Source organism: Capra hircus, unplaced genomic scaffold, assembly GCF_001704415.2.
Source record: "Capra hircus breed San Clemente unplaced genomic scaffold, ASM170441v1, whole genome shotgun sequence".
Lineage (NCBI taxonomy): Eukaryota > Metazoa > Chordata > Mammalia > Artiodactyla > Bovidae > Capra > Capra hircus.
Window position 1 is genome coordinate 63 of NW_017190161.1, and position 66,430 is coordinate 66,492.

Consider the following 66,430-nt stretch of genomic DNA (forward strand, 5'->3'; position numbering starts at 1 on the left):
CTAAACCAGGGTGACTTCCAAGGGCCCCACATGGGCCCGGGTGGTGGGCAGCCAGGGGCTCAGAGAGCCTCTTCAAGGAGAGCCCTGTCTTGGAGCCAGGCTTGTGGAGGGCAGGGCTCCAGGCGAGGGGCGGTCAGGGCTTGCCACACGTCTGCCCGGGGGCGGGGAGGCTGGGGCAGTGGAGGCTCCGGCGGCAGCAAGGGGAGGAGGCCGGGTAGGAGGCTCCCGGTGGGCACGGGGCCCGGCAGACAGAAGCCCTGCTGGGTCACCTCCCCGTTCCTCCCACAGCCATGCCGGCCCACTCCCCACCCTAAGCTCCCCTCACACCCCGGACCCGCCACACAGCCAGGCCTTGGTCCGAGGTTCGCCTCTGCCCTGAAAGTCTGCTGGTGAGGCCCCAGGCCCGCGCGTGGGCCCCAGGAGGGCCCCTGGGGAACAGCCCTCTCCGAGCACACAGCCCACCACCGTGTCCAGCAACGGCAGCACGGTTCCCCCGGGCCACGTCTGGGAAGAGAAAGGCCGTACTGAGCGCCTCCTGGATGCACAGGTGGGGCTCAAGCCCACTGCACACTGCCGTGCCCGCTCCCATCTGGGCTGCGGGCCCCTCGCAGTCATTGGGGTCCCTTGGGACGGGAGCACCACCTGCTTCTCCTCCAAGTTGGGGGCCGCAGTGAAGCCGGGCCCCACCTACATGCCTCGAGGGTGGTCCCTGCACCCCCTCCTGCCCTGCCCCCGATGGAATGCATGTTGTATGACCTGGCAACTCCTCGGCCCCCAAGGACACCACCATGCTTGACCTGCCGTGACCGGGCGCTGGCCCCCGGGTGGACAGCAAGCACAGCCTGCCAGCAGCTCAGACCCTGGGGTGTGACCGCCAGCAGGGGCTCTGCTACCTTGAGCCCCCCAGCACCCTCAGGGGGGCCTCCAGGGCCCCAACGATGGAGGGCAGCCCTCTCTCCCCGGGGGGGTGCCCCTGAGGTGCGTGTCCCCACCAGGGCCATCCCCTAACAGGCTGGACAACCTCACACACGCTGGGAGGAATCCTTCCCACCCCATCTCGAGATGCCCTGTGCACCTGCCCACCGGGCTCCCGGGCCACGTGGAGGGCACTGCCACAGGGGTGCTGGAGCCGGGCCGTAGGTTCCAGCCCCAGGCCACACCTAGCTTGCTGTGTGACTCTGGGGGGCTGGCCGCACTTCTCTGAGCCCCCGTCTCCTTGTCAGTAAAATGCAGCTATCGGCTCTGCTGAGCGGCCCTCTGCCTCCCCCTGGTGTTGAAGAGGCTGCACTGCCGCAGGGGCCCACGTGGGAGGCTGGTGTGGGGGCTGGAGCTCAGGGAGGGTCAGGCTGACAGCCCCAGGGCCCTTCCCCATCCTCCTCCTAACACGCGAGGGCCCTGGGCCTCTGGTCAGAGCCACCACCGTGCCCAGCGCCTGCAGAAGGACGTCAGGCTGCCCTACCTGGCCGAGTCCCTGCAGGGCCCAGGCCCCACTGACTGCCCAGGGCTGTCCATAGCCCCCTGTCACCCCGCCCTCCAGCGGGATCTGGCTGTGATCCAGGGGGTGGCAGGAGGTCTCTGAGCCCCTCCACCCACTGCTGGGCCAGGCTCAGCCCCGTGACCCCATCAACCTCACAGGGAACACGCAGCCCATCGCTACCAGAGGCTCAGGGAGGGCAGGGCCCCGGCCTAAGGCCACATGGCTGAGCAGCACAGCCGGGGACCAGCCCCTCACCTGACTGCGGGTCCCCAGACCCCAGCGGAGACCCCCACAGCCCGTGAGGACAGAGCTGAGAGCCGGTGGGCCCAGCACACTCAGCCAGGGGCTCCCACCCCCATGGGCACCCACGGGGTCCTGACGCCGCCTGTCACCAGGCGGGGGGTTGTCAGTGCTTTGCTGTTGCCGAGGGTCCCTGGGGCGGGACCATCAAGGTGGGCTCCGCGGTGGCTGCAGACCCCACAGGAAGACACCCGGCTGGGAGGCTGAGCCCTGGGAGTGTGACTGCAGTCCAGGGGCCCGGGCTGGAGCCGCTAAGGACGCAGGTCTGGGCCGCGAGGAAGCTCTGCTCCCTCAGGCCTGCCCTGTGGGACCGGGGCCCCCTCACCCAGTGTCGGGCAGGGCGGCGCCCAGCTCCCTTGCTGGACGCCAGGAACACTGCCCACAGGGGCCCAGTCGGCCTTCACCTCAAAGGTCAAAGTCACAATCTAGACAGGGACCCCCACGAGGGGGTGGGGGCCAGCACCTGGTGCGGTTTGCAGAGATCCCGCCCTGCCCTGGCTCCTGAAGGCTCACATCTAGCCTGTCCCCGCGGCCAGGCCAGGAAGCAGCCAGCAGGGCCAGAGAGGCTGCAAGCGCCCGAGGCCACAGGCCTGTCCACACGGCGGCAGAGGTGGAGGGTGGCTGAGACCTCTGGGCTGCCAGGAGCTCAGGGCCGGAAGGGACACGGAGCCCAGGCCACGCGTCAGTTTCTTTATTGAGGCGCCCCGACCCCGCAGTGGGGCAGCGTGGGTCCCACCCGGCCCGCAGACGAGGGTTCTGCAGCGCCGCCAAGCGGCTACTCGGGGGTCCTGCTCCGGCTCTTGGGGGACCAGATGCTGGACAAGCGGAACCGGGGCTTCTTCCTCTGCTCCTCGCCGCTCCTCTGCAGGTCTGGGGGCGGACACAGGGGCCTCGCTCGCCCACCTGGAGGCCGGCTCCCCACGGCCTCCCACCCGCGGGGCCTCCCGGGCCCCAGCAGAGCCCTCCTCAGGGGTCGCGCCGACCGCCTGCCTGGAGAGCACCCGCCGGGCTGGGCGCGTCTGGGGGACGAGGCCTCCCCTCGCCCCGACCACGGGGCCCCTCAAGCCCCGGGTACTCACTCCTCGGTGAGCCTTCCTGACCCCACGCCTCTGCGGCCCTGCAGGCCGGCCCGCCCCGGGCCCCGCCCCTCCCACAGGCCCCGCCCCCGTCCCGGGCCCCGCCCCCCGCCCCCTGCGCCGGAGCCCCCGGTCACCCAGCTTCTGGATCATGCTCCGCAGCACCTCGTCCTCCTCCTGCTCCCTGAAACGGAGCGGCCGTGAGGGCACGCGGCGGCGGGGGTGCGGCGCCCTCACGCCGCCTGCCCGCGGGCCACACCACGGAACCACCCTCTCCTGCACTGCGCAAGTCCCCGCCTCTCGGCCCGGCAGGACCCGGGACAGTGGCCCGGGACCGGAAGGGCCGGGGTGCACCAGGGGCTTCACTAGGGGAGACCCTGGGAGCCGGGCTGCCTGGCAGGGCCCACCCTCTGCCTCGGGCCCCCCCTGCGAAATGCACAGGGTGGGTCTCCTCCGGCTGATCGGAAGGGGAGGTCCTGAGCCCCCCTCACCTGGACCCCCTACACCTGGAACCCCCCCTGGAACCCCCTCACCTGGACCCCCCTGGGCCCTCTCACCTAAGCCGGTCCTCATCCAGGAAGTCGATGATGTCGCTGCGGTTGTTGACCGTGTCCACGTACTGGTCCAGCAGATCCTGCTCCCGCTGCCGGTCCTGGGGGGACTTCAGACCCTCTGCGGAGACAGCTGGCGTCAGCGGAGCCCTGTTGTCCCCACCCTGCTCAGGGACGCAGTGTCCCCATTCCCCAAGGGTCAGGATCCTCCCGAGGAGGAGAAGGGGGGTCCCCAGGGCATGAGTGAACAGCGCCTGAACGGGAGGCGGGCGCTACGGGCCCCTCCCGGCTGTCAGCCACGCACACAACACTGCCCGCCCGCCTGTCCCAGACACGGCGGGCTCGCGGCACTATGGCAAGGCGGGGGGGGGTGCTGCCAGGACCCGAGCCCCAGCCCAGCACTCAGCCGCGGGAACCACGATGCCAACAGACTCGTAAGCTGCTCCCAGCACGCCCTGCACAACCCTCACCACCACCAAAGGAGAGGGTGCTAGAATCGGCCCCACTTTCCAGGAATGAAACTCAAGCACAGAGAGGCTGAGGGTCTCAGCCAGGCAGCCAGCCGGGGGCCCGGGGAAGCCTGCCCCTGAGCCCCGCAGCCCCGCCCTGCACCACTGGCTGGACGCACCCGGCTTGGCCATCAGCCGGCGCAGCTCCCCCTCGAGGTCCAGCTGCTGCTCCTCCAGGCGCTGGTCCCTGGCCCTGCAGAGGGGGCGTGGCTGTGAGCCAGCCGCCTGCGAGCACGCCCACGAGCATGCTCGCAAGCATACGTGAGCACACCCACAAGCACACCTGTGTGGACGCCCGTGTACGTGCACGGAGAAGGCCCCTCCAGGGGGCCACGGCCAGACACTCACTTGTACATCAGTTCCGACTCCAGCCTCAACAGCAGCTGCTTCTCGTGGACGAGCCGGAACCAGTCCACCATGAGGGCATCCTCCGAGTCATCTACGGAGAGGAGTGGGCTGGGCGTGGGCGGGCCAAGGGGCCCAGGGCCACGCTGGTCAAGGCCAGGGCAGGGTGCTGGGTGGCGAGGGAGAAGGGGGCCCGACGCGGGGTGTGGGGGGCGCTCACCCCCCTCGGCCGCTCGCAGCCGCTTCTCCAGCTCCACGCCCCGGAGCTCCAGGGCGTCCAGCTGCCTCTCAATGTCCTGCACTTGCCGCTGGATCTCGGGCGGCATGTAGTCGGGGTGTAGCTGGGGATGGGCGGGTGGTGAGAGGCGGGGGCGGCCGCGGGCCCCGGGGCTGAGCTTCTCACCCACCCCTACCCCAGCCCACTCACCGTGACTGGGGAGGTTGCCGACTTGGCAGGCAGAGCGGCTACACCGGCGGGGCCTGGCGGCCTCCCTGGGGAAGGGGCAGCACAAGCCTCTTCAGGCACCAGGCCCAGCGTGACCCAGACGCAGTCTGCAGTGCGGGCCACCCAGCCCTGCCCCCCGGGACACCCTGGCAGCCTGGTATGCCTGCCACGCCCAGCAGCCCCTGCTGGTGCCCGAAGAGCGCGAGCTGGCAGACACATCCCGGGAGACCCCGTGCTCATCTGGGCCCTGCCCTCCAGGTCGGCAGCAAGGACGCCCTGCCAGCACCCCAGCCACCCTTCCCACAAGACGCGGGAGCAGAGGCCCCGTGGCTGCCAGGGTGACTCAGCCTCCAGGAGGCAGGCGGGGCCTCGATCCCGTCCCACTGTCCCTTCACGCGGGAGACCCTCCAGACCTCCAGCCCCACCTCAGACGCACAGAGCCCGGGCACGTCCACCTGTGCTCGCCTCTGCTGGCACTGGAGGCTTGTCTCCCTCCATTCTAGGCTTCACGAGCTCTTACGCATCCTCCAAAGTCCCAGGGGGCATGTTCTCCAAAGGGCCCCAAGCAGGAACGTGGTATGCCCTGGACTCACCTGGTTTGCCTTGAGGAGGACCTTTCTCCTCCTCTTTCTGGCTCTGGGCAGGGCCTTCTTTCCTTGACGGTTCAAGCTGCAGCCAGTCGCCAGAAACATCCAGGCTGGCTGGGACGGCCAGCTTCCTCAGAGGGGATGCGGACGCAGATGCGGCTGCCCGCGGTGGGGATGAGCCAAGTGTCAGGCCTGTAGGCCCATGCCCTCCCCCTCCTGCCTTCCTGAGCTGGGCCCCCTTGGAGGGGCGCCCACACGGGTGTCAGGCCACAATCCACATCTGCCTGGCTGGCCACGTCCACAGGAGGGGAAGGGGACAGAAGGCTGGCCCTTGAGGGCACAGGGGACTTGCTTGGGGCGGCAGAACGTGGCTGGGAGCAGACACGCGCAGTCACGCCTCACACACGCATGCCCGCCCGCCTGGACCACCGGCTGCTCTGCCCCTGAGGAAAGGGCTCGCTAGGCCAGGGCTGCCTGCGGAGGAGGGTTGAGGGCCTCTGGCCGGCAGTACCTGGGAGGCTGGCCCCGGGGCCGGCCGCACCCGGCGTCCTGTCCACCCGCACAGAGGTCAGCGTGATCCGGATGCCCCCCTTGGAGCTCCCGGACGCCTTCCCAGCTGCGTCGCCTGCCCTCGGCTCTCCCAGGACCTGAGGCTCCTTTGGCTCCGGGGCCCTGGGCAGAGAGACAGGTCAGCGGAGGGAGGCAGGCCTCCCCGCACCCTGCGCCAGCCAGCCTGGGGTGCGCGCGCTGCTCTCGGCCCTGATGGTCTCACCTGGAGCGCAGACGCGCGTGCTCAGGTGCCCGGAGCGTGTACGAGGACGGGTCCCCTGCGGCTCACAGGGAGGCCGCCCCGCACCGCGGACCTGCAGCGGCCCTCTCCCTCCCCGCCCCTCTCTCTGCCAAGCCTGCAGTGAGTGGGGGTCCCGGGTCAGCCCTGGGGGGATGCACCTCGGGTGCTCTCATTCCCCGGGGCCTCCAGGCTGGTTCAGTGAGGATCCGACGGTCCTGGTGGACCCTCCCTGGAGCCGCCTGACCCCCCGAGTCCAGTGGCCCGAGGGCACATGGCCTGTCCCCGCAGGCTCCTGCTTCCACAGCTGACCCGCATGGGCCGCCGTGTGGCCGGCCTGAGAAGCGCCTGCTGGGTGCCTGCCCGGTGCCCACCCTGGCCGCAGGCGGGGGAGGCTTGGCACCCCGGGGACCCGCCGCACGCACCTGTCCGCAGGGCTCTTCTCCACGGGCTTCAGGCGGGCCCTCCACCCCGCCGGCTGGTCCTCCGGGCTACCCTGGGGGCTGGCGCCCGGGCCTGGGTGGGAGCAAGCAGTCTGCTGGGAAAGGCCGCCCTTCCTGATCCTCCCACCGCCCCCACCTCGGGCGCTCCCACGGCCAGCCTGGCCCCTGGGAAGGGGCGCTCCCTATGGGAGCTCCTGGGAAGGACGCCCCCCTGTGCTGTGTGCCTGGGGGGTCCCCGCCCGCTTCTCCTGCTGCCAAACAGGGTGCGTGAGCCCCGGGGACTCCATGCGGGTGTGGGGTGACTGCAGGACTCCTTGGCTCCGCCGGGCAGAGTGGCCTTCCGGCCGGGAACTCAGCCACGAAAGAGTGGGAAGAATGCTTTGGATCCTGCGTCCTCTGAGCCGCCCAGTGACCCCACGGGTGCCCTCAGGGGCAGCCCCGGTGCCAAGAAAAATCCAAGTGTGCAGTCCTGGAGCACAAGGCCAGGGCAGTCGGGGGCATCCGGGCCTTCGGACAGCAGGCCCCAAGGCCAGTTCCGGGCAGTGACGAGGGACGCACGGACCGGGGGTGCACAACCCCGGGAGGGGGATGGACCGGGGGTGCATACCCCCCGGGAGGGGGATGGACCAGGGGTGCACACCCCCGGGAGGGGGACCCTGGCAGAGCGCCATCACTACGGGGCGGCGGGGCTGTGGGGCTGGGCCAGTGGGTGACAGCCCCTGAGACTGGCCCCAGGAGCCGGGCTGTGAAACAGGACCACGGGCTGGGAACAGCGGCCACAACACGGCAGCAGGCTGGGAGCGAGGACCCCGGGGACCCCGCCACCCCCACAGCCCAGCCCGTGCCCCGCCCACACTGGGGGCTCTTACCCTTGGCCAGCGGGGCCTCTGGCTTCAGCCTGGAGCCAGCACCGGCCCCGACGGCCCCTGAGGAGGCAGCTGAGCCCTTCTTGGCCTCCTGGGATGGCCATGAGGCGCTGCCCACACCCGGGGCCGGGGGAGGCCCCGTCCTCGTAGGGGAGCTGAGGGTCTGTGGGGACGCCGGCTGTGATGCCCTGGCTGGTGGACTGGCTCCGGGCCCCCCAGATCTGGGATGGGAGCTGGGAGCAGGGGTGGCGGCGGTGGGGGCCCTGTGGGGGGGCACAGGTGTCAGCAGGGGTGGGAGCCCCCTCAACCCCCAGGCAGTAGGCAGCCCCTCATCTCCCTGAGACGCTTCCCAAGGCCCACCCTCCTGAGGGCCGCAGGTGTGGGCATCGCGTCTGGCCTTGGCACTCCCTCCTGTGAGCTCTGGGGTCGGCTGGCACTGAACATCCCCCGAGGCACCACACGCAGGGCGTGGGCAGCACCCAGACCTCCCTCCCTGGCCCTCCGGCCCACCCAGAGCAGCCGGACTGCAGGGCAGAGTCTACGCTCCGTCCTGAGTGACATGCACGAGGCCCGCCCACAGCCACTTCGTCCCTGGGGGCGCACTCACGCAGGAAGTGGGGCCCCAGGCCGCTCAGGCAAACAAGTTCTCTCCCCTGGGCTCCCCACAGGGAGCACCCTGGGGGCACTCACGCGGCCTTGGCCCCCGAGAGCTCCGCACCCCGGGGGCGCTCACGCGGCCTCGGCCCCCGAGAGCTCTGGACATCCCTCAGTGCTGCAGGGGCAGGGGTCCGCCTGCCCATGCCCGCCCTGGGAGGCCCTGGCCCTCGCCGGCGTCAGCAGCTCCGAGCCAGGAGCGCCCCCGATGGGAGGGACAGCTCTGCGCAGTGGCTGCAGCCTTGTCACCGGCCTGGCGTGGACCCCCCAGTGTGTACTGGTGCCATGGGGACCCCCCTCATCCCCCCAGGGGCTCAGGGCGTGACCTTATTTGGAAACAGGCTCTTTGCAGGTGAGATCAAGCTACGACTTGCTCATCCTGGACAGGGTGGGGGGGGGCCCTGACGTCAAAGACAAGAGGGAAAGGAGAGGAGGAGAGGACAGATGGACAGACAGGAGCCCGTGAAGACAGCAGAGACGAGCCGGGGCCACGGGCGCCCCCAAGAGCCGGACGAGGCGAGAGAGCCCCTGCAAGCCTGCGTTGGGGTGCGGCCCTGCCCACCTCTGGCGCTCGTTCCCGGGGCCTCCAGCTCTGTGAAGGAACAACGCCTGCAGTTGCAGCCCCCCGGGCCCCGCGTGTCCAGCAGCCCCAGGATGCGAGCGCGGAGACCCGCCTCTACCCACACCCCCACAGGCCTAGGTCCCGCGCGCTGAAGACACTGGGCCATGCTCAGCCCCGCTGACGCTCAGACCACCCGTGGCCCCGGCCCCTCATCTGTGCATGGCGTCCTCATGTGGACTGAGCGTGGGCAGCCCCCCTGCACACACACGGCTGGCTGTACAGGGCCAGCCATGGCCCCCGCCTAAGGCCACCAGGCCCTCCTCAGTCCCCACACCCCCCGGTTGGGAAACAGGCCGGGGATGGGCAGCCCCGGTGCCACACGCCAGGCAGGTCCGAAGCCCCGAGCGCGTCCCCAGCTGCCCCGACCCCACCGGGCCCCAGGCCCCTCCTGCACCCACCTGCCGGGCGCCCCGAGCTCCGGGAGGGCCTTGCGGAGGAAGCTCAGCGCCTGCTCCCTGCGGCCGTCCATGGAGGGCGCATCTGCAGCGGGCGGGCCAGGGCTGGGGGCAGCTCCGGGGGTCTGGAAGAACCGCTCCCGAGCCTGCTGGGTCTTAGAGGATGACGGGGTCCAGGCCGGGGTGCTTCCTGGCACTGGAGATGCCGGCCTAAAACTGAGTTTGGTCTGGGGGGCTGTGACTCGGGGTGTGGCCCAGCCTTGCGGTGTGGCTGGGCAAGGGTCCGGGGCACACAGGGTCCCGGTGGGCCGGGGTCTGCCTGCTGGCGATGGCCATACTGTCAGGGAGCTGCTGGTCACATGAGTTCTGGCTTCACCCCCTGCGGGGCCCGCCATGAGCCTGGGCGCAGCTGGGCTCCCCACGGGGACTCGGGATGAAATGGGGGCTGGCGGGTCGGCTGAAGCTGGAGCGGAACCTCTGGCAGACGCGCTGCCTGCCGCGGGATCCCAGCCGGGCGGCCTGGCCTTTGGCCCCGCGTCTCTCTGTCCACTCGCCTCCTGCGTCTTCCTCAGGCCTCCAGGGGTCTCCGGGTCCCCGGACATGGCCCCAGGCCGCTTGGAGGCCAGGCTGGGCAACGTGGGGCTGGCAGAGGTGGTTTCGGGGTGATGGCTGGAGCAGACGAAGACGCCGGGCTCTCCTGTGGCCCTGCAGGCCCCCGAGTACAGCGTGCTGGGGCACTGCTTACACCTGGGGGGGCGGGGAAGGCTGCAGCCACATGCGTGTTCATTCCTTCCTCCCAGAGCACACGCATGTGCGTCCCGTGTCCCCTCGTGTGGCTGGCGAGTCACTCAACAAACACCCCATCCCCCAATCATTGTGAGGCCGTCTCGCCCAAGGCCCTCATTAGGGGTGCAGACACCCTGGGAAGGGTCCATACCCATCAGCACGCGTGCACGCACACGCGCGTGCACGCACACGCACACGCGCGTGCACGCGCACGCACACAGGGGCGCGCACACATGCGCACAGGCCCACCTGAAGCAGCCGCGGTGGTACAGCCTCCCGTCCGCCAGGTGGCGCTGCATGAGGTGCACGTGCTGCCCACAGACGCCGCAGCTGCTGCTGAGGGAGCCCCCCGCGGCCTGGCCCTGGGGGGTGGGCGCCGCTGAGCTGCCTGCGCCACCCCCCACCTGCAGCCCGCCCAGCTGTCCAGGGGCCGGAAGATCCCAGTTTGCCGACCGAGGCCCCGGAGCAGGCTCACGCCTGGACTCGTTCAAGGTCTCCAGCCTGGCCCAAGGGGAGGGAGGCTGGGGGCTGATGCTGGGGGGCCCCGAGGACCAGGACAGGTTCCAACACCTCCCGCTCCCACCCCAAGGTGCAGAAATGCAACCCAATTCCAGCGCCCCAGGCGGGGAAGCCTGGAGTGGCCACCACAGCCCGTCCCGTGTGCACCTCATCTTGCAGGGCTGGCCTGGGGGCAAAGGACACACCGCGCGTCCTCCGGGCCCACCGGGCGGGGGAGGGGCTGAGGTGAAGCAGCTGCTTGCCGCCTGCTGGGCCTGCAGGGCCTCCCTGGCCTCCATGTACCCCTCTGTGCGGTGGCATCACACCCCCACCATCACACAGCATTGAGGGAGCTCGGGGGCCAGTCGAGGGGGCAGCGGGGGCCACGTCTGAGTCCTGAGGGGCCTCCCCATCCTGGGCACACTCAGGGCCCAGAGCCCTGCTCGGGGAAAGCTGACGGAGAACCCGTGAACCACAGCGAGAGGCTGGGCACTTACAGCCTTCTGCGGGGGACCCTCCGTGCCCCCATCCCTCCGCTGGACCGTGCGGTTTGTGCTGACTGGAGACAGTGGCTGTCCCCGGGCCGGGCTGGGTGTGAGTTGGGACGGGGCCTTCTTTCCAGACGGCTCCTCACTGGCATCGGACGGCGGCCTTTTGACACCGGCCGTGCGCTCAGCTGGCATGAGACGCGGGGTCAGGGCCCAGGCCCCACATGCTGGCTCCGAGAGTCCAACCTCCCCCTCCCCACCCAGTGTGGGTTACCTGGAGGTGCCAGTGCCAGCGTGGGAGCCGGGGTGGGGGGTGTGGGCAGGGGCGGGGGGGCGTGGCCCCAACCACTTCTACTCGAAACAGGGCCTGGACTCCCCCACTCCCCTGCCCTCCCCTGCTCCCCTGCCTCCCCCATCCCCTGCCCTCCCCCCAATCCCGTCCCCCCCATCCTCTCCCATCCCAGAGAGCCCTGCTCTGCGGGCAGGGAATAGGGACTTTCTGTTCCCCCACCAAGTGGGGCTCTAGGGCAGGCTGGCCCTGAGCCCAGAGTGATCCGGGGATTTCTGAGCAGGGTGAGGCGAGGCGTGGTGGGAGGTGGGGGGGGCTGCTGCACAAAGCAGCTGGAGTGGCATCTCCCGCCAGCCCCTCCCCTGCCCAGCCTGCTCCCAGCCTCGCCCTGCGGGGCCAGCTGACCCCCTGCCCAGCCTGCTCCCAGCCGCCCCTGCCAGGGCCAGCTGACTGTCAGCACCCAACAGGGGGCCTCTGTGTCAGGCCTGAGAGCCTAGTGGGTCCGGCCATGCCGCCCGAGGCGAGAGCTGTGGGCACAGACCCCCGGGGTGCAGACAGGCACACCCCGGCCCGGAGGGGCACGGGGGAGCTGGGTGCGTCTGCCGGCGGACAGGGAGGGCCGCGGGGCCTGGCGGGGCGGGCGCTCACCGGGGGCGCCCCTCTGGAAGTAGTTGTAGTACTGGGACACGTAGGTCAGGATGCTCAGCCGGTCGGGGACCTTCAGAGCCACCATGTCCTCGGCGTCCAGCAGGGCCGGGATGCCCAGCTGCTCCTCCGCCACGCGGAAGGCCTGAGGGAGGGCGGGGGTCAGCAGGGGGGCCAGGAGACCCCATGCTTCCCTGGCCAGACCACCAGCTACCCCCGGAGGAGGGGGACGGGCCCGAGGCAGCAGAGCCGCCTGGAGCCCAGAAAGGCCAGGTTCTGGTTTGTGGTCTGCTCAGCCTTCGTGGGCTCCCTGGCCTCAGTTTACTCGTCTGTACAATGAGGATCACACCCCGATGACAGGGTTGAAGGAGCCGGGGGCTGGTCCAGGCCCTGATGCTCAGGGACTCTAGCCCGTCACCGTGGACGCCCCTCAACGGTCCCCCACCCCCGAATCTGTGTGCCCCTGGCTGACACAGGCCTTACAGGTCAGGGGGCAGCTTTCTCCATGGGAGAAGCCCTCCCCAGGCCAACCGGGACCCGTGTCTTAGGCCAAAGCCAGGGGCAGCGGGAAGGGCACCAGCAGGAGGGGCTCCCCACTGGCCGCGGCCTGTGCGTCTCCCCACTCCGCCTCGGGCGGCCTCCCCTGCCCGCACTCCTTTCCTCCTCTAAACTACCACGACTCCCCCAATCTCTGTGCATCCAACAGGCTCCTGGGCCCGCAGACCTGCAGCCCCCCAGCAGTGACTGCCCCTCCACGCCAGATACAGAAGCCTCCCACCGCCTCTAACTCCTTCAAAACACAGGCGGGATCTGGCTCCTCCGGCTTCCCCCCTGCCCTGCACGGACCCTGTGGCACCAGGGGCAGCTCCCAGCACAACAGCCTTCAGAGAAGAAGCCAGGTTCTCCCCACACCCCGGGGCTGCTGGCCGCTCCAGGCTCCTCCCTCTGCTCCAGCCTCCCCTCCAGCTCTGTTCCAGCCTCCTCTTTCTGTTCCAGCCTCCCCCTCCGTCCCTGCCGACCCCGCCTGCTGTCTCCCACAAGCAGGGCGCCCTCCAGCCCCGGAGCCTCACCTCCGCAGCCCCCGTCCCGGCCTCATCCAGGGAGGCACCCCCGTCCCCTCACCACACCTTGCACCTGCGCCTGTTCCCTGCGGCACCCGCACACACGCCCTCCGTGCTCAGGTGGCCTAACCACCCTGTCACGGTGCGCGTGTCCCATTCCAAGCCGTGCACGCGTGGCTGGGGAGGGTCTGAAACGTGGTCAGTGCCACTAAGGAACTGAAAATGCCGTTTCATTTCATCTCGATTAAGTTACATTTAAATTCCAATTGCTCGCGCCGAGCGGCGGCTGCACCTGGGCCGGGCCCGCAAGGGAGCGCCGTGAGCACGGGCCGGTGCCCTGGCATCAGCGGGTGGTCAGGAGCTCGCTGATCAGCAGAGACGCTGAGGCTGGTCCGTGGTGGGAGGGCCAGGCAGCAGTTGATGCTATTAGCCTGGGAGCAGGCCCATCCCAGGACCCCCGGGGAGCCCCGTCCCACCCACTCCCCCTGCTCTGCCACGGGTGGGAAGGAGGGTCCGGGAAGAGGGACTGGGAGGGCCTGCCTGCAAGATCAGGGGCAGCTCTGGGAGCCGGGGTTGCCCCACACGGGCTGGCCCTTCCCCTGACCGCCTGCAGGCAGCAGCCACTCTGAAGCAACCCCTGGGGACGTTGCCCCAAGAGGGTCCCTGGGACACGGGCCGGGGAGGCATGAGTGGGCACTCACCAGCTTGTTGTTCTCGTAAATGTTTTCCTTCCTGAGAGCATCGAAGTTTCTGGAAAATAGGAACACTGGTGTTCAAAGTAGCTCAGGGTCCAAGAGAGGAGGAGCCAGAAGGGCTTGGGGGGAAGGGGGAAACCGAGGCCGGGGTGGGGGCAGGGAAGGAAGCAGGTCACACGGCCGTGAGGAGGGCAGGGCTCTGGCCCGGGAGGCCGTCCAGCACCTGCACTGACCTGGGCTCCGCGGCCCACACGGGCCCCCAGCTGCAGCCGTGACCTCTCGCCCTGTGGAGGCCGCGCCCGATCACCGCGCCGCCCGTTCAGTGTGGCTGGAAGCAGGCCCCGGGCGGCAGAGTGACCAGCCTGGCCAGGCCCCCACTCGGGGAGGGCGGCCCCCCGGCAGGGAGCTGGGGGTTCCCAAGAGGCAGCGTCCCAGAGCGAGTAGCTCCACGGACGGAGGTGCGCATAGCCCGGTGGTCAGGGCAGGCCGGGCCCCGCGCCAGCTCCGGGCTCCTCTCGCTCCCTGTATGAGTCCAGCGCCGCCTGCGAGCGCTGCTGTCCTCGGCTCCATATAAACACCGCCCCGCTCACAGACAGGGACGTGGGAGAGAGGCTCCGTAAGTGCCCGAGGCCACACAGCAGGACGACAGGGCCAGAGCAGGGTCGAGGCCCCAGAGTCCTGGCGTTTGAGGTTGCCCAGCCGTCCTCCTAAGTGGGCAGACCCTCCAGGCTGAGAATGTCAGAGAGCCCCCACACCCACCGCAACCCTGCACTTTGCCGCCAGTGTGCAGGGGCCCCAGGCCTGGCCTGGAGAGGCCCGAGCACAGAGATCACTCCAGAAGGGGAGAAGCGTTGCGCCAGCTCCAGGGCCTAGGACTCCGCGCAGGACCGCACGGCACCTCTTGGACGGCGGTCCAAGCCGAAGACACAGCCGGGCCCCAGTAGGCAGCTGGCCCAGGCCTGGACGCTCAGCTGGGTGGCCCGACGCCTATGGGTGGCCTGGTCACATATGAGTCTGTTTGGCTGTCCACGTGCTGGGCGGCAGCCTCGCCACTTTGAGGTGAACTGCTCTGGAAGCCTCGGGGCACAGGAGAGAGCTGAGGGCTGCACCCCAGAGCTGCCTGACCCGGGCAGGGCCCTCTTCTCTTGGGGCCCCACCTAAGAGGGCGACCGTAGCTGCTCACGGCCATCTCAAAGCTGGGGAGGTCACAGAGAGGAGACCCTGCAGCCACCTGGCCAGGGAGTCCCTGGCTCCCAGCCCTGACTGTGCACTGACCCCCTGACCCCTGACATCCTGGGGAGGCCTGGTACACAGATGAGGAAACTGAGCCCGGCCCTGGGCCACACGTCGAGGGGGTCGGCCATGGGCTTCCGGGCTTCCACTGCCCTGCCCGGCTGCTCGGGACCCTCCGGTCTCTGCCTGGACCCCCACCTCGCAGGTAACCAGTCCCAGATGTGAGACCACCCAGGAGAACAGAGGTGCTTTGTGCCGGGGATAGGGCGGCTGGCAGACCTGTCTGCGGGGACAAATGATGGCAGGGCAGGAAGGGGGGCGTGGCGCCTGGCCTCCCCTCCCCCACAGTCCGTGGCCGGAGGACTGGCTGGGCTCCCGGCCAGGCTGGCCCTTCTGACCTCAGCATCTGGGGGCTCAGGAGTCCCCCTCCCGGCCGCTGCCCCCAGCCACCCCTTTGAAAGCCCAATCTCTTCTCCAGACCTGCCCTGGGTCACTGACCAAACTGGCCACGTCCTCAGCAAGATGCTCGGTGCCGCAGGGCAGGATAACAAGGTCTGTTTTGTCTCCAAACAAGCAGAAGAAGGAAGCCCTCTGCCCCCTGTGTGGGCCTCGGTCCACCCGGGGGGCTGCAGCGGCTCCGTCCTGCGAGGTGGGGGGCAGCCAGCTGCCCACAGGACCCTGTCCGCCTGCAGACCCAGAGTGAGCGTCTCAGAACCCAGGGCAAGTTGGGGCACCCATGACTCGGGGCCAGCCCCGCTGAGCAGACTCAAGGTGTGCCAGCCAGAGGGTGCAGAATCGCCCTTCCACTCAAGTTCCAGGCCACCACCCTCAGCACCAAAGCCAAGCTGCCTCCCAGGCTCCCTGGCTGGGCTGGACCACCCCGGCCAGTCCCAGCTCTCTCCAAACTCCGTCTCCTGCCTCCGGGCCTCGGCCCACACTGTTCCCTGCATCCAGAGCGCGCCTTCTCCCAGAGCCTGAGCTCATGGCCCCCTCAGCAGGGGGTTCGGCCGGCATCGCCCTGGTCCAGCGGGGTGGCGGAAACACCAGAGTCAGAGGGGCCTTGCAAACCCTTTCAGAGAGCGCCAAGGAGCGCCCGCCCCAGGCCACCAGCCTTCTCCCAGCAGGCGAATCCCCGGTGGGATGGGCTGAATTATTCCCCCCTCAGGGGCTGTTTGGAGCCCTAACCCCCACGACCTCAGGACATGATCCTGATGGGAAGCAGGGACTTCACAGAGAGAATCAAGCTAAGTCAGCGGGGGCCCTAGCCCCAAACGCCTGGCGTCCTTCTAAACGGGAAACGTGGACGAAGAGAGGCCCAGAGTGGAGGCTCGCAGAGCAGACCGTATCTGCATGTCTAGGGCGGAGGCCCAGAGGGAACCAGCCTCGCGGACACCCGCCCGGGGCTCCTGGACAGGCCGGTGGGACGGCTTCCTTCTGTACCTCAGCCGCCCGTTTGCAGGACCTTGCCCAGCAGGCCCTGCGGGCTGATCCCTTGGTCTGACTCAGGGAGGCCCGTCACCAGCTCGTGTTTCAGTTCAAGGCCTCGAGGGCTCAGAACCTGCACACCTGTGGGCGGGACCCGGAGCACCCCCCTCCCAGGTAAATCAGACATGTTCCCGGACTTCCCCATCGGCCCACTGCTTAGGACTCTGTGCTTCCCCTCTGGGGGTGGGGCACGGGTTTGATCCCTGGTTGGGGAAATCAGATACCACAAGCCACTTGTTGTGGCCAAAAATTAAATAACCATAGTAACGATAAAATCATGGATGTTCTGTTACGGCTCCAAGGCACCTGCCTGGGGGGTCAGCACACAGCTGGTGCTCCGCAAACGCTGCTGACAGCTCCTCTGTGCGGTGCTCGCTGCGTGAGGGGCCCCTGTGGCATCTGTTCACTGCTGCAACGCTGGCTGAATGAATGAACTCACTGGGTCTGCGTGCCCTGCCCTGGCCGGCGCCCAGCCTGGCACAGTGCCCGGGCACGCACAGCCCCTGCCCCCCGCGGCCACAGCTGAGCAGGGCTGCTGACCTCTAACGCCCCGGGGGCTCTTGGGAGTGTGTCCCCCTTCCAAATTCCTGGAGGGCTGACCTCACACTGTTTATTTCCTGGAACTGAAAGCAGCTGTGTGGGGGTGGGCTCTGGGGCTGGGGCTGGGGGTGGGGAATGCCAGAAGCAGAGCCTTTTTTCCAGGTGCCTCCAGCACATCTGGGGTTAATCCCACAGGGAAGGGGAGCAGAGAGGGGGACAGACGGACAGACAGGCTGAGGCACAGACGGAGGGACACACAGGCACCAAAGCACTGAGAGAGGAGACAGGAGAGGCCACGGGGCAGAGGGGAGTGCGGGGCGGGGGGAGCTGGTCTGGGGCCAGAGACGCCAAGGCAGACACCCCGGAAGAGGCCGGGGGAGGGCGGGCAGAGCTGGGGGGCTGGGGCGAAGAGGCAGCCAGGGCGAGGCAGGGAGGGGTCCCCACGTGCGGGGCTGGCCCCAGGACGCCCCCCTGCTTGCCGTCCGGCTGCAGGCCTCCCCCAGGCCGGAGCAGACCGACCCCCACCTGAGCAGGCCCAGCCAAGAGGGGTCAGCCTGGGGCTCCTGCAGCGGCTGACAGGGGAGTCGGGCGGGGGTTCGGCCCCGAGCCTTTTCCCACAGGTGTTCTGGAGAGCCGGCCGGAAGGCGACAACAGGGCTGGGCTACGGCTCTGAGGCCACAGCCAGGGCCTGGTCCGCATGTGGCTTCCTGCTGACCGCAAAGCCAGCACGGGTGCGGGGTCGGGGGAGGCCATCCCATGCCCGGGCCTGGCCCCTCTGCCCTGGCCCAGTAATTAGCTCTTGAGTGGGGGCCTCTGGGACTGGGCCTCCTGACCCCCCATGACTGGTGAGTCTCCCAGAGCAGCCAGGGAGCACCCCCACCACCACCCTTGCTTCTGGCCCAGCCTGATAGGAGCTGCAGGGAAAGGTCAGGTCACCCCCCACGGTGCCCTGCTCCCTGCCTCCTGACCCCTCCAGGGCTCCACAAGGCAGGGGCTCCAGCGGCCCACCCGCCCGAAAGGCCCTGGAGAAGGAAGCCCTGCCTCTGGGAAGGGCTCCCGCCCTGGCTCCATGCCCGCCCGCCTTCCTCCCGGCCTCCTGGAGTCTTGGTCCCCCCAGGCCCAGCCCCACAGGTTTACTGCCCGGGGGCGGAACGGGCGTGTTTACTCTGAGCCACTCCTGAGCTCACCTGGCTGCCGGGCAGGTGTGGCGTCACTAGGGAAGCAGACCCTGCAGGCAGGCACCTCCGGGCCCACCTGTGACACCTGCAGCTCCAGGGTGGGCTCGGCAGGCAGGCTGGGGGCAGGGACGCCCTCAGGGTGAGCCCGTCTCCCCACCCGCAGCACCCACTGCACACGTGCCAGCCTGCGGGCGGCCAGCGCGGGGCACACGGGAACCCCCGGTCCTGCTGGGCAGAGCCGCCGTGAGGGCCCAGCAGCAGGCAGCCGGAGCCCCGCGGGCGGGCTCAGCGCCCGCTCCTCCAGGGCTGCGCGCCTCAGCTGGGCGCCAGGAGCAGACAGGCGGCAGGAAGGCCTGAGAGGCGATACAGGGAGGCCTTCGGGCGAAAAGCTAGGAGAGGCCGAGACAGGATGTCCACTTTCCTGCTGCCGGGGGTCTTCACAGGATGGGGGGGGGGGGTCTCACCCAGGTCTGACCAGGAGGACAGCCATCCTGCCAAGTTCCCACGTGCTTCCTCCCCATCCTGCACCACTCAGAGCTCCTTGGGGAGGCCACCCCCTTGGCCAGAGGCGTGGCCAGAGCCAGAGGTGGCAGAGGGGTGCTTAGGGCACAGACAGAGGCCCGTGACGCACTTGGGCCCACACTCATGGGATCCCAGCACTTAGTATCTGTGGAGTCCCTTCCAGGCCCGCGCCACACACAGGAGCCTGATGCACCGCCCACAGCCGCGTGACAAACATCCGCAGACGGGGCGGCTGGGAGTAACAGACGTTCACTCCCTTCCACGCTGGAGACGGGAAGTCCAACATCAAGGTGCCGGCAGGGCTGAGCTCCCTGCGGAAGCTCCGCGTCCCTCTGGCCTCCTGTGGCCTTCCCCGGCTGCAGCCACGTGCTTCCACCCTGCCTCTGTGGCCATGGGCTGCCTCTGCCCTCATCTGCTCCTCCCAGGCGCCTGCAGAGCCCTCACCGGGCAGCAACAGTCTCGCCTGCTGGGCCCCAAGCACCAGCCACATCTGTTGACCTCCAGCTGCGTGCTGTTAGCTACTAACCTCCTGGCACGTGCCAGATACTGTCCCAGGCACTGGGGACACAGCAATGCATAAAGCGGACACCCCCCACCCCCTGGAGCTGGAAGTCCGTGGGGGCAGGTGACGGGCACCAAGCCAGCAGGAAGGGGCTTCGCCATCCCGCACTCAGAGCGAGGCCTCCTCCTCCCGCAGCAGCCCTGCCCCACCCTTACCACCTCCTGGAGCTGCCTGGAGCTTCTGTCCAAGTGCCTGTCTCTACATCACTCCCTGCCTGAGGCAGGGGCCAAGGCCACCTTGCACAGTACACAGTGCTGAGTATACAGCAGGCACTCAATAACGGTTATCGGAACTGCTGTATGACACCAGCTTGCGCCAGGACGCAGACACACCCACATGTGCACGCCTGTGCTCACCTGTGGGCAGTGCATGCCGGGAAAGGCTTGCGCGCGCGCGCACGCACGCACGCACGCACGCACACACACACACACACACACACACACACACACACACACACACACACAAAGGCCTCCAACCCCAACTCAGCTGAGAACAGTTGGGCACTCCTGGGGCTCGGAAAGGCCCCAAATTTCCAGTTACACCCATGTGGTGTCCTGAGGCTGCGGGGCTGGCAGAAGGTCGCGCCCGCTGGTGTTGTCGCCAGTGGCAGACTCCTCCCGCTGCCCAGGTTTCCTGGGCTCAGTCTCCAGCCAGCCTTCCCCAGGACCCTGCCTGCCCCAGCCTCCAAGATCCCAGCCCACCCCTCAAAGCCCAGCTTCAGGGGTTCAGTGTGGAACCCTCGCTGCACCCCCAGGCCGGGGCTGGGGGCAGAGAGCATGGGCTCCACACATGCATTTCACAACCCCCGGCTGCAGGAGGAAATCCTTGCGGGCCTCTTTCTTAAGACCAGCTTCCCTCTAGAGGGCCTGGGGACAGTCCCCGGGGGTACAGCGGACATCTGGGTGCGGGGGGCGGGGGGGCACATGCCAACCCTGGTTCTGCTCTGTCCCAAGCAAGGATGCCTCCTCCCTGGGCCTTGGTCTCCGGGTCTGCAGACCCGAGGGCAGCACTTGCTGTTGGAGGTGCAGCCTCGGGCCTCTCCCATCTGCGGGCTCCCTGGAAAACCTGCTCCACCCCTCTCTGGCTCCACCCACGACTTCTTGGGAGAACTTTGAAACACCCTGCTTTTCCTGAAGGCATCTTCTGAGGACACACTTCCCGAGCCACCATCTGACCAGCCCAGGCACCCGCCCGGGGAACTTTACTCATTGTGAATTCTCACGATGCGGGGGCCCAGGGCCTCACGGCACAGAGCTTTGTCCCAGCCAGCTGGGTCCCAGTCAAAGAGTGCTTGCTGAGTGCGTAACAGATGGAAGGGCCAAAATGGGGACACGGCCTGGCAGCAGGGCAGGGTCCACCTCCCAGCCTCGGCTCCAAGACGCTCCTGGGGGGAGATGACCTAGTCCCCAGACCTCCCCACCGCCCAACGCTCCTGTCTCTGGCCCTATCACCCTAGGGTACTGAGGCCTAGCCAGTGGGACCTGGACCCGGGGGGTCTCAAGCCTTCAGCTCTGTTGGCCCCTCCCCTACAGTGACCCTGGGCTGCATTCCTAAAGGTGCCTAATCAGGCTCGGGGAGGGGCAGTGCCCCGCAGTCAGTCCGATCAGTAAGGGCCCCTGATCTGGTGGCTAGGTCTCAGGACAGTGGGGGGGTCTCAGAGGGCCCGGAAGGGCAGCTGTGCCGGCCCTTTCCCAGGGAGGCCAGCCAGGAAGGCTGGCTGTGGCCAGAGCCCAGGCCGCTGGCCTGAGTCACAGATTTACTAAGCCGGCGGGGGCTGGCCGGAGGTCCTGGCTCCGGCCCAGCTCCACTTGGTGGTCGGGCAAACTGAGGCCGCGGGGGGCAGCCTGTGGAGCGCGCCGCCGGGCCGGGGGTCCTGACCGCAGCCCACTGCCCCGCGCCCGGCCCGGGCAGCCCCGCGCGGGCGGCGGCGCACTCACATGAGGTCCGGCCGGTGGCGGTGCAGGATGGCGCAGAAGGCCAGGCCGTCGCGGAACGACGTGGTCATGTCGGTGATGCTCACGTCTCGGTAGCCCTCGCACTGCTGCCGGCACCACTGCTGCAGAGCCTTGATGGCCGCCATGCGGGCGGCGGTGTCCGCCCGGCCGGCGTCGGAGCTCGGACAGCGCTTCCGGGGGGCCGCGGCCCGGCCCGAGCCCGGGGGGCGGACGAGAACCCCGATCCCGAGCGCAGGGAGGACGAGGAGCCGCGGCCGAGGAGCCCCGGGAGGTCAAGAAGCCGGCGGGAACGCGGCCGGAGCCCGCCCGCCTGGCCCGGCCCCCGGCTAAGCCACGCCCCCTACCACCAGGTCCCGCCCCCAGGCCCCACTCCTCCAGTCAGGATCTGCCCCCGGAGAGGCCCCGCCCCCGGGCCCGGCCGGGTCCCGCCCCCGCCTGGCCCTGCAAGGCTTCGGCCCGAGCAAGCCCCGCCCCCACATGCCCCGCCCATGCCCCGCCCCCTCGCCCCTCCCTCCCGGGATCCCGCGGAGGCGCTTCGACAAGTTCTTTCCAGCCGCCTCCCGCACCCTTCAGTCACCGAGACTGAGGCCTGACCCGGGTGCCGCCAAGCGGGCCGGCCGGTGGCCCCCACGCCCTCCCGGCGCTCAGCAGGAACGGCCCTCGCATTTCCGGCCTTTGGAAGGACTTTCCGATCCGGCCTGTCTTGCCGGCCGGCCCGTGAACCTCCCGGATACAAAGAAGAGGCAGCGGAGGCCGGGGAAGAGGCGTGGTGTCGTTGGCTGCCCTGCTGGTGGGGCGACATCCTCCAGGAGTCTCCCTGCCCGAGACCCCTGGGGGGTCTCGGTGTTTTGGTCTGTCTCCCAGTTTTCCGCTACGAGCATCTGAGCCCCAGGTTATTAAGGAAAGGGTCCCCGTGGGGGCCTCAGTTACGGGGCTGCTCCCGGCGGTCCGCGTTCTCTGGGAACCCTGTCTGTGTGCAGGAGGACAGCCAGCCAGAAACACATCAGACATGTGCGGCGACCCCGCCCACCCGGCCGGGCCCAGGGCTTGTCCAGACAAGGCTGCGGCGGGCAAGAAAGAAGGCGTTTTCCCGATAGAGCCCCAGCAAGGGGACTGGGAGGCTTCTGTGCCCACAGAAGGAGTGGAGACAGCCTTCCCGCGCAGAGGCAACTCCTTTCTGCAACTGGGCCCAGTGCTGGTGAGCTTCCCATCATAAGGGGCAAGCAGGTACTAGACAGGGAGCACCTGTAACCTGAGCCCGTGGCGGCTGCCCTGACCTGCTGGGGTTTCCCAGATGGGGGACAAAGGGTGATGTCCTGCCAGCTCGGCTGGGCTGGTGCTTAGTGTTAGAGCCAAGTGGGTTTTCCTGACCCCAGGGCAGAATTTAGAACTGGAAAAGCCAGTGAGGCAGGGGAAGGCCAAGGCCACGAGGGGCGGTCACAGGGCTGGACGAGGCTGGGGGCTCAGAAGGAAGAGGGAGGTGGCCGGAGCGCTGACTCGTAGCAGCTTAAGCTGTCCCTTGCCTGCGTAGCTGCCTCTGGGGACAGTGGCGTGGCAGGCGGCATGTGTGGAGTGTCCCCTTCAGCACCTCACAGAGAGCGTGACCTTCTACCTTGGATACCCCCAGGCTGCCCATACCTCCCCGCCGCGGCCCCTCCCGTCCAGGCCACGGACACCTGGCCCCTGACCTCGGGCCCCTCCTCCGGCCTAGGGATCCTTCTAGAAAGCCTGCTGCAGGAGCCCTTCCCTGCTTGGCCCCACCCTCCCACACCCGCCCTGCCCCTCTGGCCTAGAGCCTCTGCCCCAGGGCCCCCTGCACTCAGCCACTCCTGAGCCTCCCAGCCCCCAACCAGCCCCACCCACAGCCGCCGCCGTGGTCCTGCTGCTGGGGCCACAAGCCTGGGCGTGACCCTCGCCTCCTGTCTTCCCCCTGCCCACATCCAGTCCAGCCGGAAGCTGACCGTTGCCACCACCTCCACAGCCACCAGCTGCTGCAAGCCTGGGTTTCTCCAGGAATCTCCTAGCCAAGCCTCTGCTCCTGGCGTGACACCTTCAGTCTCTTCTCAGTACAAAGTCTTCGACAACAGTGGGAGCCAGAACTTGCCCCCCAACTTCTCAAACCCCTCCTCCGACCCCTCCGCCCCCACTCAACAGAAAAGCACTGTCTTCAGAACGGGCCGTCCAGCCCTCACTGAGTCACCTCTCCACGTCCCTGCCCACCACCGCCCCTCAGACGCGCGCCTCTTCCTGCCTTTCCGGCTGCCTGGAGCTGTGTCTCCAGCCTCCCCCGCAGGTCAGGAACTGCTGTGGCCGACGGAGGTGGTGGGTGCACTCCGTCTCCGACTTCTCCATGGTCTGCTGGCTGGGTGGAGAGTTTACCAGATGATGGGGCTGCAGATGGAGGAGTTTGGACAGTGCAGGCCCGGCAGAAGGTCATCACTGAGCAGGCTGGCCTCTGGGTAGTGAGAAACACCGGCGGGCTGGATCCAGGTGCCGGAACTTTGGGACGTGTTTGTTACAGCAGCTAGCATTCCTACCTGACTGATACACGTAACACAGACAAAGGCAAAGCTGACCCCGTGACCGTGCCCCAAGGGGACCCACAGTCCCTTTAGATAGTGAACGAGGTGCCAGAGGCAGGAGATGGCTTCCTTGCGGAGGGGACATGAGAACTGAGACCTGAGGGTAAGTGGGAATTGGCTTGTCACAGAGGAAGGGGGGAGCGTCCCAGGCACAGGGACTGGCGTGCTCGGAGCTCGGCAGCAGGGATGAAGCCAGGGGAGTGCCCGAGGGGTGGAGGAGCTCCCGAGGGATGGAAGGACCCAGCTGTGGGGGTGGCTGGGGGGGCTTGGGGAGGCAGCAGGGCCAGGCCGGCCCCACTCCAGCCTTTTCTAGCATTTCCACACCCATTTTTCTCACCCAAAGTGGGTTGACCTGACCTGTTCTGCAGCTCAGGAAAATGAGGCTCTGAGGGGAGAGGGGACCACCGGGTCAGCAGACAGAGCTGAGACCTCGGAGCCCCAGCCCTGGCATGGGGGAGGGCCGGGGGAGCCTGGGTCAGCCCGGCCGGCCTCCTGCCCGGGTGGCCACCTTGGTTCTGGGCAGGACTTCCAGGCCAGATGGTCTCAACCTCCCCACTCCTGCTTTCCAGACCTCTTGGTGAGGCTGGGCGCCCTCCCTGGGAGGAAGGCTGGCAGGCACAGTGCTGGGGACCAGGGACACTCGGGCCACAGGCAGCAGGTTCGCATCCAGGAGCCTACTGGGCCCCTAGGCAGGCTCGCGGTGGGGGACCCTGGAGTGGGGGGGGTGGGGTCTGCAGACCCTTTAACGGGTAGATTGAACTGCAAGCAACAGATCTGGTCAAGGCTGACGGCCTGAGCTGGAACAAAACCGGGGGTGCCTGTCCAGACTCAGCAGAGCTGGCAGTGCCTGGAGCCTTGAGGCGGACGGCGGAAACCAGAGCGGGAGTGAGGGGCGGGCGGAGAAAGAAGGGAATGGTACCCACCCACAAGGCCCCTCCTGCAGGGCTTCTCCGAGCCCCCGTCCCCTGCCAAGCAGCGCGACGCCCAAGGGAGCGGCCACACTGCACAGGGGTCCCCAGGCTGACCCCCACGGCAGGGCTGTCTCGGCTGGGAGCCTGGGCTTGTGTGGAAGACACGCTCGGACCCCACCGGGCGGGCCCGGGCTGGCAGCCGCGCTCTGCACAGCTTTGCCCCATCCGTCACCCCCCTTGTCTGAGCCTCCTGAGCTTCACAGCAAGGCGGGCGGCTTGTCCCCAGCAGCACCGGGGCTGACCCGTGGAAGTGAGGGCAGCTGCGGTAGTGGTCGCCGGGTGCTTCGGGAACAGCTGAGCAGAGCACCCCGAGGGGAACCAGAGCCACTTGCAGGGGTACCCAGAGGGTCACACGGACCGCAGCAGAGCATCCAAGGGGCATCCCGTCCACCCGGTTCCCAAGGCCGTCATCAGTTCAGCTGGTGGCTCACACAGGCGGCTGTGGATGCCGGCACCCCAGGCAGGAGGGAGCTGGAAGCTGTGACACCCCATTTTAGGGGGCCACCCATTAATTAATTAGGCCCCATGAATAATGCACGCTGCCTTGCGTATATTAATAGCATATTTATACGACGCGCTATGGATAGTATACGTTCTCGTCCGAACACCTCACGAATAATTCACGACCCGCTCCTTCCCCGGGCTCCGGGCAAACCCGGCCGGTGCTTTGGCTGGGGCTCACGGTTTGCTTCCAACAGCCGAATTTTACATTTCATTATAAACGGCTTTGCTGGGCATGTCGGTAACTTTTACATTTCCATCCACTTTATTATTAATGGCTTTCCCGAGCTGTAGCAGCCCAGCGCTGTGCACAATACATTATGAATATCTGATCCGGCATCTATAGTCCGCCATCTATCATTTATAACGGGTTACAAAAACATTATAAAACATTAACCGCACATTTATAGATCATTTTCGGCTACCACGACGGTGTTATAAATACATTATTAATTCTCCTCATGCCATTTATAGGAACCCCGTGTAATGGGGCCCAGCCCTCTAGTCCTGTTAACAGCACGCAGGGGCTGGTGAGGGCACCAGGTGGCGGGACCAGGGCGGAAGGAAGCCGGCCCTGCCTGCAGTGATGTGCCCTTGGCGAGGCTGCAGCACCTCTCTGTGCACAGAGCAGAGCATGGGGCCCCTCACTGAGCACTCCTGTGCTCACAGCCCCCAGACCCAGACGTTGTCACATTCCACCACATGGAAGCGGGGGCTGTAGTCAGGGATGCTGAGCTGGCCGTGGAGGCCTGGGGTGCTCCGAGCCACCTGCCCCTGGCTCGGGGCTAAGAGTTCAGACGCGGCTGCCCTGGCCTTGAAGAGGCCAGGCCTGGAGGACCCCGGGGGTGGAGCAGAGGTTCAGGGCGAGGGCACCCAGGCAAGGGCGGCGGGCTGATGGGGCAGCTGGGGCCCGGCGTCCCCCAGCTCCTGCTGCCACGGCGCTTCCATCCCACGGGCTCTCCTGGCCTGTGGGCACCAGGGATGCCGACGGTGATGTGGGCCAGGGATGCCGGGCTCGAGGGCCCTTGAGAGCCCCCCGGAGACTCGCCTGGGTGCGCAGAGCAGGCGGCAGTCAGCAGCTGCTTCCTCCGCTGCAGCGGTCAGTGGGGCCCAGGGCTCTGCCACCTGAAGTCCTGCCCCAATGCTCCTGCTCCCCGCGCGTGGCACGTGGTCACTTTTTGGACGATGCCCACGGAGCCCCGTGTGTTGGCCGCACCCTCTGGGCCCCTTGAGCCCCACAGACCTCCCAGGCCAGGCTTTACACTGGGAGGGCACCGACAGGAACCCGGGGCCGCAGGCTCTCCCCCGCTGCGGCACGAGTGCCCAGGGCTGCAACTGTAGCTTGGCAAGTTGAGTCCCGCAAAACTCCACATCCTGCAAAACCCACTGGACACCCCGCCTTCTCAGAACAGCCCTTCTCAGCTCCCTGGAGTGTGAGCCTGGTGGGGTCTGACCTCTGGGGGCCCAGCCTGGGCCTGGACCGGGGAGAGGGCTCCGGGGTCAGCCTGTCCTCCCCAGAGCCTTAAAACGGGCCACTGCACCTGGGAGGGAGGGGCTGGCAACCCTGGGGGAGCCCCGGCCATAGCCCTCGCGGCCAAGACGCCTGAAATAAGCCCCCCTCAGCCCAGCCAGGCCGAGCTGCATCAGTTTTCAGTTGCTCTGAGGGAGGAAAAGACGGAGTGTCCGGGCCCAGGACTCCGGGGCAGCTTGACCTCATGGGACCTGAACAACCAACAGCCTCAGTGCCTCAGCTGCAAAGCGGGGCCACAAGCCGGCCCTCCCCGCGTGAAGGCGCGGCCCTGCTGCTGGGAACCTCCGGGAGGACACCTGGGTCCTGAGCCCCCGCTGCCCACGTCTCTCTGGCCCTCTGCCTGGCTGCCTGCAGGTCAGGGTCCACCCCTTGCCAGGACCAAAAACGAAACCAGGAAGCATTTGTTAATGAGGCTGTAAGAACACAGGTGAGCTCGTCACCATGGCAACAGTGCATCTGGCCCCACCCCTCTGCACCTGGTGAGGAAAGCCAGGTCCGCTGAGCCTTCTGACAGCCCTCCCCGGACAGCGAGGGGGCTGGGGGCCAGCGGGACTCAGCTCACTGCCTCCCTCTGCTTGTCGAGGAGGCTGAGGCCCAGGAAGGTGCGGGAGTTACGCATCAGGGCTGGAGCCAGGGGCTCCACCCACGCCCTCGGCTCCCTACCTTCCTGACTCGCAGGAGCCCCAACCCCAGTCTGGCCCATTTCCCAGGCCCTGTGGGTCCAGCCAGGCTCCCGGACCTCAGACGCTGCCTGGGCAGCTGAGCCTGCTCAGCGGGGAGCGGCCCCGAGTCTCCACCATGCAGGGCGCGGGGTTCGGGCTGCTGCCCGCACGGGCTGCGCACAGGGGCCTGTTAGGTGGCCTTGCTCCCCCGAGAGGGACTCCCTTGCGGCCCCACACCCCCTCACCACACACACGCACGTGCCGCCCCTGCCCCCCTCTGCTGGGCCCTGGGCCAGGCATCCCTGTGTGGAGTGGAGCTGGCCGAGGGCGCCCACAGGGACGGAGCCAAGCCAGGAGGCTGCCCGCACCCCCGCTCTGCCCCCACCCCCCACCGGGCCATGTGCTCCCCAAGCAGCCCCGGCGGGCTCCACCCGCCAGGCAACGCTGAACCCTGGCTGGTGAACGCAGGGGCCACGGACGCCACTGAGTCGCAGCCACCCGCCCGCAGCCCTGCCTTTGCCCCTGTGGGTGAAGGTGGGCAGCGCCCCCTCCCCCAGGGCCCGGCTGTGCCTCCCTGCCAGCCTCAGCCCCGACGCTGCTAGGACTGGGCAACAAGGGGCGGCAGGCTCCCCTGGAGCCTGCCTGCCGTCTGGGCCTGTCCTCAGCCCATGCTGGGGTGAAACGCCCCAGCCCCCATCCCCCCAAACCCCAGGGCACCTGTTTCCGGCCACCCTGGCCCGGGTGAGTCCTGCAGGTGTCTCGACGGCCGTCACCCAGGCCCAGATGGGGGGCTGTGGCATTGTGGAGGTGCCATGGGGCTCCCCGCAGGGCGCCCAGGCTGGGAGGGGACCCTTCAGGTCCTTGCCCGTCTCTGCAGGGGTGGCAAGGGGACTCCGGCCCCCAAGAGGGGCATCCATCCCACGTGCCCTGGGCAGGAGCCACACAGACGGGACAGGAGGGGGTCTGGGGCTCCACTGGGGAGTGGGCGGGACCTGGACACTGAGGAGCAACCGCACAGGCAGCTGCATGGCTGACCCGTCAGAGGCTCAGGGAGCAGGGGGGCTAGGTGAGGGCGCAGGGGTGGGAGGGGTCCTGCGAGGCATCCTGCAGCCGGACAAGGCCACGGCTGACCCGGGGCCGCGGGGCAGGGAGGACAGCCCCATCCCTGGGGGCAGGAGCGCTGCCTGCCCCCGCCCTCACCCCCACAGGCCTGTCCACCTCACCCAGGCTGGCCTCCTGGGCCTGGGCCCATCAGAGCCTCAGTGCCCCCTGGTGGCTCGGGCTGAGCAGGAGCCGGGTGACCCTGCTGGCGGGGTGGGACGGCAGTGATGAACCCGGCGGCGGGGGGGGGGGGGGGGGGGGGGGGGGGGGTGGGGGGGTGGGGGGGGAGTGGGAGGGAAGACGTAGGCGCCCTGTGTGCGGGGAACACCCTGCTGCTATGAGCGTCGATGGGGGGGACAGCGTCACCCCGCAAGATGGACATTGGCCTGGAGAAACCAGTGCTGCCTGGGGGTCCCGGGGCCTCACTGGACAGGGCCCTCCCCTGCCCTCGGTGCCCCAGGCCAAGTTCCCGGGCAGACCACCCCCCAGCAGTGCAGCTCCGCGGGGCCGCCAGCCACGCTCAGTGGACAGATGCGGCTGGCCGTCCCTGTGAGGCTGGAACAGAGGCTTCTGGGAGGGAAGCCTGCAGCCTCAGGCCTCAGGCTCTGTGGTCCCTTCTGGGCACGGAGCAGGGGCTGGTCTGCATCCGCAGCACTCCCCACTCCCCCAGGCGCCAATGAAGCCAGGCCCATGGGCAGCGGGCGCCCGGGCACCGTCGTCTCTCCCCACAGCGCTGCCAGAAAGGAGAGCTGGCTGGAGGGCCAGGACTGTGCCCAGGTAGGGGGCCTCCTGTCTCCAGACGGACACGCCTTGTCCCCACTAGGGGCCGGCTGCCTGGGCCAGACTCCCGGCTCCCACTCATCATCCCCAGCCCCCCCAGGTCTCCAGAAACCACGCAGGCAGTGGGATCAAGGAATTCAACACGTTTCATTTGAACCCAACTCTGAGCCACGACCCGCAGGACGTCAGCGCCCTTCCCCCCGGCTGCGCCCCCAGCACCCGCAAGCGGCATGGCCTCTGGGGTGGGCGGCCCCCACTGCTGGCTGGGGCCCTGGGTGTGGGCTCCAAGCACTGCGTGGCCCGCCTTGGTGGTCCCGAAGCTCGGCTCACATCACGGCCTCCAAGTGCAGGATCCTCAGGGCCTCGGAGATCTGGGCACTGGTGTCCATCTGGCCATACATGCCCACCAGGAAGGCCCGGTGCAGCAACACGGCCGCGTGCTCTGCGGACAGAGGAGGGCCTGTCAGCTCTGCCCCCGCACCCCAGCCACTCCCAGGGGCGGAGCCTCTGCCTGTCCTCGCTCCTGGCCGGAGGACTGAGGCCCCCAGGGGCAGCAAACTGACCTTGGCAGAGGAGGGTGTACTCGGGCAGGTTCCTCAGGGCCGTCTGCGCCACCTCAAAGTCTCGGCTGCCCAGGCAGTACATGAACGTGGGCAAGAAGTCGGCTGCGATGCTGAAAAAGCCACGAGTCCAGGGGAGCTGAACTCCACCCCCGCCCTGAGCCAGGAAGGCCAAGGTCCAGAGGCCCCCCACAGCCCTGGCCCCGGGGACACTGGCTCACCCGGGGTTGTTCTGGATGGAGCGCAGGGCCAGGCTGAAGGCCAGGCTGCGGCAGGACTCCTCGGCCGAGCTCATGAGCCGCTGCAGGCTGGTCTGTGGGAGAAGGTGTGTCAGCGGGGCCACCTCCCAGTGGGGCTCCCCCCTCAGCGAGCGCAGCCGGGGACCCCACTCCCCCAGCCCCGCTCCGCCTCGCTGGGCCGCCTCGTCCCGGGCTGGATGACGAGGCACCCTGCCCCCGCAGGGAGGGGGGTGGCAGTGGCTATGCCTCCCACCCCAGCATCCCCGGGGCCCGCGGCCGCTCCGCACCGAGAAGAAGCCCAGGATCTCAGGTCTCCGCCGGGACATCTCATCCACGTCACTCAGGACCTCCAGCAGATCTAAGTCAGGCAGAGGGCGCATGTGATGGAGCTGTGTCCCCCCAACCCCAGCAACCTGGAGGCGGGGGGTGGAGTCTGGGGCCGGCCCGCTGCCCTTTCCACACCGGCTGGGCAGGGATCCCGGCCTGGCTGAGGCCCCAGGGTCCCGGGTGCAGCACAGCTGCTCAGAACAAGGCGGCCAAGCCCCCTGGGACCCTCCACACCGCCTCAGCGCTCACTCTGCAGGGGGTTCCCAAAGGACACCGGCCAGCAGAGCAGCCCCACCCCCCCCCGGTCTCCAGCTTCCTCCTCCAGGCCCCTCTCCGTGCCCCCACCCCCATTACGAGCAGAGACCCAGCCCTCCCAGCCTTCCCAGGGGCCCTGCCGTCTTCTGGATGCCCCCCAGGAGAAGCCGAGCCAGCCAGGGCTGGTTTGGGACCCAGGACCGCAGGAACAGAATGGGCGCCACTGCCCACCATGGGGGCACCCCGGCCTGGAGGGCGCACACCCCCCTAACTCACCCTCGACCGTCTGGCCCCGGGACAGCCTCTTCATGTAGGGGGCCATCTCGGCTGCGGTCAGAGGCGTGAAGATGTAGACGCTGACCAGAGGCAGGGAACCTGCCGAGCTCTCGTCTGCAAGACAGGAAGCCAGTGCCTGTCACGGGCGGGGCACAGGATGGCCCGCCCCCGGCCGCCGTCCACAGAGGGCCTGTGCAGCCCATACTCAACGCTGCAGCCAGAGCCCTGGCGTGGAGCGGAGGGGTGTCCCTGCTGAGCAGCATCTGGAGTCCCAGCAGACCCCCGAAGACGTGCCCTGCCCAGGCCGGGCACAGCGCCGGCAAGCAGCAGACGCTTGGTGGGCGCAATGAGACCACGAGCCTGCTGGGGGCCGCCTGGGAGACACGGGCTTCTCCCAGAGCCTCGCGCTCCCTGCTGCCCTGCACACAGCAGATGCTCAATAAAAGTACCACCGTACACAGCACTGTGCCAGGCATGTCGGTGGGTGCCTGAGAGTCACACTCAGCACCAATGACTGGGCAAAACCGGGGCAGGACGGCCGTGAGAGGCCAGCATCAGAGCAGTCCCCGGGGACCGTGGAGGACCAGGGGCAGCGCAGTCCTTCAGGCAGGACGGCTGTGAGGGGCCAGCGTGAGGGCAGTCCCCGGGGGCTGTGAAGGGCCAGGGGCAGGGCAGTCCCCGGGGGCAGGACGGCCATGAGGGGCCAGCGTCAGGGCGGCCCCTGGGTCCTCAGCCTGCTCACGAACCCACCACTCGCTGGACACGCTGCTGCAGGCACCGGGTCGCTGCCAGGGCGTTGGGGGCCGCGGAGGAGGGGCAGGAATGTGGACGCGGCCAGGCAAGGGGACAGAGGACTGGCTGGTCCCAGAGAGCAGGTGCCGGACGCCACACGGGCCATGGCACCACCTGGGGCTGCGTGCATGGCACAGAGCCGGGGCCAACAACGCCCCAGGGACACCCAGGGCAGTCCAGCCCGCCTCCCGCCCAGCAGAAGCCCAGACCCACTCACCCTCACCCTCCTCGTCCAGGGCCCGGTCAGCCCCGACATCCCTGCTGGGCAGGCTGAGCCCCGCCAGGAGCGACTTAAGCATCACCAGGTCACTGCTGTCAAGGGACAGGTCACTAGGGGGACAAGGAGGGGGGGACAAGGCTCTGCGTGAGGACTACACACAAGGGGCAAAGGGCAACAAGGTCTCCCTGAAGGCCACACGGAGGGGCGGACAAGGTCTGCGTGAGGGCCACATGTGGGTGGACAAGGGGGCAACAAGGTCTGCCTGAGGGCCACATGGGGGGGGCGGACAAGGTCTGCCTGAGGGCCACACAGGGGTGCGGACAAGGTCTGCCTGAGGGCCACACGGGGGACAAGAAGGGGGTGACAAGGTCCAACTGAGGGCCACACGGGGGGCAACAAGGGGGCGACAAGGTCTGCCTGAGGGCCACACGGGGGCAGGGGGGACAAGGCTGTGCCTGAGCAGCATGGGGGTAGGGGACTCAGGGGGCCGGGGAGGAGGGAGCCAGCTCAGGGCGGCCTGGCGCAGACCCAGCATCCGTGGCCCGGGCGCCACGGCCTTGGGAGCGCGCAGCGCTGAGCCCCACCACGGCGGGCCCGGCCGCGACGGCGCAGATGGGGAAGCGCTCACTGTAGTACGTTCAGGTGCTTCTGCAGGAAGGCGACGGCAGCCGCGGGGCTGCAGCTGATGTACTTGTGGGTGAACCGCACGAACCTGCTGGCGAAGGGCACGAGGTGGCGGGAGGACTTCCTGTAGTTCTGCAAAGGGCAGCGCGGGGCAGCGCTCAGAGCTGGGGCTGCCGCAGACGCAGGCCGGGTCCCCGTCCAGCCTGCACCCCTCCCAGAGCCTCACAGCGCAGGCTGGACACCGCCGGGCGCCGCCCTCTGCTGGGTCCCTGAGGCTCAGGAGTGGCTGTGGCGCACGCCCCACGCCCCACAGGGGCTCCCCACGGAGGGGGCAGCTGGGGGTCTGGCCCGGCCCCTGACCCTGCGGCCCGGGGCTCCGCTCTCCTGCAGGGCTCCCTGGAGCCACGTCTGCCCTCGCCCACCAGCCTCTGGGGACAGACCCCCACTCCTGGTCAGGAGGACCGAGCCCGCTGCAGGTGTGGGAGCAGGAGGACAAGCCGACTGGGGAGAGAATTCAGAATGGGGGGGCGGGGCATGGCGGCGGGGGCGGAGCGCGGCAGGGGCGGGGGCGGGGCACCCACCCGCAGCAGGCGCACGAAGGAGAGCAGGCAGTCCCACAGCGCCCCCTGGTGCTCGCTCTGGAACACCTGCGGCTGCAGCAGCTCCAGGACCCCCAGCACGTGCATGAAGAAGGTCAGGTGGTTCTGCTGCCGGAACTCCTGGAAGTTGAGGTGGGTGCGGCCGTGCAGGAGGGCGGCGATCATGGGCAGGTGCCTGCGGCCAAGCCAGAGCCACCTGGTCCTGGGCGTCCCCCAGCCCCTCCCCTCAGAGATCTCATCTGCTGGCACCGAGACCATCCCCAGCCCGCAGATGCCCACTGCGAGGCTCGCGGCTGCTTGACTGACCCGCCCCGCCCCGACCCCCAGGCTTGGCTTGTCAGCAAGCAGCCTCCGGCCCTGACCGACCCCAGGATGACTGCCGCAGAGCCCATTCTTGCAGGAACACCAGGTGTGGGGCCCGCCCCTGGCTGGGGGTGGGGAGACACCAGGCTGGACAGACAGGCAGTACCTCAGCAGTAGGAGGGGGTGGGCCACCGCCAGCTTCCGACAGGCCATGCTGGCGTCGGCCACTCGGCTCTTGGACGCCCGGGAGTCGCTGGTGTCCGCCAGGAGGGTGATGAAGCGGTGGATGAGGCCGTCCAGCTGAGAGGGGCAGGGAGTCAGGGCCAGGGCCCTCGCAGCCTTCATGCCCACCTGCCCACCCGGGCTCAGCCCCGAGGGCCTGGCACAGTCCCTGAGGACCCTCATGGTGTCCCAGAGAAACCTGCCCCCGCTGCTTTCTGGGGCTTCGGAGGATCAAGCTGGCTGTAGCCGGAGGTCCCGGCCAACCTCAGCACACAGTGCGACGTCAGCCGCTCACCGCAGACAGACCAGAAGCCCTGAACTATCTCAGGTGAGAAAGACCGACCTCACAGGTAAAGCTAAATTCAGGTGTGTGAGACACGGGACACACACAAAGCAAAGAAAGCACAGCTAAAGAAACGTCGCTCCCTCCTCCTCCCGAGGCGCAGAGCTGGAGGCAGACCTGACTCAGAGCCCTGCCCAGGGAAGGCGGGGAGGGGGCAGGGAGACCCACCACACACACACCCCCCCCCGTCCCCCGGCACCGCTGAGAGGAGGGGAAGGCAGACGCTGAACACAGAGGACCCACACTAGGCAGGCAGCCAGGAAGGGACACGCAGTCCACACGGACCCAGCAGAGGCTCTGAAGTCAGCGCGCGCAGAGAGTCTGCTGACGTGTGGGGACAGAGCAGGGAGCCAGAGCTCAGGAGACGCCACACACGCCGTGCAGCCTGCGGTTCTCAACAGTCCCCATCACGGGATGAGAGGGACACGGGCAGACGCCCGCTCCGCTCCGCTCCACACCTGGAGGACTTCCTGAAGGAGGAAGGACCCTCCAAGAGGTCAGACAGGAGAGGGTGGCAGGGTGGGCTCTGCCCTCAGACACTCATCCACACTCATCGAGTTCTGAGAAAAAGCACTTCCCTACCTCCCTGTCTGGGTTCCTAACCCCAAGCAAAGGAGGCAGGCGCCCTGTGGAGCCCGTCAGGCCTTACCTTGCAGACACTGCTGCCGGCGGCCCCGTGGCTGTGCAGCAGGACGTCGGGCAGGGGCACCCGCAGGTCCGGCCGCTGCAGGTAGAGCTGCACCAGCAGGTCGCGGCTGCAGCGGCCCAGCACGCTGCGGGAGAGCAGACGCAGTGGTCGCGTGGCCGGGGCAGCCCCCACCCCCACGCGCGGTCTGAGCCGGGCGGGCCCTCACCTGTCGCCCCACTGCTGCACGCAGCCCGTCAAGTGTGCCGTCACCTTCCTGATGCCTTCATCACCACCGCGGCAGCAGCTCAGCAGCAGGGGCAGGCGCGCCTGGAGCAGCCCGCAGGCACCCGCGTCCCCGTCCTGGCTGCGCGCCTCCGCCTCGGCCAGGATCAGCTCCACTAGCCCCACGAGCTCCGCCGGCTGCACCCGCAGCACCAGCTCCTCCCGCCGCTTCTGCAGTCGGACGCCGTCGGTCAGCCCCGCGCGGGACGGCCGTGCCTGGGCTACCCCGCCCTCCAGGCAGGGGACACCCCAAACCTGCCTGCGGGGTGCGCTGGTCCCTGCCCTGCCAGATCCGAGGGACGTGGATGCAGGCCCAGAGGAAGTCAAGGGAGGCCGAGGGGTCAAACCTGGAGGAGGCGGGGAGGCCAGACCCAGCAGGAGGCGTGACTCCGGGCGGAGGGAGGTGGATGGGACGGGCAAGACGCCCCCTGTCAGCTGGGACCCTGGCCGGCCGCAGAGGACGTGGGCCACCCACCCAAGCTCGTCCAGCCCTGCCCCCACCCACCCTTGCTTGCAGCCATGTGGCACAAACAGCCCTTCACCGTGACTGGAGCACAGGGGACCGGCCCCCCAGAGCAGGGCCACCCGGGCCCGCCGGGTCCTGAGGGGGCCAGGGTGGTGCTGGGCCAGATCCCCCGGGCCAGGCTCCCAGAGGAGCTCTGCGCTGGGCGGCTCCACCGGCCCTGGGTGACAAGGAAGGAGCCGGCCTGTTGGGTGGCGGGGGGCTCACCTCTGCTCCCGGCCCCGGCCCAGCAGGATGCGGATACACTGGTGCAGGGTGGGCCAGCTGGACTGGTGTGTGAGCAGGGCCAGCAGGTAGGGCCGGAAAGACGGCACCTGGGGGCCAGGGTGGCCTTTGCCCTGGGACGGAGGAAACCTGGGTTGGCCTCCACCAGGCTGCCCAGCTCTGGCGAGTGGGGCCAGTGGACAGCAGGCAGCCCGTGGGAGGCGGCACAGGGCAGAGAGATGCCGCCGTTTCAGGGCAGGGCCTCCCAGGCTAGTGGGTCCCTCCGCAGATTAAACGTGGGCTGAACTGAACCCACCTCTCAGAGCGGGGACACGCAAGCGGCGCTGTGGGCGCAGGAGTGTGACCCACACCCTCAGAAGCGCAGACCCGCCAGCACTGGGCAGGAACAAGGGCAGGGGTCACACAGCCCCTCCCCGGCCTCCCGGTCAGTGTTTCTGCGTCTTCCCACGGCCAGAAAGGCCCTGAGGCGGGCTCCAGCCCCCACCCCTCGTCAGGGGAGCTGGGCTCCACTCCCTCCAGCGCCCTGCGAGGACCTGGGCCCACAGGGACCAACCCCGCCCCTGCCCTCCCGCCTCTGTGACCAGATCTGGCCGGTCGTGGCGACTGGCTCGGCACACTCAGGACCTGTCCGGCTGATGAGACTCCAGCCTGGGGCCTGTGAGAACCAACAGGAAGCGCGTGCACTGGGCACGGCGAGGCCCACCTTGCCCCGGGAGAAGAGCAGCCTCTGCTGAAGGTCGGGGCAGCTGCCGACCACCTCGGGGTCCAGCATCTCCAGCCAGTCGACAAGCAGCCCCGAGCAGGGCCCCAGGCGCTCGGCCTCCTGGCTGCAGGGAAGGGGGTCGGGGGTCAGACACAGCCGCCCGGGGCTGTCCCCAGGCCCGACCGCAGCTCCGCCGGCTCACCTGCAGCTGTCGACATCCTGCTTCCCTGGGACCAGGGGCTCCTCCTTCTCCGGCAGCAGCAGCGAGCTGACCACCGCCACGGGCCCCGAGGCTGGGACGGCGGATGCAGTGGAGAAGAGCGCGGCCAGCAGCTCCTCCAAGCGAGGTGACCTCGCCGCAATCAAACCCCGGAGAACTGCGGGGCAGAGGGGGCGCCCATCACGTGGGCCCCGGCTCCAGGATAGACAGCCCCGCTCCCGGGGTTCTGTTCTGCTGGGGATGCCCGGCAGAGGGACTCTGGAGCGGCAAGGAGGTCCTCAGTGGAGCCCGCGGCCCAGATACCTTTGCTGATGAGCTCGGGCTCCACGTCACACTGCTCCCCAGACTTGAGGGTGGCCACGATGGCACGCACGGTGGAACTAACCGCTTCCGGGTCCCCGCGGAATGTCAGGGCCTCCACCAGGTGCAAGAACCCGCTCCGCACTGCAGGGGAGAGTGTGACTAGCTGGACTCCCGCCAGGGCCCCGGGAGTGATCCCTCAGTCCCCACACACACTCCCCTCCCCGAGGGGCCGCCCCTGGGCCCTGGTCCTGAAACCACTGTTTCCTGAAACTATGCACGCCGATACCACTGGGCCCCCCTGGGAACAGGACCCCCAACACAGCGGCAGAGCCCGGGAGTCCCGCCTCACCGTTGCTGACCCGGCGCCGCGCCGAGCACTGAGCAGTGAACAGTCTGAGCTGGGCCTGCAGGGGCCCAGCCTCCACAGAGGGGCTGTCCAGCCACTGCAGGGCCTGCACAAGCACTTTGAGGAAGAGCGACGAGAAGCCAGTGTCCTGGGGTGCGCAGCGCTGGAGGTGGGTGAGGCACGGCTCAGACAGGGCCAGACCCCCAGAACCCACCCACCGCACAGCGCCCCACCCTCCACGGCGAGGGCCCGTGTTTAGCTCCCCACAGTGATCCCAAGGACATGCGACGGGGCAAGCATGTGTGTGGGCGCGGACGGGGCGGGCGAGGCGAACGCGGCCCGCCCGCTGCCCACCTGGTACTGGCAGAGCTGGCGCATCAAGGGGCAGGCGAGGACATGGCTGCGGTGCATGGCCAGGGCCAGGGCGCCTCCATGCGGGGAGCTCAGCAAGGTGGCGAGAGCCTGCAGGAGGCGCACGGCCACGCCCGGCACCTCGGGGCTCCCCTGGCGGACTCGTGCCAGCTCCCGGCCCAGGGCCTGCTGCAGTGCCAGGGCGGCGGGGCGTGCACTGGAACTCTGCCACCGCGGGCCCGGGTTCAGAGGGAAGATCTGTGCAGAGAAGGGGGCCGTCAGCGGGCACCCTAATCCACCACACTCTCCAGGCGGGCGGGCGTGCGGAGGGGGCCGTGGACTGGGGACTGGGGACAGGGGCCCAGGGTAACAGGCCCTGGAGAGCATGTGCGGACCTGTGCACACACATGCGTGTGCAAGCATGTCAGCCAGGAAACGGCACGTGTGCTCTACAGCACCTGTCACTGCCTGGGGGCCCGGGCCATGGGCCCGGGTGGGGGGTGGGGTTGGAGGGGCGGGGGGCGGGGGCCCTACCTGCAGGAGCAGACCAGCCAGGTCGTCCTCCGGGCCCAGCACCCGCACCCGTGTCACGGCCCGGGTCCCCCCTTGGCCCGGCGGCTGCTCCGGGCTGCTTTTGGGTTTTGGCGCCTCCGCGCTGTCTGCAAAGAAGAAGAGGCGGTGTCAGTGAGAAGCCCTCCCACCCGCTTCCCTGGGGCCCTGCCAACCGAGGCCAGGCTCGCCCGGGGCCCACCACCCACAGAGGAGCAGCTCGCGGGCCCTCCTGAGAGCTCTCGCCCGGTACCCCAGCCTCGCCAGGGCTCCCGAGGCCCACGAGGTTCAGAGTCCACTAGCGGACGGGGGACGCAGGGCAGCGGCCGTGCGCGGTACCTCGCCGGGCGGGCAGGGAGGCTGTGAGCAGGGCGTGGAAGGTTTGGCCTCCGGACGCGCCGCGCTCGTGCTGGACCTCCACCAGGTGCGCCATGTAGTCTGCGGGGACACCGTGGGTGACTGGACGGCCAGGGCGGGGGCGCCTCCCCACCGCGCCCGCAGAGCCCCGCGCCTCCCCGGAGCCGCAGCAGCGTCTGAGGGGCCGTCCACCCGGAGGCCCTGCCCGGGGCGCTTGGCGCGGCCCGGCGCTCACTCTTGTCCATGATGCTCTGCTCCAGGGTCTGGGGGTCGTGGGCCACGGCCTGGTCCAGGTACTGCAGCAGCTTGCTCATGCTGGACACGGGGATGCCAAAGGACTGCACGAACAGCAGCAGCTGCTGCGGCTCCAGGTCCTGCAGGGCTGCAGGCAGCTCCCCTCAGCGGCCGGACGACAGCCCCGAGGGCAGCCACCGGGTCCCCCGGCCCCGCCCCGTGTCAGACTCGCCCAGGCGTCCTGGTTCCCAAACCAACTCGCCCCCAACCTGCCCGGCCTCCCCAGCTGTTGGGCCCTTTTCTCCCTCACTGCAAGCTGCCCCAGCCCACCCCACAGTCCAGATCACCTGCCTCCCTCCCTCCTCCAGCACCCCATTCTCTCCGGGGCCTTGTAGGGCCATAGGAGCTTGAAGACAGGGTCAGCTCCCTGAAGGATCTAGATACGAGCCGAATAACGGACGCCCCAGAACCTGCCAGAGGCCCCCGAGCTGCCCTCTCTCCTTGGCAACGGCCTGCAGTGAGAAGCGAGGCCTGGCTCCCCCTGGGCCATACCAGTGTCCCCCCCACCCCGGGCTGTCCCCCCCACCCCAGCAGTACCCGGCATCCCCCTCCCCGGGCCATCCCCCCCGCCGGCAGTACCGGTGTCCCCGTCCCTGGGCCTGTCCCCCTCCCTGGGCTGTCCCTGTCCCTGGGCTGTCCCCCTCCCTGGGCTGTCCCCCCTCCCCGGGCAGTACCGGTGTCCCCGTCCCTAGGCTGTTCCCCTCCCTGGGCTGTCCCCCCTCCCCGGGCAGTACCGGCGTCCACCAGCCGCGGGACCTCTGAGCGGATCATACGCAGCTTCAGCCAGTCGGGCAGCAGCAGCGCCTCCTCCGACGTGTCCACCAAGAAGGCCGTGGGTAGCGGCTTCTTTTCTGGGAACCAGATGTCCAGCAGCGCCTGGAACTCGCTGTCACCAGCTTCAGGAGAGACGCTGTGGTCAGCACCGCGGCCACTCTGGGACCTCAGGCTGAAGGCTGGAGTAGGCTTATCCAACCCTCACAACCACCGTGCTCTCCCCTCTCAGTCAAAGAAATCGAAGTGCAAGGAGCCAGCCAGGCCCCCAGAAGCCGGGTGAGGCCCAGACCAGCACGTGCGCCGGGCTCCGTGGGCTTGGCCAAACCAGCTCCTTCCCGCCCTCGTCTCCACAAAGTCCTGGGCAGCTAGCAGGCCAGACTGGCCTAAGGCTGCCTCCCTGGACACAGGACGCACAGTCACCGACTCCACCAGCCTCACAGGAGGGACGGAGAGGCTGCCAGCCCGGGAGGTCTTAGGCGGCCGGAGGATCGGCCAGCTCTGCACACAGCCCCTGGCCAGCAGTTCAAGGGCCAGGCCCAGGCCCGTGGCAGGGCCCCTCGGCCCCTCGGTGGGCAGCCCTGTGCACATGTCCACCTCCAGAAGCCCAGCAGGAGGGCAGGCCCAGGTGTCCGGAGCACCCATGTGCATCTCAGGACGACGGGACAGCGCCTGCCCCGGAGGACTCCTGCCACGGAGAGGTTCACGTGCTCCCTAGGAGGGGTGTCTGCCTCCCCGGGGGACCCAGCCCCAGCACCCACAGCCTGCTCACCGCGGGGCGGGCCCAGAGTCAGGAGGATGACCATGGCGTGGACCACCAGGATGTGCATGGTGGCCGTCTCCCCGCTGCTCCAGCGCAGAAAGACCTGGTCCTGCGACTCTGACTGGAGAAAGAAGGCGGCGTGAGAGGCCGAGGCACGGTGCACGGCTGCCGGGCGGGGCGGGGCGCGGGGCGGGGCGGGGCGCGGGGCGGGGTGGGCCGGGCGAGGCCACCCCCTTACCCAGCTGTAGACCTCCTCGCCCTCCTTGCTCTTGCGCATGCGCTGCACGTAGCGGGAGAAGATGGACAGCAGGGCCGCCAGCACCACGTCCGACTCAGCGCTGCAGGAGCGCTTGGAGAAGAGGTGGGACATGATGGTGGAGCGCTCCACGATGAGCCGAGCCACGTCCTGGGGGACCAGGCGGCAGGGGGCGGGGTCAGCAGCTCGGGCTCTCCTCCCGTCACGCCAGGCCAACTGCCCATCCCCGTCCAAGGACACCCGACGCCGCACCCCATTAGGCAGACACCCCAACCCCGGCCAGGATGCCAACGACAGACGAGGCCCCATGTGCAGCCCCCTCAGACGCACGGGCTGTGAACTGGAGAGGGCTGGCCCCGCGGAGAGGAGGGAGTGACAGGAACTCAGGCGTCTCAGGACCCTCAGGGAAAAGCCACCTGCCCACAGCCAGACAGGCATCTGCTTGCAATCGGCAGCAGTGACGCGGGGCAGGCTGGCCCCTAGACCAGACTCAGAAGGCAGAGGCCGCCGGCCCCTCGGCAAGAACACAGGCTTGGGCAGAATCCCACTGCCCACCAACCTCGGTCCTCAGCCAATCCCTCAACTCACTCCCTCCACAGATACTGGGGGCCTTCAGGACCCCCGCGCTGTCAGCCAACAAGCTCACAGAAGAGCAAGGTCAGGAGAAAGACAGCCACGAAGGAGCAAGCCGCGGGAGAACACAGGCCCGTGCCCGGCTCACGGGGCCCCTCAGGAGCAGGGTGCGCGTCCCGGCCCCTGTGCGTCCCAGGCTGGCCCACAGCCACAGAGGGTAAGCAGTGCTGGGTGACCAGAGAGACACGGGTGCTCCTGCCCTTGACTCCTGCTCTGGACAGAAGGTCCCTGCCAAGGAGCTCGGCACTCGGGGCCCAGAGCCAAGGTGTGGCCGAGCCGCCTGCCTGCTCTTGACCCGGCGGGCTCACAAGCTCCCCCCCATCCCCGCCCCTCACCAGGGCCAGGTCGCTGTGCTGGCCCTGTTCCTCCACGGGCGTGTGCTGGGACAGATAGACCAGGTAGGCGCTGATGGTCTGCGGGTCGGTCTCCATGTGGATGGCCTGCAGGGCGGGCCCGTGTGAGCAGCGGGGATGGCCCCCAGCCCCTCCACTCCACCCCGCCCCGCCCCTCGCCCGCCCCGCCCCGCCCCCACCACGCCCGGCCCCGCCCTTCGGTGCCCCTCCCCTCGCCTCCGCCCCCACCCGCACCTGCTGCAGCGCCAGCGCGGTGGTGTTCCTCACGCTCTCGAACAGCGGCAGCCGGGGCAGGTCGCGCAGCAGCCACTGGTAGCCTTGCAGCGCATCCGCGTCGCCCGAGTCCTCCTCCAGGGGCGGCTCCTTCTCCTCCCCGTCCCGCAGGCTGCCCTCGGAGAGCACCAGGGACAGGCCCTGCAAGCAGATACGTGGGCTCGGGGGCTGCCGGCTTCCTCCAGCCAGCAGAGACGCCGCGCGCTCAGAGCTGCCAGGACAGAGGGTCGGCTGCCCGGGAATCCAGCGCCAGCGCCTGGGGGGGTGGCAGGACGGACACGGGGCCGCCCCGGGACACTTCCGGCCACCCCAGAGCGGGAAGGGCGCGGGCGGGACAGGACCCAGTGTGCACGTGATGACCGTGCCCTTTTCCCTGACAGTCTCTTCCAGCGAAGCCCCGGTGAGAAAGACGGTCGTCTTAACAGAAGAGACAACCGTGCCGGCGGCGCGGAGGGCCCAGCCCCTCACCTTCATGGCCAGCGCCCTGGCGGCCACCTGCGAGGAGCCCAGCCGCCGCAGGAAGTAGTCCAGCACCTCACACGTCGTCTGCTCGTCTGCCTTGGGGCCCAGCAGCAGGTCCTGCAGGCGGCCCAGCAGCTGCTTCTGCTTCTGCTGCCTCTGTGGGGACGGGGGTTGGGGGTCAGGAGACAGGGTCAGGGCGGGCGTGTGGGGCCTGGGATGGGCATATGGGGCTCTGGGGGTCAGGGCAGGTGTGTGAGGGTGGCGGGGTCAGGGCGGGCACGTGGGCCCCAGGTGTTTGGGGTCAGGGGATGGGGGTCAGGGTGGGCTTGTGAGGGTGGCAGGGTCAGGGAGGGCGTGTGGGCCCCACATGTCTGGGGTCAGGGGATGGGGGTCAGGGCGGGCGTGTGGGCCCCGGGTGTCTGGGGTCAGGAGACAGGGTCAGGGCGGGCGCGTGGGCCCCAGGTGTCTGGGGTCGGGAGACAGGGTCAGGGCGGGCGTGTGGGCCCAGGTGCACGCTGACCTGCCGCTTCCTGGCCCTCCGCTCCCGGCTCTCGCCCTCCTCCTCCTCCCCGCCCGAGGCGGGCTCGGCGGCGGCATCGTGCAGCAGGAACTCACACAGGCACTGCACGGGCAGCACGTCCAGGGAGCCCTCGCTGGACTGCACCAGGTCGGCCAGCCAGGGCATGGACTGCGAGGAGGCCTGGGCGGGCAGCAGGCACACGGCTCTCACTAGTCAGCCCGGCTGCCCTCCTCCCCCCCGCAACTGCCCATGAGGCGGCCCCCTGCACCCCAGAGCCGTTGCTGAGGGGCCCGGCCTCCAGGCACGCCCTCCAGCCCACAGTCTCATCTAATGCCAGAGCCCCCCGCAGCCTCAGGGGTACTCACCTGCCTCTGGATGATGTTGAGGAGAAAGTCGGGGTTCCGGCTCCGACACAGCAGGTGCCCAAGGCGCAGGGACTGGTTGAGGCCTTTCACCTGGTCCAGGATGTGAGGCGGAGGCCTCCGGGGTGGCCCTCTGAGCGCGCCAGGCGACACGCATGTGTCAAAGTGGCAAGTGCAATGCCCTCAGCTAAGAGTGGGCAGGGGGCGCACCTGCCTGCCTCCCACCTGCAGCCCATCCTCCCACAGGCCCGTGGCTCCTCCCCTCTCAGCCTGGCCTTGGGGGCTCTTGGCTTCACACACAGTGTGGCCTGGCCTCCCATTAGACCCCACCCCTACCGCTCAGGCCCGGCCACGCCCCACGCCCCCGCCCTCGCCCGGCCATGCCCCCACGCCCCGCCCGGCCCAGGCCGCACGCACTGGGGCTCGAGGCTGGTGAGCTGGGACAGCAGCAGGCTGCTGCTCTCCGTGATGGTCTGCCGGGTGGAGGCTGCGGCCAGGTGCCCCTCAAACGCCAGGATCTCCTGCTTCTCCCGCTGAGAGACCTGCAGCTCCCGGTTGATCATCTCAGTGCGGCTCTCCTCGTCCGTCAGGGTGCACGGTGGGTACGAGTAGTTGCTGGGACCAGGAAACAGGAACCTGTCGCCGTGCCGCCCCCAGGCAGCGCTCAAGAGTAGGGGTCAGAGCCCATGGCGACGCCCCCGGCCCAGGACCGGATGGAGACATCAGACCGTGCAAGGCGTCCCGGGGCCACCGGCAACACGGCCACAGTCAGACCTCAGTGAGGGAGCGGATGTCCCTCAGGGCCCACAGCCGGCCACCCTCTCCTTCCACACAACTGCACACTGGTGCCTCCAGAGCTGGCTGACAGGCGTCAGGGCCCCGGACCCAGAGCGGCATGTGTGCAGGAGGGCCGTGCGAGACCCCTGCCGCTGGGCCAGGCGGTCCGGCACAGGCACCCAGGCCGACTCCCACTTCAGAGACAACAGGCACCCTCCGGGGGCCTGAGGGCCGGGGCCCCCGACACAGGCCCGAGTGTAGCCGAGCCCCGCGCCCCAGCCCCGCGTGCGGCGAACGGCTCACTTGGTCATCGCCATCTCCATCAGCATCTTCAGTGTGGGGTACTCTTCCCAGGCGGCCAGGCCTAGGGCACAAGGCGACAGGTGGCACGGGGCCCGGGCCCGACCCCGGCCCCCAGCCAGGCTCCGCCCCCGGCCCGACAAGCGGGACGTCCCGGAGAGGCGAGGCCCACAGAGGCTCAGGTGGCCGTGGCTGGCCGAGGCGGGGCAGGGGGCGCTCACCAATATTCTCCGGGTTGAACGCAGCGACCACCAGCAGGAGGGGCCACGCCTTCCAGTAGAGAGTGGAGATGGCGAGGTTCGGAGGCTGGTACCTGGAAGCAAGGTGGTCACAGCTCAGCCTCGGCACCAGCAGTCCAAGAGGCAGACGGGTCGGGGCCCGGGCAGCAACGGCACACGCGTCCTGAGAGGGGCCACCCTGCCGCCACATCTCAGACGCAAGACGTCCAGAAACGCCCAAGCTACAGGATGCATGGGAAACGGCTCCATGTGCTTGAGGGGAAGCAGAGGGGAGCACCAGCGGACAGGGAGAGGCTTCTTGGAGGGACGACGCTGTCAGTCACACAGATGACGGCTGCGGAGCCCTGCGGGTGCGCTGAGACCACCCTGTCACAACCGCCAACGAGTGACGCAGGGGGCAAACGAAGACGGCACCGCCGTCGGTGCCGAGGAAACAGCGTGAACTCACTGTCACCTGGAAGCCAGACACGGCTGCTGGCTCACACACGGGAACTAGCAGAGGGGTGCGGGCGGAGGAGGACACGGGGCAGCCGGGGCCGGGGCCCTCACCCTGGCGGGAGCTGGATGTTCTCGGGGTGGTGGTAGGTGCACAGGTTCAGGACGGCGTCGATCAGCTGCACTCGCTCCACCTTCAGCACGTCCACGTCTGAAATGCGGGAGCCACAGGCAGGTCCCTCAGTGGGCGTCCCACCCGGACTCGGGCCGCGGGCGTCCGGAAGCAAGGACGTGGGGTAGGTGGGGCAGGGATGATGCAGGCACGGGACGCGCTGCCGCAGGAGCCCCAGGGCGCCAGGGTGCGCAGCGCCCGAGGGTGCAGCACGGCCGGGCTCACAGACGGGCAAGAATGCGCCGACACCCGTGGGTGCAGCGGCCACGCCAGGGAGGGCAGGGGGACGGCAAGCCCCCAACACTGCAGGTCAGCCCAGGCCCACCAGCAGCGAGGTGCGTGCTCTAGAAGGGGACGGCTCTGCGTCAGGCCCCCCACGACCCTTCAGAGAGGTGGGAGACAGACACTCCTGCCGGGTTCAACCGTGCAGAGAACACACGGAGGCCCAGGAGGTTGCGGGGAGGGGAGCCGGCAGCGGGAGGCCCTCACCATCTGCCTGCACGGCTGCAGCCCGCTTCACCAGGTGGTCGGCCAGCTCCATGGCGTCGGCAGGGCCCAGCGGGAGCTCCCGCGAGAGCCCGATGACCAGAATGCGCATCAGCGTGTCCTCCAGGATGGGCACCTCCGAGCAGAGGCGGAGGAAGAAGCTGCGGGCAGAGGGGCAGAGGCGGGCTCATGGGAGCCCACCCCAGGCCCGCAGGGCCCGCCCACCCCCAGGGCAGGGGAAGCCCCAGCTCCAGTCTGGTCTGGGCACAGAGGGAGCATTGCCCGCCCTCCTCGCAGTCACTTGTGCCTGATGCCCATGTGGACCGGGCCCTGCAGCTCTGTGCAGGGCTCTGAGTGGGAGCCCGGCCCGGGGGGCCCACAGGCCAGCTCGCCCCGAAGCCGTGCCCCCAGACGGGGAGGGCTCCAGCGGGTGTGAGGGGAGCACGGTGACCCCGCGCTGGGGCCCAGAGGCAAGACGGGAGCCATCTGTCGGAAGCCTGGGGAGGGCGACCTGGCTCGGGGACCGGTGAGGGCAGAGAGGACACGTGTGTGTGCTGCCCGGACGCGAGGAGTGGGGGTGGGACCGGAGCCCCGCCCAGCCGAGCACCCGGGAGGGCGCAGGGGCCTGCAGACGGTGCATCTGGGGAAAGGGCGGCAGGGTGTGGGCGGGACCGCCCACGGCCCCGCCCCCGCCAGCTGGCCTGCTCACTTGCGGTCACTCTCAGGCGGCCAGTTGTCCCATTTGTAGTAGGTCTCGGGCTGCTCCGTGAAGAGAACCTTGTGGAGGCTGCAGGGCGGGAGGGCCATCAGGCTGGGGTCCTGGGGCCCCCACCCCATCAGCCCCCATGGGCGGGGAAGCCTGTGCACAGAGGGATGGCCGGGCTCCTGGCTCTGCAGTGAGGCAGGGGAGGCTGGCAGGAGATGGGCCCCTCCCAACAGGGGGCTCCCCACCCCACCAGATAGGACCCCGCCTCCCCCAGGCCCTGCTGGAAGCTCGGACACCACGAGGTGTTGGCTGCTGCCCACTGGCCCCTCTGGTCTCAGAGAGCCTGGCTCCAGCCAGCGGCCTGTCACCCGCAAGCCCCGCGAGCGTGGCCGGCCGGGGCGGGGCAGAGCCAGCCGCACCAGTGCACGTAGTCCTTGGGGGCGAGCTTGCTGATGGAGGGCACGACGGTGTGCAGCCACCAAACAGCATCGCGCTGGATCGCGGCGATCTGGTTCTGGAAGGAGCGCAGCACCTCGAGGTCTGGGGAGGAGGAGACGGTTATGGCGCCTGGGCGGCACAAGCATCCTGAGACCTCAAAGGGGAGGGGCCGAGACGGGGCGGGGCCGAGACGGCTGGAGCAAGGCTCAGCGAACAGGTACCTGACTGTCCTCCAGGGTTGAGGACACCTCAGGGAACTGAAATCCTGAAATCCCAAGTGTCCTTCCATCCAATCGCTTAAAGGGCCTTGCAGCCAACCCTTTCCAGGGTCAGTAATGACCCAGAGCAGGCTGACCCAGACACCGCTGCCCTGGCCCCCACCCTAGCCTCAGCCCAAAGGCACCAGGACCCACACAAGCAAACCAGCAGAGGGCGACCCCAGGCTGGGAGCGGTTGCTCTCTGCCCGGACAGAGTAGGAACCAGCAGTTTCAAAAGCTCCTAGGACTCCAGGAGCTGAGCTGCAGCTGCGACCCTCCCGCCCCAGGCCTACACTCAGAGCAGAGCCCCCTTCTCCCACCCAAGGCCGCCTCCCCACCACGAGAGCCCCCCACAGCAGGCAGCCCGCCCCCTGCTCCTCACTCTTCTTCTCTCCTTTGTCCCAGGCGATGCCAGCCTCCTTCACCTGGGCGGTGATGCCGAGCATCATGGACACGGCCAGCACGTCCGTGACGTGCACCACGAAGCGCTCCTGCACGACAGAGCAGCCCCGCCCAGCCCAGCTCAGCTCAGCGGGTCCACGTCCCTGTCTCCCCTCTGACCGCCCCCCACCACGGCCAGCCGGGCAGCAGGAGGCTACGGACCAAGAACCGGCCACAGCAAGGACAGGTCAGGCCACAGGGGGAGGTTCAGCCCACAGAGCTGGACTGAGCTACCCTGCAGAGAACAGGACCCCCACGGGCTGTCTGCTGACCTGCTCACGTGGCACTCCAGATCCGCCACCCTCGGCCCCAAGTCCTATTCTCCGGAGGCCCTTCCCGCCTCCCCAAACCTCCCAAAATCCACCCTGAATAGACCCCCGGCCCTGGGCATGCCGTCGCTCTGCTCACGCCAGACAGCGGCCGCGGGGGCCGGTGGCGGGGGCGGGGCCGGGGCGCCGCGCACCTTGAGCTCCATGTCCAGGTACTGCGGCTCCTTGCGCTCCTGCATGAGCCCGAGGCAGAAGGCCTGGAAGTTGATCTCGTGCTTCGTCTGCTTGATGATTTCGCGCAGCAGGGCCCGCGAGGCCCGCAGGTAGTCGTCCTTGTTAGTCAGCAGGTCCTGGAACACCATGGCCAGGAACTGGGGAGAGAGAGCGCGGGAGCTGCAGGCCGCCTGCCCCAGGCCACGCGGCCCCCGCAGCTCTGATCCTCGTGGGCCAACAGGAGGCCTGCCCAGAGAGCCCGCGACCGACACCCCGGGGCTGGCCCCAACGGCCGCTGCTGCGCAGCCAGAGCCCCCTCACAGCGCTCTGCACCCGCAGGCCCACACCCTCTTCTCCAGCCAGGCTCCGGGGCAGGGGCGCGGCCCACCTTGGGCGCCAGCTCGGGGCTGTGCTGCAGCGCGGCGTACAGGGTCTGCATGTTGTTGGGGTTCCGCGCGTTGGAGAGCTCGTTGAAGACCACGAACTTGATCGTGGTGCCCAGGTTGTCCTTGTGCGCGTTCAGCAGCTCCCTGGGCACGGCCAAGCAGAGGGAGCTCCAGCGGCTGCCGCCTGCCCCCCGCGCCCCCAAGACTCCCGTGCTCCTGCCGCCCGACCCCGGCGGCCCCGCGCCCCCCACACGCCCGCGGCCCCGCCCGCCCCCAGTGGCCCTGCGCCCCCCATGCCCACGGCGGCCCCGCGCCCCCCACATGCCCATGCCCCGGCCGCCCGCCCCAGCGGCCCTGCGCCCCCCATGCGCCCGCCCGCGGCCCCGCGCGCACCTGATGCAGAGCATGTAGTGGTTGAGCAGGACCTTGGGCTTGAGGCGGATCTTGATCAGGTGGGAGATGACGTCCATGTCCTCAGCGCCGTGCGTGCAGCAGTTCATGCACACGGACATGAGCAGGTCCTGGGCGGGCCGTGTCAGCTGCGGGGGCGGGGGACGCCGTCAGCCCCGCGGCCTCGGGCGCGGAAGGGCCCCGCGCGCGCGCGCCCCGCCTCACCTTGGGGTTCTGCAGCCACATCTCGAGCTTCTGCACCGCCATCAGCCGCACCTCCTTGTAGCCGCAGGTGGAGGTGAGCAGCCGCAAGAGGTTCCGCGAGACGCTGTCGATGGGCTGCCGCCGGTTGAGCTGGTCGCGTAGCACGTCCAAGACGTACTCCTCCACGCTCTCCGCCAGCTCCTCGTACCTAGGCCAGAGGGGGGACGGCAGCAGGCAGGAAGGCAGGCGGGGGCGGTGCTCTCCCGGGGCCATGCAGGCGGCGGGGCGTGTGGCACACCTACCTGGGCATGAGCTGGCCCTCCTGCTCGGGGCTGAGCTTCTCCTCGGCGATCAGGAGCTCCGTCTGGCTGTCCTCCTCCTCCGTGAGGGAGGGGTGTGGGCTGCTTCCTGCAGAAGGAGCGCCTAGTGGACACCGGCTCCCGCCGGCGCCGCATGCCCAGACCGCTCCCACAGGGAACCCCAGCCCAGCTGCTGCAGGGGCTCTCACCAGCACTGAGGTCCCCTCCACCACGCCCCGCCTCCCCCTGCAGGAGTACACTCTTGGGGGGCATCTTGGTGTTGAAGGCCGTCTGGATGTTGTCCACGAAGGTCCTGCAGTGCGGGCTGTCCACCCAGATCCGCTCCCCCAGGGAGTCTTCGATGTATACCTGTGAGGACGGAGCCCGAACCTCAGCCTGCCCTCCACTGCAACCCCCTGCGTGTGGGCAGGAGCAAGCTGGGAGCCTCCCCAGGCCCCGGCTGCCCCTTCACAGCCAGCAGGTCGGGAGAGGAGATGCCCTGGGTTGCCACACGCAGCCCTCAGATGCCTTTACCCCCTGGTGGTCCAGCAGTCCCCGCGCCCCGACCGCAGCCCCCTGCCCCCTTCACCAAGAGTGCTCGCCCGGGAGGAGCCGCTCACCTTGACGAAAATCTCAGGCCAGTTCTCGTCCTCCTCGTACGCGGCCATGAGGAGGTTGCACGCCAGCACGGACACCAGGCTGTTCCCCTTGGCCTTGAAGCTGATGGAGGCATCCCGCCGCAGGAGGCTGCACAGGGCCTGCGGGAGACCGCACAGTGGCGGGGAGGCCATCCGGCGCCGCCCACCCGCTCCCCGCTCCCCGGCACAGAGCGGGCAGCGGTCCTCACCTCAATGACACCCTCCGTGGCGAAGATGTTGGGCTTCATCTTGGCCAGGTACATGAGGCTGAGGTACAGGACGCTGTCCGGCTTGGCCCGCGTCACCTTCAGCTGCTTCACGGCCCCGCACAGCACGCCCTCCAGCCGGTCATCGTTGCCCTCCAGCTCGGCCGCCTCGATCTCGTCCAGCAGCACCGTGGGTGGGACTGCCGGGGGGACAGCCCGGTCAGGCGGGCAGCCCCGAGCGAGACCGCCCCACGGGGCCCCCAGGCCAGGGGCTGCCGAGGGCGACCTCCAGGGACCTGACTGAGGGCCTGGGGTGGAGCCGCGACCGCAGGTCCCCAGGGAAGTAGGGGCCCAGCCGGGTTGGCAGTGCAGGGGTCGCCGACCCCCAGGAGTGACCAGCCCCAGGAGGGGCCGTGCGGGAGCCCACCGGGCACTGCCAGAGCCCTCTCGCTGCACCCACACGGCTACTTGAGGGTGACCTGCCCTAGGAACACCTCTTTTTCTACAAATTGGTCCTTTTTCCTAAGCTTCCAAGCGAGCCGGCCGGGCGCCACCTGTGGGCCTCCTCCTCCACCACAGCCTCCCCGCGTCTCTGAGAGAGCCCGCCGGGGGCTCCGACTCTCCCCCCGCACAGCTGCCCTGTGCTCTTTCCCTCCTGCTACCTGCTTGGGCATCCTGGCCCCCACCTTCCTTCCCTGATGGGACCAGAGGCCCCCTCCCCGCTCCCCACCTCTGGGGGGCCCCTGGGCCAGGCTTGGCTCCCCCCGTGTCTGATCTGTGCCGCACGTGTGACCGTTTGGGTCCACCTACTCTCTCACTCCCACTGTGATTTCTTCTCTGACTCAGAGATTTTTTTAGGACTGTGTTTTTAGATACCCAAGTGATGGCCACACAACAGATTTCTGACTCAAATGCATGGAGGACAGAGGTGGACGACACTCCCCGAGTGATTTCCACGTGCCAGGGAGAAAGACAGACAGACAGGACAGAGGGGTGGAGCTCAGAAGGTCCTGGCCGTGGAGACACTCCAAGTGCCAGACGCCTGAACTTGGCCTCTTCTGTTTTGCTAAATGCGTTTCATTTGTGACATGCCTTTCGTAACCATGCTCCACATAACCGTCAAAGCCACCTCATCTGGGACTTGTGCGACAGTAAAACCGAAGCACGGCCAGTGAGGAGAGAGCTGTGGCCTGAGTTGGGACTCAGCCCCTCAAGTGCTCCCAGCGCTGACCTGGCCCAGCTGCTGGGGAGGGACCCCGAGACGGAGATCCGAGGCGGCCACCACTCAGCGCAGCCCAAGGCCAGCCTCCGCCCTGGTCTCACCGCTGCTCAGCGCAGCCCCGGCCCTGCCCCAAGCACAGGCCCCTCCACCAGCACGAAGGCCGCCACGCCACGGCTTCTCACTGCCAGTCGAATCCCAGCCAGCCTGTCGGGCTGTTTCCTGCCACAGTCCCCGACGGACCTCCTCTCTCCCCCCTTCCCTGATGGGCCTTCCCCTCCCCGGCTGCCTCGTGATCACCTGTACACTTTAATACCCGGGACTGGTGTGATGTTAAACAGACCCGACCTCCAGAAAAACAGGGGAGTGTCAGGTGCAGAACTGACAGCTTCTGTGGGTAAGCTTTAGGCCTGTCTCTAATGCTATCATGAGACCTCATCAGCTAAGAGACAGAAAGCACGCAGGTAAACTCTGCGTTGTTAGGAACTGGGAAGAGGGATGAGGCAGCAGGAACCACCTCATCCTGGGTGGACAGGGTCCTCACGGGACGCACAGCCCCCAAGGACAGCGCCGGTCTGTCTGCACTGCCCTGGACTTCCTGTGCTCAGAGAGGACCGTCACAGAGGCGGCCTCAGAAAACACGCCAGACCAGCAAGGGAACAAGAGTGAGCCTGTTCCCCAAGGACCGGAGCAGGCAGCTCTCCAGGAGGGCATCAGGCTCACGCCGGCTCCAGCCCTGGAGCAGGGCCAACAGAAATCCGCACGAGGCTTTTCAATGCAGGAGCCCCCTGCATGGCTGTCTGCTCCCCAGAGAGGGCCACGGAGCCGCGCACTCAGCAGCGGCCCCGGATCGATGTGGGCCACCTTGCCCTGAGTGCCAAGCACCTCTCATCACTGTCAGTCTGAAGCAGAGGTGCGGTTCTATGAGATGCTCTGGAAAACAAACTCACAGCTGACTCCTGTCCTCCATTCTCCAGAGCCTCCAGTGCTGAGCCTGGAAGTAGCCTTTCTGAACCCTGGTGCTGGGACGAGGCAGGGGCTGTGCTTTCTGGGAGATGTCCAGAGGCTGTGTTTACCTTCAATTGGGACCACGGATGGCTCTTTAATGGAGGGAGAGATGGCACGCTTCTCTGCAACCGCAGCCTCAGCCAGGCGTCCCAGGGCACTCAGCGGGGGCGTGGAGGAGAGCTTGGGGCGCTTGGTGAGCCCAGGCAATGCCGAGGCACCCGCCAATGCAGCCGCAGCATCGCGCTTCCGCTCCGAGGGCAGGCCGGAAGCGGCAGGCTTCAGCAGGGTGGAGGCTGCTTTCGACTCAGTGGTCTGACCCTTTGAGCCCAGAGCAATGAAGTCTCCAGGTGGAGGGTGACCTGCAGAGGGACACGCACCTTCACAAAGCAGCTAGGTGGAAAGGGAGTCCGAGAACAAGTCCAACCTCCCACGATTTCCATGGGGATTCAACTCCGGTTGGGGCAGGCCAAAAAACAAGACACCCAGCAAGTCCACAGCAGTGCTGGGACTGGCCAGTGAGCAACAACGGACAGTCACACGGCGCTGACTACAGACCAGGCCGTTTCCAGCCGATCAGCATCCGTTCCCTCCACCCTCAACAAGTTTCTGGAACAGGCATCATTAACCTCACTTTACAGGTTGAGTACCACCAGGCACAGAGAGATTAGGTAAAGCGCCCAGGCCACTCAGCTAGGAGCGGAGCGCGGGTTGGAGGCCAGTCTGGCCCCAGCCCGCTGTCAGCCCCTGCTTGTACCGCCCCCTCCTCCCGCCAGGCACTCCTGGGCTGCTTGCTGTCCGCGGCCTCGGATGCACAGACCAACGAGACGGCCTGGGTCGAGGAGGCGGTGGCAGCGGTCCCAAACCCCCGTCCCGGGACTCCCAGGGCCCCCGGGACCAAAGACTGCTGTCCGAGACAACATTCCTAGGAACCGCGTTCGGCTCGGAGAAACAAAGCCGCGACACGAAGGCGCTGCGCCGCGTGCCGCGGGGAGAGGCCGCGCACCCGAAGGCTTGGCCGCAGCGCTGGGCCTGCGGACAGTGGTGGGCTTGGCCCGGTTCATCCTGCCCCCGCGCCCTCGCCGCTCCGCGCTGCCGACGCCGCGCTGGGGGGAAGAGCGGCGCTAGTCAGCGGCCCGCCGCTCGCCCATTCATTCCAATCTGGGACTGCGGCCCGGGGCGAACGCTCCGCCCCGCCGCGGGCAGCAACTCCTGAAGCGGCCGCGCGACCCCGCCTTTGCGCCTTGGATCCCGGGGGCTCTGTCTCTCCGGCGGAGGCGGCCCAGTCCCTTCTGGTGAGATCGATAGGTGCCTATCGCAGTGGCGCCCGGGTACCGCCGCGGCCGTCCGGAACCGGAAGTCGTCCTTCCAGCCCGACTTCCGGAGCACCCGGAAGCAAAACAGCGAGGGGGCGGTGCAGGAGAGTGGGAAGGCGAGCGGGGCCGCGGTGCTTGCAGCGCCCTCTGGCGGCGGGAGGCCTCCTCGGTGAGGCGGCTGCCCTTACTGAGTGTCGAGCCCGAGGACACGCAGCTCGGCAGCGGGGCCTCGGCCGCTCCCCGCACGTGCTGGTTGCGGGGTCCCCTGGGGGCGCCTAGGAGGGAGCCCGGCCGCCGGGAGGGGGCCGAGCCGGCAGCGGGCAGGGCCTCCCGCGGCCTCGGGGCGCCGGCCTGCGCAGCGGGCCCGCTCCGTGCTGAGGACGGGGCCGCCAGCCACGCGCGAGCGCGGCCCCGCGCAGGCCCTCACGCGCTCCTCCTCCCGGGGCCTCCGCGCCGCCCCACCTCCCGGCCGGGACCGAGCACCGCGTGGGGGCCAAGGAACGGAGTTTATTCCGTAACTGCTGCGGCGGGCGCAGCGCTGAGCTCTGAAAGGCGCAGAGGGGTGGGCTCAGGTGAAAACCTGCGGACGCAGGTCAGCGAAGACGCCCCGGACCAGCTGCCGGCGGCTGTCAGAGCCGGGGCCTGCCCTCCGAGCCCCGGACCGGCCTTCCTGCCGAGGATGGTGCTCGGAGAAAGGGCTGCGTCCTGGAGACACCCCTGCCGGGGAACGGGGCCGGGGCCGGCGCCGGCTGCACGGTCGGTCCTCTTGGCAGCCCAGACGCTGCCGGACGCAGCGCACACGGAGGCGGCGTCCCGGGACGTTCGTCAGCTAGCAGCCCTGCTGGTCTCGGTCACGTCTCTGTGAGGGTGTTTGTGCAGAGGTGGTTTCTTGTTTGGCTTTTAAAATTGAGCATACTTGCTTTTGTCTGCGCTGGGCCTCCGTTGCAGTGTGGGCCTCCCTCCAGCTTCGGCGAGTGGGGGCTCCCTACGGTTTTGGGGTTCGAGCGGCTCATTTCAGTGGCTTCTTTTGTCCCAGAGCACGGGCTCCTGAGTGCAGGGGCTTCAGAAATTGTGGTGCAGACGCTTGGTCGCTCCACGGGATGTGGGGTCTTCCCGGACCAGGGACCGAGCCCGTGTCCCCAGCTTTGGCACGCGGATTCTTATCCACCGCGCTGCCAGGGAACCCCCTGAGCAGAGATGTTGTGTGGGTCTCACAGCCCAGCCCCAGCCCGAGAGGGGCCTTCCCTGACCCCACCAGTCCCGCCCCCGCCACCCCCCCGCGGGTCTGCTGCCCACCTGGGGTAAGGGGGGGCCGAGGTCACGCTTCCCTCTGCTGTGACAACATCAGTTGCAGTTGGGGTGTTGAGGTTCTAAGCCAAGGGTCCAAAGGCTCCCAGGGGCGTCTGCAGGAAGGACTGCTCTCCAGGGACCCTCAACACCAGAGAGGCTGACCTTGAGCACCCCCGGATGGTGCCAGGCAAGCTCCGGAAGGTACCAGGAAGCCAGCACCTCCAGGTGCAGGGAGTGGGGGCTAGAGGCCCAAAGGCTCAGCAGAGGCTGCAGGGAGGGCTGGACTCTGTTTTGCCTCCTTGGAGCTGGTCTGCCCAGACGAATAACGGATGGTGAAGAGTGAAGGGTGGAGCAAGGGAGGGACACTCAGTGAGGAGAGAGGTGCCCGCCTCCCGAGAGGGAAGACAGGCGGGGAGGCTGGGCTGGAGGGGCGCTGGGGTGGGTGGACAGCCAGGGGTGTGTCTGGGCGTACAGGTCAAGACACTCCCCCTCTGATGGGGTTGGAGGTGGGAGGGGGGCTCCAGAGGAGGGGACATGCGTACACCTATGGCTGAGCCGTGTTGGTGCACGGCAGATGCCGATACAGTAGTGTAATTATCCTTCTATTAAGAATAAATTTTAAAAATCGAAACAAACAAAAAAGACAACCTCTCTGCATCAGACTCCTGGCGGCCCGCCCAGCGCTCCTCATCAAGGCTGCCCCTGGCTGCGCTGGAGAGGCTCCCTTAAACCTGGGACTGCTGCAGACAGCGGGGCTCCAGGAAGACGGCTCAGGGAGCCGTCACACCAAGGCCAGGTTCCAGCAGAGGCTCAGCCAAAGCTGGCCTTCCCCCGGGGCTGCCAGCCGCCCCCACACCACCTGAGTGTACAACCATCGGGGGGAATGTCTAGCGACAACCTGATTCTGTCAGCTGTGCCCGACCTCTGACCCAGCCAGCACACCTAGGGTCTGACCCCAAATGTGCAGGAATTCCAGCACCACGTTGAGCCTCTTGGAGGCCCGGGGTCCAGCTGCCTGGACCGATCAGCACAGCCATAGGGCGTCCAGACGGCGCACTCGTCAGAAGCTGCTGCGGAAGGGCCGAGCAGACCTCCTGTGATGGAACAGCCCGATGGGTGGCGAAGGGAAGAAGCCCCCCGTGCATCAGGATGTCGGAAGTGAGCACATCTGCCTAACGGCGGAAACGGGCTGGGAAGCATGCCCAGCAGGCCGGGCTGGGCGGGGACGGCCGGGCAAGCGGCCTCTCTGGCTGCTTCGTTTTCACTGATATGTGAGTGGCCCAGAAAAGGTTTCCACTAGGGAAAGAAGGGCAGTGAGCCTGCCCCACGGGGCTGTCCCGGCTCCTCCCACGGGGGCCACTGAGGCCCCAGCCTCCCTCTGTGTCCCAGGAGGGGCAGGCATGGTCCAGGCAGGCAGTCGCCACCCTGGCCTCTCCCTGGGACTTCAGCCTCTTTCTCACTGGACAGCCTCTTCTTCCTTCACAATCCAGCCTCCCAGCACAATCCCTTCTTCCATGAAGTCCTCCAGGCTCCCCTCGCCGGGGCAGACGGTGGCCGTCCCCCTGCTGGTGCCTCCACCCTGGCAGCTCGCACACCTGGCATCTGTGCTCACGGGCAGTGCCCCAGGGACAGCGCCCAGCCCTTGTGGAATGGAGCCTGCCTGCCTGCCTGAACTTTCTGGACAAGCCCCAGATGCTGAGGTTGGGGTCACAGGTCAGAGGTCAAGGGGTGACGGACAGATCTTTCCCATTGGGATTCCGGGGCAGCAGCACTGGAGGCCCGTCCCCCATGGCACTGGCCGGCCACCTGGAGCTCTGCTGCGCCCAGTCCAGGAGGGAGGAAGGGGCTGCAGGGGCAGCGAGGGGCCACCTGGTCTGCCCCCAGAACTGAGTCTGGGGGGCGGACCTGCTTTCCACAGGTTCCCTGAGACCCCACTGCATTCGTTAGCTTCCCAGGGAAGCCCCTCTGCCGGGCGGCTGGAGCACGAGCGTGCCCTGCAGGCTGGGCGTCGAGGTCAGGCGTCCAAGGAGGGGCCCTCTGCCCCTTCCAGCTCGCAGGGCACCAGCTCCTGGGCTCCAGCTCCTGGGCACCAGCTCCTGGGCTCCGGCCGCATCCTCCATCTCTGCTGCCTGATCCCCAGGCTGCCCCTCTCTGGTCCCCTTTTCTCTCTGTGGATGTAGGGCCCCCCCAACCCAAACGACCCCAGCTCGAGGGCCTTCCCCGAATTAGAGCCACCAAGACCCTGTTTCCAGGCACGTCCACTCCGGGTGTCCGGGATGGGCCTGTGTCCTAGGGCCACCCTCCTGCCACGTCAGCTGCATTCCCAGGACCCTCGCCTGGTCTGCCGCCCCCCCAAACCCATCCGGCACCCCAGCCTTCTCATCTCCGCGTGCGCCAGGCTCCTGTCTCGAGCCCTCTGCCCGCCCAGGCTCTTCTTGCGTCAGAAACCCCAGGCGCTGCCCCCCTCACCCCAGGACCGTGGCCCGGGCCCCCAGCAGCTCCCTTTGGAGCCCCCGCCACCCTGAAATCCTATCGTGTACCTCCTTTAAGGCCTGCGTCCTCCTGCCTCCCCCTAGCAGCACCTTGCCGGCGTGTCCCCTGCCAGACGAACGTGGGTGGGGTGAGTGGACCGGGCAGGCAGAGTGAGGTCGCGACCTGAGAAGCCGGGAAGGGCCGGCGTGGGGTTCAGCCTGGATGGACGCGTCAGCTGGACAAGCCCAGGCCTCTGACCCCCGCAGCTCCAGGCCATCTGGGCAGTGACCCCGAAGCCATGGTGAGAACCCTCGGCCCCCAGACTCCTGACCTGGCGGCCGCGTGGCAGGCACACACCTCCGCCAAGCCCCCGCGGCTCTGCAGGAGGCAGGAGGGCGGCCCCTCCCCAGCACCTGCTGGTCTCAGGAGCTGAGGGGGCTGGGAGGTGGGGGTCAGAGGTGAGAGGCACCTATCCCAGCCCCCCTGGTCGAGGAGGGGGCAGGGCTGCAGCTGCGTGTGGTCTAACAGCCTCCACGCAGGAAGCAGCTGCTCCAGTCTGGGGCCCTGGGCACCCCCTGAGCTGGGTTCCAGCCCCGGGGGGCGAAGGGTCTCTGGCTGAGGTCTCCTTGGCCGGGGCAGGGGTCCCCAGCCCAGCCAGGCCTGGCCCGGCCCAGCACTCAAGCTGCGGGGGCTGGGAGATGGGCGTCCCCCAGCGACCACCACAGGCTGGGGGCCCATCAGCTCCTAAATCTAGAAGCCACCTCGTCTGCGCTGGAGACGGGGTCAGCCGTGAGTCAGCAGCCGTGGGGACTCTCGGGAATTCCCTCCGCCAACGCCAGGGCTGTCGGGGGGCGCAGGGGCTTGCCACGGGGTGCAGCTGTGGTGAGGCCAGCTGGGGAGTGGGGGCCCTGGGCACCCCTGACACCTCCACCCCGCCTGAAGCCTCTCCTGGGGCTGGGGGGCCGGGGAGGTGGCGCGGAAGCCCCAGGGAGGCCGCCTCTGGCCGGAGGTGGGAAGCGCCTTCCAACAATGGTCTGAAAATAGAACAGGCAGCTCCCGAGGAAGCTGACCCGTCAGGGGAAGGGGTGGGAGCAGGAAGGCTGCCCGCCCGGAGGGGCCCCAGGCCTCAGTTTCTCCACCGGCACCGCCCGGGTGTGGGGACCTGAGGCTGAGGAAGCAGGCCTGGGGGGCGGCCCCCCACGGGAGAGCCTCTCTGAGGACACGCTTCCCACCAGGCCGCGGGCATGCCCAGCAAACAGATTCCAGGGATGGTCCCATGTCAGCCGGTGCCCCCTCCCGCCCAGTGAGGGCCGGCACACTCTGTGGGGCCTGCACCCACCCACCCCAGCACCCAGGACCAGGCTCAGCGCCTCTGGGGACAAGACTGAGCCCAGGGCCCAGCTCCGGTGGAAATGCCAACCCACTTGTGACACGCTGCTCCCACGCCTTCGAGAGCCTGAGAGGCGGCGGGAAGCAAGTGTCAGCCACAGACAGCAGGGCGGGGAGGAGCCGGGTGCCCCAGGGCGGCTGGGGGGGTGGGGCGCGGGGGCCAGGACCCTTCCACCTTCGGAACCCTGGGGCCCCAGGGAACCCCGCTGGAGAGCCAGAGCAAGGGGACGAAGCAGCAGGGACCCCAGGCCCAGCCCGACCCCCCAACCAGCGCTCCACCGGGTTCCAGGCTCCCCAGAACAGCCGAAGCTGAGCACCTCCACCGTGGCTGGGAAGCCCCAGGTGCACCTGAGGGGCTGGTCAGCTTGGTGGGGAGAAGAGGTCAGGGGTCAAGGGCACGGGGCTGGCAGGGCTGGAGTCACTGGTGTCAGGGCCAGGCTCACGGGACGGGAGGGTCTCCTCCAGGCCTGCACTCGCCCTGGTCGGCGGACGGAGACCCTCAGGCCAGCCCCTCCTTCTCTCCTATCCACCGGCTGGCGGGCCGGACGGGGCTCCTGAGATGCCCACAGCGAGGCGGCGCCCCTCTGCCCAGGGCAGCCCCGAGTCCACGCTCCCATCTCGCCCTCCCGACACCGCCTCGGAACCTCCCCGCTCCCCGCCGGGTTCAGTTTCCTTGTGGGGTTTGCCCAAGTTGCCTGCTAAAAGCGTGCACCAGGTTTGAAATTAGAAAAATACCCTCACAGATTTTTCTTTCTTCTTCCCACTTAAAAGCAGATACACACAGACAGATGTCGCAGAGGTTCCGACCTCCTCCCAGGCCTGCTTCTCCCAGTTGACACTTTTCTGTGGGAAGTGCCCTCACAGACTCACGCTCCGTCACGTGTTCCAACTTGGCTCAGAACCGAGTCCGACGTCCCCAGGTTGGCTTGGTCTCGGAGACATTCTCAGGCTGAGCAGAGGCCGGTGGGGGAGGGGGGCGCAGGCCCCACGGGTCACGGGACTCTTTATTCACAGCCCATGTTACCATCTCTCCCGGCCCAGGGCTCACTGGACTCAGCTGGGCAGTTCTGGGGTGTGTGTGTGTGTGTGCACGCACACGTGTGGGGCGGGGAGGCAGGGACAGAGGGCCGGACGGCAGCACCCGCGGTCAGTCTGGTCAGGGGCCGGGACCTCCTTAGGGGCAGCTGCCCGCGGCTCCGGCCACCTCACTGCGGGACACCAGGTTTCCAGGTCAGGAGGCAGAGAGACAGGGCCGGCGACACTGTATAGCAGGAGGGGTGTGCATTCCCCGGTGGTCCAGGGGCTAAGACTCCGCGCTCCCAGCCGGGAGTTCAGGAACTAGCCCCCAACCACAACTAAGACGCGCCACAGCCGAATGGCCTTTGTTTTAAAATAAGGATACACCTGGTCTTCGTGCAGACCTCCCGGCGGGGAGCTCCTGAAGCCTTGAAGCTTCCTGAAGGGCAGGGTTGCCTGCGGTTGTTCCTAACAAGCCCCCGTGGACCCCACCAGAGTTCACGCTAAGGAGGCGGGGCCTTGTGCGCCTTCCGGTGGAACCGCCCCCGGGAGGAGGGGATGGAGCGTACAGCTGCACCCCACCCCCAACTCGGAGGAGGTGGGGGCGGGGGGACCGGAGAAGGTCCGCTGAGGTCGGTGGTCAGTGGTCAGTGGCCAGGGGCTGGATCGATCATGTGTACGTAGGGAAACCTTGATGGAAACTCTGGAAGGAGCGCTCCTAGGAGCCTCCGGGCCACTGCAGGTGCGGCCGTGCGGGGAGGACGTCTGTGCGGGACGTTTCTGCGCCCCGGCCCGCCCACCCACGGCCTGTGACCGGGCCCGCGCCCTCCCCACGCCTTCCCTGTGGCCATGCCCCGGTCGTTCCCGAGTTGCAGCCTCAGTGACGCCCTGCCCTGAGCACAAGCCCTTCCTGCACCCTGTGCGTGGGTCCCTTTGAATGAATCATTGAACCCGAGGTTGGAGTCATGGGAACCCCCCAAATCTGCACTCAGGTAGATGACTGGGGAGCCTGGGGACCTGGGGTTTGAAAGGGGCTCCTGAAATCGTGGGGGGACCTCGTGGGACCGAGCCTCATCTGCGGGGTCTGCACTGACCCCGGGACCTAGTGCTCGAGTCGAATTGAGTTGTAGGACACTCCGCTGGCGTTGGAGAGTCACAGAGCTGGCTGATATTTGGAGAAACGGTACAGCTCCTCTGGTGAGCTGGGGTGGACGCGCCCCCACCATCCTCTGGGGCCGGCGCGCTTCGGTCTTGAAAGCGGGACTCAGGGCCCGGCCACCAGTGACCACAGCGCGTGGTAACAGCTCTGCCTGCTGCTCGGAGGACGCAGCGGGCGCTCCAGTTTGGGGCGATTACGGATCAGGCCAAAATGAACTGTGCGCAGGCCTGCTCCTTGGACAGACTTCACCTCCACACAGTCACCCAGACGTGGCTCTCTGTCCTCCGTGACTGGGAGGTGACGGAGCTGTGTCTCCGGGTCCTTGGCGGGGGTGTCTAGTCAAGGTTGTCTGACAGCCTCACCCTGCGTCTGGGGCCGAGAAGGACACAAAACGCAGCTGTTCCTCTTGTTGTTGTGGGGCGTGGGGGACACAAGACTCGCGTTTCCCCAGAGCAGTTTCTTACCATCCTTAAAAAAATCAATATACTGTTTATTGATAGGAACTGTGTATATGTATTGGAGAAGGAAATGGCAGCCCACTCCAACACTCTTGCCTGGAAAATTCTGTGGACGGAGGAGCCTGGTGGGCTGCAGTCCATGGGATCGCACAGAGTCGAACACGCCTGAGCAGCTTCGCCGCTGTGTATGTATAGCTGTCGTTTAGCCGCTAAGCCTTGCCACCAGGCTCCTCCATCCACGGGGTTTCTAAGCAAGAACGCTGGAGTGGGGTGCCATTTCCTTCTCATTCTGCCCTGCAGGCTTCTTTGCTTTCCGGGGCTATCCTGTGTATTGTGGGATGTTTAGCAGCATTCCTGGCCACCGCATGCTAGATGCCAGTAGCAATTTTTTTTCTCAGTAGGACAGGGGAGAACCGCTCAAAATGTCCTCTTGAGCAGACCCGCAGCATCGGCAGGGAAAGCTACAGGGCTTTTGTGTCCGTCCCACACACGCAAAGCGTCGCTGGCTTCACTGGCGAGGAAGTCCCTGGCGTGCTCTCTGAAGCAAAGGCCACATGGCTGTGTAAACACGCACCATTATTGTGGTCACGTACAACTCCAGACGGAAAGGCATGACTTGGAAAAAGAATTTTTAGTTTTGGATCCTAAAGTCAAGTGCAGTTACTGAGAGAGGAGCTTCTGACCACAATTTTTGTCCCTTCTCAAAGCTGTGACGACCCCAAATACAAAATCGTGTCCGGTCTTGACCAAGTGTCCCCAGGCCCGAATCATCCTGGTTGAGAACCCTGCCCTCCAGCATCTCCAAGTCCCAGGGGCAGGAGAGGTGTGTTTCTTTGCAGAATCAAAGGATGGAGGGAACATGGCGTGGCACGCGGTCTCCCCGCCCCACAGGCTCCTGTGAGAACCAGCTCTCAGAGCCGCCGTCACCGCGGGTCCCCCTCCTCCTTTATAACCTGCAGGGTCTGGGGGCCCCAAGACAAGGGAGTGAGCATCTTCAGTGAGACGCTGGTGGCCACAAGCGAGCTTGCCATCGCCTGGGCCTCAGGTGCTCCGCCTGGGAAAGGGGGCCGAGTCGCACCTGGGTAGCCCATGGGTACCAGTGTGGGGCGGGGCTGCAGACCACGAGGTCAGCCAGCATGGCCCCCCTGGCTGGCCGCTGCGGATGGGCTGGAAGTGTCAGGGTGGGGCAGTCGCGGGACCCTCACCTGGGAGCGGGAGTTTTGCAGAGCACCCGGCTGCCACCCGACTCCTACAGCTCGGTTCTACTCCGGCACTAACTCCTCAGTGCAACCATGGTCAGGCCCGCGAGGACCCCCACCACTCCAGGAGCCGGTTTCAAGCCCCAGGGCCCCAGGGAGAGGTGGTGGGCAGGGAGGTTGTGGGGGGTGGAGGGAGGTAACTTCTTTAGGAAACTTGATAGAGTTGTTCTCAAAGTGTGACTGGTCACCAGCTTTATTACTCAGTAACGTGAACCTGGGACCGTCACGGCCGCAATAACTGAGGTCTTGTCCCTTCACGGAGAGCTCCCCCTCTCTCCGTGTGATCCTCGGGCAGCCCTGCTCGGATGGACGCAGAGAGGGCCATAGGCACACAGCACCCTTGGGAGCCTGACTCCGCTTCCTCCCTCAGCTGCCCGTTGCTCCCCTCCCAGAGTGGAGATGGAGGGGTCCTTTCCCCGGAGCTAGAGGGGGAGGAGACCGCTGGGACACAGAGGATTCCAGACGGCCCTGGTCCCGGTCAGACCACCACCTCCTTCGCCCCAGAAGCTGGGTGGGAACCAGCAGGCAGAGGCTCCCAGCCGCCCCCCAACCCCTGCTTCCTGGTGGGGCCCAGGCTGCAGGGAGTGGGGCGGCTCTGCACTCCCAGGCGGGGCCTTGGCCCCGGAAGCTCCCCTGGGGGAGGGCCCAAGGCCTGGAGCGGGTGCATACGCCCCCCAGTGAGGGCAGCCCCTCGCAGGCCTGAGGGCCAGCACCAGCCCGTGGTTCCTCCAGAGCCCTGCTGGCCTGTCCGCCCGCACCCGAGGCTCCAGCGCCCCCCTTTCAGGGGTCTGGGATCCTGAGGGCAACTGTGGGGATGCTGAGGGGTCGTAACTGCTGGGAGACCCCGGGCTGAAGCGGGCCGCTCGTCCCCTCCCTGCAGACAGAGTCGCTGTTCTTTGGGCCTCAGTGTCCCTCCCTTTACCCGGACCTTGGCCAGGGCCACCTGAGTGTGCCCACGGCCTCCAGCTGTCTGGGAGGAGGGAGAAGCTGGGTGGATCCTGGGCGAGGAGGGGGGCCCAGACTCCTCCCTGGGAAGCAGCTCTACCCAGCTGGGCAACGGGCAGGTCTGTCTGCTGCAGGCGGGGGCCCTGAAGGTCACAAGCCTCTTCCCAGGGCAAAGAGGAGCCGTTTATCTGGTAACCAGCTCTGCCTTCACCATAAAGCCATCATAAAAGGGCTATTTGTCAAGGCCAGCCGGGACCCAGGGCTGTGCAAAGGTCTTCTCAGCCGTTTAGAAACTGCACTCTCACGACGGTCCTGTGAGTTCAGCCTAGTTCCCTCCATTTTATTTCACTTTTAATTTGACTTTATAGCTTTGAATAGCTAATACGTTGCACGGTCTGCCAGTGGAACTGACGCAAAGAGGCTGACACAGCACTCATTTCTGTCCCCACAGCGTCGGCCCCGCCAGCCACAGGCAGCCCTCGCCCCCGGCTTCTATTCTGCCCCCAGCCTGTCTCTGCAGGTAGAGAAGTGAATACGGCTGAACGTCCGCCATGGAAACCAAGCTCCAGGGATGCTCAAGTCCCTTCCATGACATAGCACAGGGGACTTCCCTGATGGTCCAGCGGTTAAGACTCTGTGCTTTCACTTCCAGGGGCCAGAGGTTCGGTCCCCGGTCAGGGAACTAAGATCCCATATGCAGTGAGGCATAAGCAAAATGATTTTTTTTAATCACACAGTATTTGCATGAAACCTACACACATATACTCTCAATCATCTCTAGATTACCCGTGACACGTGCTGCTGCTGCTGAGTCGCTTCAGTCGTGCCCGACTCTGTGCGGCCCCATGGACGGCAGCCCACCAGGCTCCCCCGTCCCTGGGGTTCTCCAGGCGAGAGTACTGGAGTGGGCTGCCATTGCCTTCTCCGACCTGAGACACTTAACGCGATGTAATTTCTATGTAAATAGCTGCCGGTGCATCGCAGACTCGAGTTTCTGCTTTCTGGAACTTTAGAGAAGTTTTACCCCTGAATATTTTCAGTCTGAGACTGGTTGCATCTGAACCGACAGAGTGCCGACTCTGCGTTTTCGTGCCCTTCCCTTCCACACTAAAGGTAGCGCATCACCCCCCAGCTCTGCACCTTGACTTCGTGTAAACAGACTGAGGTCTTTGGTATCAGTGCATGGGGCTCTCGCGTTCTGCTTGCACAGCTGCGTAGCGCTCCGTCGTGCAGGCGCTCCGCAGTTATTCAGCGGGTCCCTGGTTTCCAATCTTCTTTGTTACAGGTGCCGCCACAACGGTGAGCTCATAGACTCCCTTCTTCACATGGGACCAGGTGCACGTGTGGCCCAGATTTCCAGAAGTGAGTGACTGGGTCTGAGGTCAAGTAAGGTCCAAGGTAAGTATGGAAGAAGCTGCCAGATACGCCCCCCAACCCCCCGCCCCCAGCAGTGCGCTCCAGGGCTCATTCCCCAGCCTCTCCATCAAGGACGTCCTCTGGCTTTTGGACCCTGGAAGATGAGCTGTGGTGTTGCAATGCATGGCTACGTGCGTCTTCTCTGCGATGGGCATCTTTGCTGCGTCTGTCACGTAGATGTCCTTTGCAGTGACTGGTTTCTTCCTATCCTCTGCACTTTTTATTTGCTTTTTACGTTTCTAGGAGTCCTTTGCATACGAGGAGAATAGTCCTAGTCTATTCTTTGTGTAGTAACTTTGCTTATGGTGACTTTTGCCTTAAATTGCTTTTAAATTTCTTAGTGTTTTGTGGCTGTGCTGGGTCTTTGTTGCTCCCTGTGGGCTCTCTCGGGTTGTGCTGGGTGGGGGCTACTCTTTGTCGGGGTGCCAGGCTTCTCTCGCTGCAGAGCGTGGCTCCAGGGCGCACAGGCTTTTCTTGCTCCGCGGCACGTGGGATCTTCCTGGACCGGGGACCGACCCAGCCCCCGTGCATTGGCAGGCAGCCTCAGCCACTGTGCCACCAGGGGAGTTATTGAGTCATTTTTTACGTGTTTGGATTTTTCATCATAATCTGAAGAAACCGTTTCCCACTGAGAAGTTATAATGGCAGTCACTCATGTATTCTTCAATATGTGAATGTTTTCTTAAGCTTTTTTTTGTGTGGTGGTGGTGACATACAAATAAGGTGTAATTCTCCATTTTAACTGTTTTTGGTGTTTCAGCTGAGGGGCGTCAAGCACACTCGCATTGCTGGGCAACCACTGCCGTCCATTTCCAGAACCTTCTCATCATTTCATGGTTTTTTTTAAAGTATTATTAATAATTACTTGATCCCTTTGAGATGCATAATACTGCCATACCAGTATTATGGGCCCAGCTTTATCTTATCCTGAATGGTTATCATGTTGTCTCAACATCATTTGTTTAAAAAGCCCACCTTGGGACTTGCCTGATGGTCCAGTGGTTAAGATGCTGTACTCCCAGGGTGGGGGGCCTGGGGCTGCTAGCGCAGGTTCGATGCCTGGTCTGGGAACTAGATCCCACATGCCGCAACTATGACCCAGTGCAGCCCAAGTAATTGATTAATTAAAAATAAAAAGCCCATCTTCATTTTGGTTTTATCAAGCCCATCTTATTTTTTATTTAAAAAACGTATTTTATGTTGGAGATTGCCATTGCTGTGTTAGTCGGGCACATAGCAACGTGGTTCAGTCACGCATGTATATGTGTCTTGTTTTTCAAATTCTTTTCCCATTTAGGTTATTAGAGAGTGTGGAGCGGAGTTCCCTGTGCTATTCAGGGAGCTTGTGATACAGGCCCTGGTTGGTGGTCTATTTCAGCTACAGCAGCGTGCCCATGTCAGTACTAAACTCCCGATCTTCCTGCCCCGCGACGCTCCCCCCACCCCCACCCTGGTAACCATAAGCTCCTGCTCCAAGTCTGTGAGTCAGTTTCTGTTTTGTAAAGAAGTTCGTTTATCAAGCCCATTTTCCAGCTGAGGAAACTGAGGCCCAGAAGTGAACCCACGTGATCA

General features: G+C 67.3%; 2 protein-coding genes across 5 annotated transcripts; both read right to left on the reverse strand.

Moving 5' to 3' along the window:
• Positions 1-2,453: 2,453 nt before the first annotated feature.
• On the reverse strand, positions 2,454-21,310 carry MICALL2 (MICAL like 2). 3 transcript variants are annotated; one of them, XM_018045148.1, is made up of 18 exons: positions 20,977-21,310; positions 13,526-13,574; positions 11,767-11,908; positions 10,839-11,017; positions 10,093-10,205; positions 9,061-9,804; positions 8,603-8,632; positions 7,390-7,649; positions 6,503-6,593; positions 5,802-5,962; positions 5,297-5,449; positions 4,686-4,750; positions 4,479-4,599; positions 4,262-4,352; positions 4,033-4,106; positions 3,411-3,525; positions 2,991-3,037; positions 2,454-2,647 (listed from the first exon to the last, which is right to left on the reverse strand). In XM_018045148.1, exons 1-18 carry the CDS (start codon positions 21,117-21,119, stop codon positions 2,553-2,555), a joined length of 2,673 nt encoding a protein of 890 aa, XP_017900637.1. In that variant the 5' UTR covers positions 21,120-21,310; the 3' UTR covers positions 2,454-2,552. The 3 variants fall into 3 exon arrangements, with proteins under 3 accessions (XP_017900637.1, XP_017900639.1, XP_017900638.1); XM_018045150.1 differs by lacking the exon at positions 20,977-21,310 and adding an exon at positions 13,753-15,159; XM_018045149.1 differs by lacking the exon at positions 8,603-8,632.
• A 7,938-nt stretch (positions 21,311-29,248) lies between these two features.
• INTS1 (integrator complex subunit 1) lies at positions 29,249-53,500 on the reverse strand. 2 transcript variants are annotated; one of them, XM_018045151.1, is made up of 47 exons: positions 53,144-53,500; positions 52,209-52,499; positions 49,917-50,113; positions 49,690-49,827; positions 49,279-49,438; positions 49,073-49,178; positions 48,792-48,984; positions 48,570-48,715; positions 48,179-48,320; positions 47,772-47,948; positions 47,250-47,358; positions 46,591-46,711; positions 46,175-46,252; positions 45,469-45,626; positions 44,922-45,018; positions 44,355-44,446; positions 44,137-44,197; positions 43,474-43,671; positions 43,060-43,189; positions 42,695-42,874; positions 42,181-42,330; positions 41,674-41,853; positions 41,422-41,526; positions 40,436-40,603; positions 40,207-40,318; positions 39,398-39,559; positions 38,605-38,751; positions 38,352-38,450; positions 37,998-38,122; positions 37,467-37,721; positions 37,116-37,275; positions 36,767-36,907; positions 36,446-36,620; positions 36,244-36,367; positions 35,523-35,653; positions 35,052-35,139; positions 34,737-34,963; positions 34,532-34,655; positions 33,484-33,617; positions 32,997-33,189; positions 32,420-32,547; positions 31,789-31,901; positions 30,780-30,893; positions 30,209-30,279; positions 29,904-29,995; positions 29,686-29,795; positions 29,249-29,564 (listed from the first exon to the last, which is right to left on the reverse strand). In XM_018045151.1, exons 1-47 carry the CDS (start codon positions 53,199-53,201, stop codon positions 29,449-29,451), a joined length of 6,576 nt encoding a protein of 2,191 aa, XP_017900640.1. In that variant the 5' UTR covers positions 53,202-53,500; the 3' UTR covers positions 29,249-29,448. The 2 variants fall into 2 exon arrangements, with proteins under 2 accessions (XP_017900640.1, XP_017900641.1); XM_018045152.1 differs by having other exon boundaries at positions 29,449-29,564; positions 48,792-48,978.
• Between the last annotated feature and the right edge of the window lie 12,930 nt (positions 53,501-66,430).

Bases quoted from the DNA above. Each gene is read 5' to 3' on its own strand.
- INTS1 (XM_018045151.1), bottom strand. From the start codon at position 53,201: ATGAACCGGGCCAAGCCCACCACTGTCCGCAGGCCCAGCGCTGCGGCC. The intron at 40,604-41,421 runs GTGAGGGGCGGG...CTGGTCCCCCAG, and splicing joins AGCACAGCGACCTGGCCCTG to GACGTGGCTCGGCTCATCGT. The intron at 38,451-38,604 runs GTGAGCGCCGGG...GTGTCCCCGCAG, and splicing joins GCAGAGCATCATGGACAAGA to ACTACATGGCGCACCTGGTG.
- MICALL2 (XM_018045148.1), bottom strand. From the start codon at position 21,119: ATGGCGGCCATCAAGGCTCTGCAGCAGTGGTGCCGGCAGCAGTGCGAG. The intron at 6,594-7,389 runs GTAAGAGCCCCC...GCTCCCACCCAG, and splicing joins AGAGGCCCCGCTGGCCAAGG to GCCCGGGCGCCAGCCCCCAG. The intron at 3,526-4,032 runs GTGCGTCCAGCC...CTGTCTCCGCAG, and splicing joins CCGGCTGATGGCCAAGCCGG to AGGGTCTGAAGTCCCCCCAG.